General features: G+C 37.9%; 1 protein-coding gene across 1 annotated transcript; it reads left to right on the forward strand.

Moving 5' to 3' along the window:
* The first annotated feature begins 364 nt into the window (after positions 1 to 364).
* IVD (isovaleryl-CoA dehydrogenase) lies at positions 365 to 27,046 on the forward strand. The gene is made up of 12 exons (XM_034417863.2): positions 365 to 564; positions 6,252 to 6,341; positions 10,268 to 10,319; positions 10,480 to 10,649; positions 14,675 to 14,768; positions 16,228 to 16,364; positions 18,155 to 18,251; positions 20,322 to 20,415; positions 22,359 to 22,440; positions 23,234 to 23,338; positions 24,524 to 24,596; positions 25,213 to 27,046. Exons 1-12 carry the CDS (start codon positions 418 to 420, stop codon positions 25,344 to 25,346), a joined length of 1,275 nt encoding a protein of 424 aa, XP_034273754.1. The 5' UTR covers positions 365 to 417; the 3' UTR covers positions 25,347 to 27,046.
* Positions 27,047 to 69,118: the final 42,072 nt, after the last annotated feature.

Genomic DNA, 69,118 nt, shown 5'->3' on the forward strand with positions numbered 1-69,118 from the left:
TTTAGTTTTGGAAACTTTTGAAGCCGCTGTCTGTGCTACGGGTTACAAAAATGATACTAGGAAAAAAAAACGCTTTGTTTGCCATGACTAAGGGGAAAGTGAGAGAAAGGAGTCTTAAAAAGCAGGGATGAAACCTCGCAGAAGAATCGGGCTGAAAGCGGAGAAGAGAATGGCGCCAAATCCTCCTCAGCCTTTGGGCAGCAAACTCCTGTTTAGTCCGGCGAGGCAGCCGAAAGAAATAGCGGCTCTAAGGTTATGAAAGGCACAGCATCGTCTTGCCGTCGATTGGTTGCGCCCCTACATTTCGAGAGTTCCCAGTGGAGAGTTAAGCCTCGCCCCCTCTCGCTGATTGGTCAAAGAAAGAGGTGGGAATGCTGCCAGGATCTGCCGGAGTGGGAGGTCGCTGCGGAGTTCGTGATGGCGGCTGCCGGTTTGATCAGGAAGGGCGCCACCAGCTGCTCCCGACGCTGCTTCCTCGGGGGTTTGTCGTCACTTTGGCGGCGGGGCTGCGCCGGGGTGTCGGTGGATGATATGGTGAATGGTTTGAACGCGGAGCAGCGGCAGGTATACCCGGCAGCTTCTTTTAGCATTAGAGAACAAGCGTCCTCTGCTTTGCTTCCTTCTTGCAGCCTCCGCTGACCCCTGTCCCTGTTGGGTGTTCGCGTAGGGATCCTTTTCCATGAGCGGGACCGGACCTATTCTGGATCCCAGAACTCTGCTCTGGAGCACACGGGAATAGGAATCCCAAAAGAGGCGGACGGGGGATCCTGTATGCGCCGGCGATGAGGAACGCATCTACCCTGTTGAGACCATTAAGAAAGCGTTGGCAAATAAAATCAGTTCAAGATGTGAGAAAGGGTTACAATGTTTGGAGATTTATTTCTTCAGAAAAAATTGAATAAGCATGTTATAGAATCCGGTGACTAGAATGCTGGTAACGATCTCTAATCTGATTGGCCTTGAAGGTTTAGATCTTGTCCTGGAAGGATAAGGTTGTTAACATTACTAGTCACAATTTAATTCTGCAGGCTGTTCTGCACATTATTAGTTGTTTGCTTGAAACCCCCTCTTAAAGAAATTTGAATTGAGCACTGGGGAACAATGCTAGACTACTAAACTGTGGACCTTACTGTCGGCAGATGGTATGAACTGATGAATACCAGTTTAAAGACTAAACAAATGCAAAAAAATAATTAAAAAGCAAATTATTGAGCAGTAAATCAGGATAGTTTCCAGATTGAACTACAAAGTAATGTTATAAAAAGTCAAGTAACAAATAACAGTGTTGATATATAAAATGGATATGTTTTTGTGGAAGGGTCATACACAATTTTTCTGATTTTAAAAGGCTCTTTTCCTGTTTGTTCTTTCAATTTAAAAAAATCCAAGAATATTGACATACCTTTTAAAGAAAGGAAGTTGAATTTTAGAGATTCATTTTATTCTTCATTGCAAAAGTAGGTTTTTCTCATTTGTGCCTAGCAATAGAAAGCCAGTTTGATGTAATGGTCAAGGCATCAGATTGGAAATCAAGAGACTGGGAGTTCTAGCCCTGCCTTAAGCATAAAGCCAGCTGGATGATCTCTGGCCAGTTATTCTCTCATCACTCTAGGAAGAAAGCAAACAACTTCTGAAATCTTGCTAAGAAAAGTCCAGACCAGGCAGTCACAAGGAATCAATAGTGATTTGAGTTGAATGTACCAAAACAAACAAAACCCATCACTAGCTATAGCCCTTGCAACAGATAAAATTACAAGGTAAAAAACAAAATGTCTTCCGATATTTTTTTTTACTCTGTCTCTAGGGCTGATTATTTTTACTCTGTCTTTAGGGCAAGCCAACAAAATGTAACATATTTAAAAACAAACAAATATTTTTAACATCATGTGATAAAAACATACATGGAGTGACCAGTAAAATAAATAAAATATTGTTGTAATTACTATATTTCAAAATGAGTTTTTGGAATAGATTCCGTTGCTTACATGAATGACCTAGATCAGTGATGGCTAACCTTTTCCGGACCAAGTACCCCCGAGCCCCCAAAATGCAATGCACGCGCATGCCCTGCTCCGCTCATGCGCCCTTCATACATGCCCGTACACCCCCACATGCCCCCTGCCCCCCGTGCATGCAAAGATCAGCTGGCTGGCGGAAGCTGAACTGGGGCGACTTGCACACTTGCACGGCAGAGCTGAACTGGGGTGACGGCTCGTGTGCCCACAGAGAGAGCGCTGTGTGCCACCTCTGGCATGCGTGCCACAGGTTCGCCATTACGGACCTAGATAGCAGAGATGAATTTTATAACTCCAAGATAATTGTGAGTTGTCATCATTTATATTCTAAGTTCATTTTTTGGTGGTAGAATCCATGAGTGACATTCAAAATTAGCAAGGTTATTCAATGAAACTTTTTGGTGGGCATGTGGGCAGTGATGATACATACATGTAATCCTCTGCTGAGTTATTACTGGACTATAATGTAACATTGGTGTAGTTTGGTTTTAATTTAATGTATTGTCTGAGCCTAGCATTGTGGTTTGTAAAAACATAGTTTATGGCTTAGCCAGAATTGCTTTATTAATTAAATATGGTCTAATTACACTTAGTGTAATCTGCAAATCAGTCAAAGGGCATAGCAGGATATTATAACTTATCAAGTAGCCTACTTTGAGCCAGGTTTGAGATGTGGTTTGTGTGATAACTAAGCCTGACAACCTGCACCATTTCATTTTAGCACATATTTTTTTCTTTTGTGGAAATATCTTTGATTGCAAAGGTATAAATAATAGATTTTTGAATTTAAAAAAGGTTTGGGCATGCCAAAATTATAGATTTTTGTAATTGATGCTACTAAATCTTATTTTACAGTATTGTGAAGTATATTTAAGTGCTTAAACATACTAGGGATTGAACAATAAACCAAATTTCTCCTTTGAAATTTGTTTTGCGATCAGTATGGTACTATTATGGATATGTTTAATCCTGTATAGCATTTAGATATAAAGTACTCCAGCTGAGTATCTGTAGTGTACTACAGTGAAAAACAGCTGTCATATATGGATCTTTTGAAGAACTAGCAACTTCATTTGCAGAATTATTTATGTATTTACTTTAGCTTTTATGCTGCTTCAGTCCACAGTCTCCAAGCAGCTGACAAATTACTATTTTCGTAATTCATTCTAAAGCATAATAGATAATAGAAGAATAGTCAACAATAAACAAACCACTAAAAAATCAATAATACAAATGCAAAGTAGTCACTGTAAACCACCAGTTCATTTTGAAAACAATAATCCCATATTCAACTATGTCCAAAAGCCCTCCAGAAGAACCAGGTCTTAACAGCCCTATAAAATTCTGAGTTGGGAATATCCATGTGCATAGGGATAAGCTGCTGTATATGAGTTATTTTCACTCTGTGTATCCATTTGTTACCTGACTTGCAGTGAATGTTGCTTCTCTTCTTGATTAATGGAAACTAATAAAGGAGAGAAGCAACTTGGAATTAAGGAGAAACTTCCTAACAGTGAGGACAATTAACCAGTAGAACAGATTGCCTTCAGAAGTTGTAGGTTTCATCACTGGAGGTTTTCAAGAAAAGACAGAACAACCACCTATCTGAAACGGTATAGGGTCTCCTGCTTGAGCAGGTAGTTGGACTAGAAGACCAACAAGGTCCCTTCCAACTCTATTCCGATTCATTGATTGATTGATTGATTGATTGATTGATGAAGACAAATGTTCCTCTTAGCGGATTTGAGCTATGTCTTCACATGGCTATCTCTAGAATGGCTCTGTTGATCTTGTTGGCTTGCGTTTTTTTAAGAAAACATTTAAAACAGATTGCTTTGTTTCACTTTGTTATCTTCATTATCTCTAATGCATTGATTGGTTATGTTGATCGCTAAAAAATCCATTGTATTTTCTCTCTCTCTCTCTCTTTGGTTTAATGAAACATAAAAATAGGATTATAATCTATACTGTAAGTACTTACTGATAATAAGTACTCAGATACTTGTCCACTAGATAGTGGATAAAATATGAAAGGCAGGATTGAATTATATTCAATGTATCAGTGAATAAATGTTTTGACAAAATCTTTTTTGTCCTCTTTTGATTCTATTTACGGTAATAAGAAAAACATACCAACAATATGGTGGTGAAAAGACAATATAAACATATTTAGTCCATGTAGGTAGTCCGTGACTTACAACCATTCGTTTAGTGACTGTTCAAAGTTATAATTACACTGAAAAAAGTGCCTTATGACTGGTTTTCACAGTTACAATGGTTGCAGCATCCCCATGGTCGCATGATCAGAATTTGTGTGCTTAGCAACTGGCATGTATTTATGACAATTGCATTGTCCCAGGGTCATGTGATCACCTTCCCAGCTAGCTTCCAACAAGCAACGGGGGAAGCCATATTCACTTTAATGACTGCATGATTCATTTAACAACTATAGTGATTCACTTAACAATTGTGGTTAAAAAAAAGTCATAAAGTGGAGTAAAACTTACTTAACAAATACCTTGCTTTGCAATGGAAATTTTGGGCTCAATTGTGGTTGTATGTCGAGGACTATTTGTATCAAGTAATATTAACAACCTGATCTAAATTAACAAATAATGGTATAAGCATCCACATATAACAAAAGAGGGGAAAAAAGACCATGAAAATTTCTATCATAGTTGAAACAACTTTAGAAAACCTAGCCAGTTTGTTCATAAAATCTTATTCCTTTGTCCTCTATCCAAAGAAAGTAAGATTTAGTCAATTGTTGACAAACAGCATACCGCAGCAATCCTCTACTGCAAATTAGATAAAATTAATCAAGGATGGACAACCCAGTGCCCTCTGCTGGTGTTAACTCAGGGTGGATGGGAATTGAGATCTAAAACATGTGAAGACCATGTATTGTCTATACTTGATTTCACATGTACTGTACCAGTTGTCAACACTGTTAGGCTGAACCATCCTGTTGAGCTCTTCAGAATCTCTTATTGAGTGTAAACCTCTAAAGAAAGTAGGATTCTTGCTACAGGGACAGAAATGAGTGTGAAAAAGCTATCTACTGTACATCTCCCTCCTGAACATTTTATATTCATTCATTTATACAAATTATAAAACCGTCCATCTCATTGAAGAAAAAAACTAATAACACAAAGTATAAAACAAAATACAAAAACAACAGGTTTCCATATGTGACTAAATTCATAAATTTAGTAACATAGATTTTTAAAATTATAAACAATATTTTTTAATAAGCCAGTGGTGCTTGCTTAATTTCTTAGTCCAAAAGGTTGTCGGTACCTCCAGGTCTTTAATACCTCATAGAAAGACCATCCAGATTTCTGGGAAAACGCATATAAACATTTAATATTGGAATTGCATAGATTCCTTGATACTTAGGGTATCTGCTGGGAGACCTAGGCCGCCACCCACTATTCTTTTCTCTATATGCTTTTTCTCTTTTAATTGAAAACTGTCCAGAATCTTTAGGGGCTCAGGCTGATAATCAAATAAAGTAAATAAAAATTGGTCTTTACCTGTTGTGACTTGGGTGGGGGCTTCCTGATGCTGTATTTTCCTTATGTCAAAAGTAGCCAGCCTTGGGGAATACTAGATTATTAGCAATAGCTCTCCAACATAATGTATTCATTAGAGTCTTGCTCTATCCTGAAAACAGGTTAGAAGAAAAATAGTTTCTCCTGTTGTATCTATGACAACATTCCTGAAGCCATGGAGTTGAATCCTAAGGAATACTATGGACAATAATAGAGCTTCTATGGCATTGTCTCATAGTATGCTTGAGGTATCAAACAAATGCAGTACTGAACGCTCTACTAAGACCTTTTGATCATAAGATCTAAATCCAGCTTTCCCTCAGAGGAAGTTCAGGTAAACACGGGGACAAAGCCACCCCCCAAGGGATTGTGCAAGGAAACATAGAATACGGGAATAATAGCAAACTGGTTAGGACTATGAAATCATACCTTAACACAGATATGCAGGTCCCACTGGAACTGTTGCTATTCATCACAATTCTTATTCTCAATGAGATAAATTTATTTCATTTGTTAAATAATAAAACTGTCCTTGCTTCAATTCACACAAGTACAAAGGGGAAGCCTCCTACTCAGCTGATAATTATCTCGTATTGCAAACCAGATTTTTTTAATGTTAAGCAAGAAAAGGAAATTAACAATGTTGGTTTCTAATATGCATTTTTCATTGTATTTTGGACAGCTTAGGCAAACCATGACCAAATTCTGTCAGGAACACTTAGCTCCAAAGGCTCAAGAAATTGATCGGGATAATGAATTCAAAGATATGAGGGTAAGTGCTTTCAATAGCTATGCATCTGACTCAGTAATACAGCCAGTATTTTTAGTAATTTATTTCCTTAGCCTAATGCCCTTCAGGTAGATTTCACAATTCCCCTTACCTCATATTGGCCTGGAAAGCATCAACTTTGAGAAGATAGAACTCTCTATTAAATTTTTAGAATGTAAATGTACGTAATATACAAATACTGAAGAATCAAGTAAATTGTTATGAAATATTACTTGTTAGAAAGAATGAATTTAATTAAATGTCTAAGTAAAGTCATTCTTGTAAACTCAATTTGAACACTGAGGAAAAAAAATCTGTCCCTGGTTTTTATTTATTTTGTTTGGAATTTACTGCAATTTTAAAAATTTTAAAAATAGATAAAAATAGGGAGGTTCAGGTTATAAAAAAAATAGTATTAAGAGTGTTAATCTAAAACATGGAAAGCCATCCAAAAGTAACATTTTATAAGTTATAAGTTATTTTATGGGATATAATTTTACTGCTGTGTTTTTATTAAACCCTTTAGTATTTTAAAAGTTTATCCTCAGAATTTTGTACATCTTTTGTATTTCTTTATTAAGTTTATTAAGCTATGCTTGTTTGTTTACGAAATCAGTTCTGGGTGTTCTGTTTAATCTGTGACCATACCGATGCACCTTAAATAATAACTAGTTCTTAGTAGCATAGAATATGACACTAGCTACCAATAGAGGCCATTGCATTCATTTTCATGGAAATGCACTTACACTCAGGGCCGGATTTAGATGAAAAGAGGCCCTAGGCTATTCCACTTATGAGGCCCTTTCACCTATAGTGAAAGTGTAATTTTAATTTTGCTAACAATTTGAATGTAGGCCCCTCTTGATCTTGAGGCCCTAGGCTGAAGCCTAGTTAGCCTATAGGAAAATCCGGCCCTGCTTACACTGCTTATAGAAGATTTGCTGCATAGTGAGTTTCTCAATATGGCTGAGCCATTAAATAAGATAAGCCAAGGTTACTATGCTATTCCCCCACCTAGACTCAATCCCACACAAGCTATCCTATTAAGGGTTACAGGGCACTATCCTTTTTCAAACAAGTTGTTGTATTTGCATGCTGGGGTCAGAAGAGAGAGTTATTGCTATTCTATTTCCTTTCTGCAGTTGGTTTTCTCTCCTCTGACCCATACATAGCAAAATAGCTTCTTCTCCTCCCTTTTAAACCAGTGGTCACCACTGAGAAAATTTTGGTGGTCCGCAGAAAAATTATTCCCACTTTTTATATTGCCATTTGCACCATTTAAGAATGTCCACTTTCCAAAGGCACCCATTTTTTGTAAGTAATGTGATCCTTTGATCTTAAAAAAATAACTTCTTACATAATTATTTAAATTGTAGATGGAGCTAGGAGTTCAGGCAGATGCTTAAAGTAATTCTAGGAATAGAAGGTCCCAACCTCCCAATTTAAATCAGGGCTGACTGTTCTAAGAGAAAGCAGCTGAGCTGTAACAATACTGTAAGGTACATATCTCAAAAACTGTTCACAGGGATTACCAGTGTGAATAAAGCCACACTGAGCGAGTTAAATCAGTTCTGCCATTTCTTAAGAGTTGCAGTTCCTCTAATCTAAAAAATAATTTCTTTCCTCATTCTACATATACCATAAACCAAAAGTCAATCCAAGAATTCTATCTCAAGGAAGGGATGATAACTTCAGTAATAAAATGCAAGTTTTCCTTAAGAGACAGTTCTCGGATTGAGTTACTGGTAAATCCAGCTAAAGAAGTCCAAATAGCAAATCTGGGAAAGGCTTACTGTATAAATCTTACTAGCCACTTGAGTGAACCAGTTGCAGCTTCAAATTTGTTCCAAATAATGTTAGGTTGCACTTTGCAGCATCTCTAGGTCTTCCCAAGGGAGCATTTAGACCACAAAAACAATCTAAGAGAAAGCTATAGAAAGAAAATGGTTTTTTAAGAGTAAGTTTAAAGGTTGTAGAAACCCCAAAAAACCCCTGTAAAATTTAATCAGCACAATTCTATTTTGCCTAACACCTTATTTTCTATTGGATCCTTCTGAAAACAATGAATGGAAGAAAACTCCTTTTTAGCCCAAACAATTGCTGCTGATACAGATAGTACTCAAGTTACAACCATTTGTTCAGTGACCATGAATCCAAACTAATGGTTAATTTATGGTTGAGCAGCAATTAGTCCTTAGGAAAAATGTACAGGTAGTCCTCAATTTACAACAATGCATTTAGTGACCATTCAAAGTTATAACAGCACTGAAAAAAGTGACTTATGACTGTTTTCACACTTACGACCACTGCAGTATTCCCATAGTCACATGATCCAAATTCAAATGTTAGACAACTGACTTATATTTATGACGGTTGCAGTGTCCCGGGGGCTTTTGTTCACCTTTTGTGATCTTCGTACAAGCAAAATCAATAGGGGAACCAGATTCATTTAACAACTGTGTTACTAAGTTAACAGTTGCAGTGATTCACTTAACACCTGTGGCACAAAAGGTTGTAAAATGGGGCAAATTTCACTTAGGAACAAAAATCTGGGGTTCCATTATGGTCATAAATCAAGGATTACTTGACTTAAGAGCCAGTGCAATGTAGCAGTTAAGTTGGATTTGGACTGTGGAGTCCATTGTCCAACTTCATCCTCTGTCGTAGATCATTCGTATTGTCTTTGTTCCATCTATCTCATAGGGTGGTTGTTGCACAGTAAAAATGAAATGGTTATGTAAACCACTTTGAGCTCCTGGAGAAAAGGCGAGATCATCATCATCATCATTCATGAAGGCTGTAAAGCATACCTGTTTTTGCAGCAGCAGCTCTGGAGCTCCACTGTTTCTCACTATTTTAATAGTGTTTAGAATGTTGTTTTTTTCAAGCATAGAGACTGGAGGAAGGATTAACCTTCCATTATCCTGTATGTGACAGTCTTGCTAAGATCATTGTGGCTAATGCTGTTTGCAAAGATAGGGGTGTGGGTATAAAACAGCCAGGTGCTGAGATATGACCAAAAAGGAGGACATCTGGGCTGCGGTAGCGCAGTGGTTAGATTGCAGTAATGCAGGCTACTTCTGCTGACTGCAATTTGGCAGTTTGAATCTCACCAGGCTCAAGGTTGACTCATCCTTCCATTCTTCCGAGGTCAGAAAAATGAGGACTCAGATTGTTGGGGGAAATATGCTGACTCTGTAAACCGCTTAGTGCTGTAAAGCACATCTAAATGCTACTGCTATAGTGCTACTGCTATCTAGCAAACTGCATTTGGTTGCACTTTTCTGTGATATATCGGGTGTGATTCCTGGGCAAATACTTCATCACGTTTCATGTTAAATTGGGCAAACATAGTCAGAATTAGTAAGCTAAATACCAATATTGTAAAAATGTTAGCATTCCACATGCTTGCAAATTAATTATTTGCAGTCCAAAAGGGACTAGGGAAAAGACTTTTTAGAGTTTTCCCTCTTACAGTTTTGGCTATAAATCGCCACTGATTAACCTGGAAAATAACAATTCAGCAAGTAAATTCTAAACCTGAAATATAATCTTAAAAGACAGATTATTATATTAAAATGGTCTTTCAATGCAGAGATTCTACTAACTGTATTTGATAAACAATGTCAGTTTCAAATTTTAATTAATTGGTCTCACTGCATGGAAAATCTCATTTTTTATCTTAGTGAGCTAATGATTACCCACACAATGATGATAAAGTGTTAATTTAGAGTTGTACCAGATGGAACAGCAAATGAACCACTCTTCAACTGACTAATCCTTTGTTTGTAATGTTGGGCAATAGATACTTTACCCAGCATTTTATATTGGTAGAGAGATTAAACTGAGATACTTAAGGACATTTTAAAACCTGAGTGGCCTTACATTAGGTCAAAATCTTGCTTATAGATTTGTTCCACTCTTTGTAGGAATTCTGGAAGAAGCTTGGGGACCTAGGAGTTCTGGGAGTTACAGTTCCAGGTACGTACATGCATTCAGCGTTGAACAAGCCTTTGTGGCCTATGGATTTGCAATATGTGGCGATATGGATATATTGCACTTGGGGAAATTAGTAATATTTCTAGGCTATATTAATCTAATTTTAAACTTTACTACCCTTTTACTCCCCAATTCCTTCTAGTTGAATATGGTGGATCAGGGATGGGCTATCTGGACCATGTACTGATAATGGAAGAAATATCTCGGGCTTCAGCAGCGGTTGCGTTAAGCTACGGTGCTCATTCAAATCTGTGCATCAATCAGTTGGTGAGGAATGGCAACGAAGCACAAAAAGAGAAATATCTACCCAAGGTTTGTAGAAATAAGCCAATTACATAGTAGAACAAAAGCATGCAACAACTTGAATTCGATATACAGGTAGTCCTCGACTTACAACACTTCATTTAGTGACCGTTGAAAGTTACAACGGCACTGTAAAAAGTGACTTATGACCGCTTTTCACACTTACAACCATTGCACCATCCCCATGGTCACCGAATCAAAATTCAGATGCTTGGCAACTGGTTCATATTTATGACGGCCACAGTGTCCCAGGATCAAGTGATCCCATTTTGCGACCTTCTGACAAGCAAAGTCAATTGGGAAACCAGATTCAATTAACTCACGTGATTTACATTTGGATTTATTTATTTATTTATTATTCATATTTCTATGCCACCCACGCTACGAGGACTCTGGGCGGCTTACAACAAAGACAGTATACTAAATAGCATATTGCTCCCAACAATCTGGGTCCTCATTTTACCCACCTCGGAAGGATGGAAGGCTGAGTCAACCTTGAGCCAGTGAGATTCGATCTGCTGAACTAGCAGTCAGCTGAAGTAGCTGCAGTACTGGATGCTTGACAACTGACTCACATTTGTGATGGTTGCAGTGCTCCAGAGTCATGTAAATGCTTTTTGCGAACTTCTGACAAGCAGAGTCAATGGGGAAACCAGATTCACTTAACAACCATGTTACTGATTTAACAATTGAAGGGATTCACTTAACAGTTGTGGCAAGAGAAGTCTTAAAATGGGGCAAAATTCACTTACTGTGTTTCCCCGAAAATAAGACCCTGTCTTATATTTTTTTGAACCCTGAAATAAGCGCTTGGCCTTATTGCCATGCACTCAAAAGCCCAATTAGGCTTATTATCAGGGGCTGTCTTATTTTGGGGGAAACAGGGTAACAAACTTTTCGCTTAACAACAGAAATTTTGGGCTCATTTGTGATCGTAAGTCGAGAACTACCTGTATTAATTTTGTTTTGGAATAGAGCAAGTAACATTATTTTGCCTCAATTGTTTAAACTTAATCTTTATAAAATGTATTTTGTTTACCTATGTATTGTAGAAAAAAAAATCAATTTAAAAACATCTGGACTAAAAACCATCTTCAACTTTCATGTATGATTTGTAGCTACAAATTATTGAGAAATAAAAAAAATCTTAAATCCGCAAAGGATATTTACCAAGTCCCTGTGTGAGAATGATGAAGTTAAAACAGTTCATTTCTGAGGCCTTCAGTCAACAGTGCAACTTTTTAGAGACCTTGCTTGGTTTTGAAATATATGTCAAGAACCTTTAGTTTTATATATAGCAGTTGTGTTTTTTGTTGGTCATATGCGAATATGGATGGGGTTTTTTCCCTTTTATTGTTTTTTGCTCTTTAAAGTATAAACCACCAAGAGTCCCTTTAGGTAGCCTCTAAAAATCAATAAAAGGTATGAGCACAACAAAAACTGAATCTGATTTTATTCAGTTTCTAACTTAACCTTAAAATTTCCCCTAACATATTAAGCATTTCCATTTGGTGGCAACTTTGAAGAAGCCCCTAAAAATATGCCTTAGATATTACATGCCCTTCTGCAGGCTCTTTGTGATCTGGTTCTGTAGTTTTCAGTCTGGGTTCAGCTGCAATTACAATTTGAAATTGAATCTAGTTTTTGCAATGAGGGTCTTGTCCCAAAGGTGCTTATTCAAGAGGCAACTGGATTTTCTTGTTTTCTTTAGAAGACATTTCACTTCTCATCCAAAAAGCTTCTTCAGGTCTGACTGGATGGTGGGGAATGGAAGGATTTATATTCCTTGCAGACAGCTGGTCATTTGCATTCTTTTAGAGAGTCGTTGAGGCTACTTGGAGGTTTGTCTGTGTCCTCAGGGTCAACTGAGTAGTGCAAATGGGTGTGGAGCCTTCTTGGAACTGTGTTATGGAGCTGTGTTTTCTGCCCTGTGTCCCTTCACTATTGAACACAGGTGCAGGCTGTTGGGGATGAGTCTGTGTTGTCTCCATCTCAAACTGAACCATTTGCACTTCAGAACTGAAGAAGCTTCTTGGATGAGAAGCAAAACGTCTTCTAAGAAAAACAAGAAAGTCCAGTTGCCTTTTGAAAAAGCACCTTTGAGATAACCATGACTCTGAGAATCTCCATAGACAATGAGAGTTTACTACCTGTCTTCTGTTGTTCTTAGGCATCTATGAAAATATCCATACAGTTCTGAAGTAGTTACAAGATGTTGCTCTTCTTAATTCATCAGAAAGGACAGTTCACAGCTCTCATATGTATGCTGCCTACAAAAGACCTTGAAAAAGATGACAGTTTTTCTCCTTATTTAGAGAATAAAAGAATGGATTTCTGATATGAAGAGGCTTTTGACTTGATTAGCCTCCTATTCTTACCCCTCGGTGCTCGTCACTGATATTGCAGTGAGAACAGTGCAATCACTGCCCAATTGATGCAAAATGAAGTATCTTCCATTTGCACCATTACATTTTTCACTTAGAGTAGGGATATTCTAATTTTTATTTTTATTTAAATTATCTTTCTCCAAGTGAATATCCATTATTACAAGATAGCATTTCGTTTAAATCAACTTTGCATTAAATAGGCAAGTGCCAGAGCTGATGAGCTAATAGAACTTTAAAGACAAACTAAATAAGGAAGAATGACAGTTTCCATATGGTGGACTTGCTGATATTTTTTAAAAAATGCTCTGACTGTTAAAATTTCGTAGTTGTTTTCCATTTATTAAAATCTAGGCTGGAACATTAAGGGAGAGCCCAATTTCTGCATTCTGATTCCATGAAGAAAATTTTCCTTATACTGTACTATCCTTTCTCCAATTAGCGAAATTATTTTCACCCATAATGCTGTTAAAAATGGGTAAATTGTATGGTTTATCTATTTCATTCTTCTTGAGAAATGTACAAGTTTACCCAAGCACCTCACTGTCTTAAATTGAAAGACTGAAATAGTATTAATCTGCTGAGTGTAACTATATTGCTTCATTCCAGTGTACTGAATGAGCTTGGAAAAAGAATAGATGTACTGTATTTTTCGGAGTATAAGACACACTCCCCCCTCCCCAAAAAGAGGGTGGAAATGTTGGTGTGACTTATACATCGAATATAGCCATTTTTGGCCTCCCGAAGCCCCGCCCCACCCGTCCCATTTTTACAAAAAATGGGCCCGTTTTTTGCAAAAATGGAGGCGTTCTTACCCTCCCTCAGCCCCCAGGAGCACTATGCAGGCCTCCCAAACCCTCTGCATGTCCCATTTTTTGCAAAAATGGGCAAAAAATGAGGCAGGCACAGGGTTTGGGAGGGCAAAAACGCCCCTGTTTTTGCGAAAAACGGGATGCACAGAGGGTTTGGAAGGCCTGCAGAGTGCTCCTGGGGGCCGGGGAGGGCAAAAAACTTTTTTTTTTTACTTACCTCTTCAAAATCTTTGTGCATGTTAAACACCGGTGCATCTTATAGTCCGAAAAATATGAAGATGGCAAAGAGAGAAAGAACAGAAAGCAAGAGAATGAGAGGTCTGTTGTGCCAGGGTGGCATAACTGAATATTATCTACAATTCTATTGTGAGAGTTAAGGACTATTGCAATTTTAACACATGGGCTGAGATTTTGATATCTTGTTCCAGACTCATGGCTCCTTTCAGATTTTCAAACTCTTGTTTTCAATGATCTGATCATTTTTCAAGTTTGCAGTACATCAATTTGGTCCTGTTTTCAAAAGGCAGTCAGGGAGAAGACATCATGCAAAGCTACTAAGACTTTTGTCTTGGTACCATTCTCCTAGCTGTAAAGTCTATTCCAAACAATGTTTTATTACCCATTTGCTATAACGGGACAACAGTATATTTTCTTGTTTAGTGTGATGTTCTACGGTGCCATTAGTAAAATTATTTGGAGAATTCTGCCAGTGATAACACTTGCTATTGGCAGTTCCCCAAAGCATGAAAACCAGGTTCTTGTGAACTTTTTATAAATTAAAAAAATAAATAGTAACGATAGCAGCAAAATAGACTTCTTTTTCATCTTATCCTCCCAGTTGAATAGTGGAGAGCATATTGGAGCACTAGCAATGAGTGAATCCAATGCTGGTTCTGATGTTGTCTCCATGAAGCTGAGGGCAGACAAAAAAGGTAAAAATTATTGCGTATACATGGAAAAAAAATGTTCGTAAAAGATACCTAATGCCCCCTGGACTTCTACTTTAACACATCAAGCTTTTCTAGGTGTTCTTTTACTGTATGTCCACACAGTAACTTATGCTAGTTCTGATGTATGTCTGAGCAATTCCCAAGCCAAAGGGCTGGAGAACGAATAATGCTGCTGCAAAGCACAGGTGAGCAAAAAAGGCTGATGAGCTGCCACTGATGTGAATATAACAGTTCTGTCTAAAACAACTGTTGCCAGGCTAAATGCAGTTCACAATGTGTTATCCAATGTGGATCCTTATTGTCCTATCCTTTTTCTCCATTTTTCTTGCTGATCACTGCCAATCAACCCACATCCATGGGTGGGATGTGGGAAAATGCGCCCATGATTTCCCCTTCTGCAATTCTACCCTGTACTTGTTGCATTTTTGTTTAAATAGCTCTATCAAGTTTCAAGCTAGGTACAAAGCCAGGAAATCCTCATTGCTGACGTAGAATTCCATGTGTCCTTTTCTGGATTCAAACCCTCCCCTCCTCATCCCCCAATTTTGGGCCATCATTGCAGTGGTGTAGAAGGAGTGGTGTGGTGGCCTAGAGGTGGAGCTCTCACCTCACAATCAGGAGGCTGTGAGTTCGATCCTAGGCAGAGCCAGATATTTCTCTCTCTGGGCACACTGAGAATATATCTGCTGAATAAAACTCCGCATTGGTGACAGGAAGGGCATCTGGCCATTGAAACACTCTACTAACTTCATTCAGTTGCCCAGACTCCACCCCGCAAGGGATTATGGGGTCGTTAAAAGATGATGATTGCAGGGATGTAGGATCATCTAGTTGAAGTTCATATAGACTCAGCTTTGAAAGATATTGCATCCATCCAAGTGTCTATTGATATATAAAATAATTTCTGCATCTTTCTGATATTTACATTTGCTTTCTCTTGCTTCAGATTTGAGGATTGGGTTTATTGGCAGGGATGGGGAGCACAGAGAACACAGGTTTCTGATTGTTTCAACCACTTTAAGCAAAAATTGTGTGGAGCAGAGTTGCGAGGTGAAAAATATAATATTGAATAGAGGTATGATTGAGTCATAACTTCATACTGTTTGAGATGCACTGACCTGTGGGCCAATCTTTCTAGCTGACTAATCCTTTGAAGAATGTGTTGTTTGCGTAGGACAACTCTGCTCCTTTTTTCCAAGGAAACCGGCTGATTATGAAAAGAGCCAGCTCCAGAGCTAAGATATATAGTAATTCTCTATATCTAACTATAAAAATGATCTCATGAACATAGACATAAAAGCAAACAGGTATCCAGAAGGTATTGAGAAGAAACACTTATGGAAATTTCAGTTGTCTTGAGAAGTACAAAACTTTCTGGAAATACATTGACTTTGGGTGTTTTGTGAACCAGACAATTAAGCAGTTCATCTTTCCTTTCCAGGGGATTATTTTGTTCTAAATGGGAACAAATTTTGGATTACTAATGGGCCAGATGCTGATGTTCTGATTGTTTATGCTAAAACAGACCCCAGTGCTGTTCCAACTTCTCACGGTATAACAGCATTCATTGTGGAAAAGGTACGTTTCCAGGGTTGTAAAAAAGCTTGCTTTCATCTTCCATGTAAAATATTTTACACAGATTTATGGATATCATATCCTTTCAACTGGATGGGAAAGAACTTATTTGTTAGAAAATAAAACAAGCCATGCTCCTGAATTCATTGAAACAACATTGTTTCCACAATAGAGGCCAGCAGTTCCTTCTTCCGTGGCCAATCTTGCATAAGAAACTGAAAAGACCAGACATTCTGCTGGCTTTCCTTGAGTGTTCTGAGCAACAGTGTTAACTTTGGCAGGGATAGAGTTGCCTCTGTCCATATGGTAAGAAGAGTTCCTTAGAAACAGCTCTAAACCGGCAAGATTAGGACCTGAAAATAATGATTTACCTTGTGATGTTTAACTTCAGTGAGCTCAAGGAAGTTCTTTTCTGAGTTTCTGAACTGGAACAACATATCCTACGTGATGATGTGAGAAAAGGTATAAACCTATTTGATGGCATTCTTATTTTTAAATTATTTTTACAGTCATTCCCATGTCCATCTTTGCGTAAATTAAGAACTATCTTGCCACATTCCATAGCAAACTCCTGTTAGAGGAATTGAGCCATTATGATTTTCTGTATGCATATTCATAATTAGTGAATCATCCTGAAGCCTCAGCCAACTATATATTGTAAACAGTAATAACTAGTAAGAAAAACTGAAATCAATAACCATCCCCACCTAAGCATTTAAATATTTCAGCAATTGCAAAATAAGGACAGTTTAAGGAGCACGGAGTAAATATGGAAACTCAGTTCTACCAAAAGGATATAAGCTATATGAATAGAATTAGCCATACTCATTAAGCCACTTGATTGTGCATAGGCTGAGTCTGTGGTTTCACATTTCTTGAACAAGTTGTTAAATTTTTGGAACAATTATATTTGGCGGTTTAATTGTTGTCACCTCAATAAATGTGGAAAAGAAGAACATTTTTTAAAGATAATAAAGATCAAACATTGAATGAGTAGAAGGCAAGTTTATTGAATGGAACATCAGAAATCAGGAAACTGGAGCAAGATTCCTTCATTTCATATCAGACCCATGAGGCCAGAGTCTTTATAGTTTCAAATCTTTCAGAAAATTTTTTTTTTAAGTGGGGATAGGCTGTTGTGCAGAATAAAAGGAAAAATTCTGCTATATGAACTGTCTTCTGACACAGGGTTGGATTTCACTCACTAGTAAGCCATTTATAGCCATTGTAAAACATCTCATGAAAAAGTGACAGGTTAACTCCCTGCCAAATAAAGGAATAATTGTTGTTGTTAGTTGCAAAGTCATGTCCGACCCATCACGGCCCCATGGACAACTTTCCTCCAGACCTTCCTGTCCTCTACCATCCCCCCCCCAAGACCATTTAAACTCATGCCGACTGCTTCAGTGATTCCATCCAGCCACCTCAACCCCTTCTTTTTTTGCCCTCAATCATTCAAGGGAATAATTACTGCTTTTCATTCAAATTATATAGCAACCCTAATTTATTTAGAGAGCTATGTTACCTTGGGGTTTGGAGCAAGAGTGACACGAACTCAAACTTAAACTTTACTGGGTACATGTATGTTGATTTGTGGTCTTTGATTTGCTATCTCTGTAGGTGTTAGCTCTCTTTCTTTACCATGTTGCCATTAATACACTTTGCATGAATCATTTCTGTGATTAACTCCTATTCAGTACAGACTATTCAGTTAGAAGCTTTAAGAATTGTGTTTTAGTCTAACTTCTAATGGAAGAGGATTTTCCTGTGTATTTTCTATCTCATTTCTTCAGAATATGCCTGGTTTTAGCACAGCACAAAAACTGGATAAACTGGGAATGAGAGGGTCAAATACCTGTGAATTAATCTTTGAGGATTGCAAAGTTCCTGGTGAGTAACACAGTAGCTGTGCTACTTTCAGCTGTAATGACAACTCCCCTGTTTTTCTCTCCTTAGGTTTGTCTTTCTGAATGTTAAATAAAATATTTTAAAAAACTGAAAAATCAAGTCAAAAGTTGCTTCTCTACACTTAACCTCTTTTTTTCTTCTGAATCTCATTTTTCCTCCATCATTTCCTTTCTCCTCCTCTCTTTTCTAACAGCAATGGTTTGTTTAAACAGACTCCATTTTCTGGACATATTACTTACCCAGCAATGATTTATTGACCTTTAAGATAACAGTGGACAATCTACAAGGTATTTCTCAACTTTGGCCACTTTAAGATGTCTGGATGTCTATTCCTAGAATTCCTCAGCCAGTTTGCTGGTTGGGGAATTCTGGGAGTTGAAGTCCAGACATGTTAAAGCAGCCAGAGTTGACAAATGCTGCCTACAATTTATTTATGGCCATTCTAGTAATTCTGTCTCCTGATTTCCATAGCAGTCCTGCCTATTCCCATTCCATTTCCTTGTCCTCTAATTCATCCATGTATACATAAAATCTCTTTGTAAATGGATCTTGCCTTCATCTACCTGATGAAATTAGGTAGAGTAAGTTTTAGAGTAAAGTATGTCTGAGTAAGTTTTAAAAGTATTAATAATTAAGGTGCCACTGTCGTCTTTATGTTAAAAACATTCAATAGAAACAACTCATGGTTAACATCACCCATTTTATCTTAATGAGTATTCAGCATAGGATTCAAGATTGTAATTTCCTGTATTGGATTTTAGGAGAAGAAAAGAAACATCTTTTACTTGGTTTTCTCTGTGGATCTATTCTTTCTCATATTTGCTCACTGTACATGTTAATAAGGAGCTGTAGGAGAGGCCATCTTTACACTCTTGAAAATGCACCTTCTTATTTTTCAAATTTTATTGGCAGTAAAGTGGATTCCTGGCTTCCATCTTTTTAAGTAGAGTTGAGATCTTATCATTTCTTTTTTGTAAAAAATAGATTCCTTTTTCTCAGCTCAGTGGAAGACAACAGCAGTACTACTAAATGCCAATATTCTTGTTAAGCTTCCCTGAGCTCCAGGGTCACTACCATTGTTGTCCAACATTGACCTGTTCCAGTAATTTTCTGAGCTTTTAGAGTTCTTATCACTTGGATCAAAATGCATTTTAGAAATACAACTCTGTCACACATGGCTTTGTTCACATATACTCTAGTGCCGTGATGGCGAACCTATGGCATGCGTACCAGAGGTGGCGCGCTGCGCCCTCTCTGATGGCACGCAAGCCATTGCTCCAGTTCAGCTCCGCTATGCATGTTTGCGTGCCTTCCTCCGGCCAGCTGGTCTTCAAGTCTCTACCACGCATGTGCATGGGGCGAGGCAGGGCGCATGGGGGCGAGCACATGAGTAGGGGGTGGGGCGCATGTGGGGGGGCCATGCATGCATTGCATTTTAGGGGTTTGGGTGTGCACGCACACAATTATGCGCGTACACATGTGCTTTGGGCACTCAGTCCGGAAAAGCCATCACTGCTGTAGTGGGTGTAACACAAGCTCCTTTGATCCCCATAAGCATCCACAGAATTATATGTTTAGGCCATATAGCAAAGGCCATTGCTGAGCCTTGTCTTTGATTCCACAGTTGTATATCAGCATAAACAATGAGTAAAGGTACATTTCCTTCACTATCGCTGCTTTCTTTGGTATGTTTTTAAAACCAGGTTATTAGTACTGTAGTTTTTAATATTGGAACTGACTGATGTCATATTAGACACAACAGGTTTCCATTATTGCTAATTTATTTACAATTTGATTTTATCACCATGACAATGAGATCAAACTTAGTTATGCATGTTTAATTATTTTTTGTCAAGATATGTAAGAAAGTGGGTTTGTAACAGTAGTTTTTCTTTGTTGCTAAACAATAGTATTAGTTAAAAATGTAATTCTCTCTATATCGTATACTGCTGTGTATATGTAGACTTACACATAACCTATCTGTGGTGCATTTTTTTATCTGAACCAGTGTTGAAGTTATGTAAGTAACCAACTTCCCTTTGTCTCTTAAAGCTGATAATATATTGGGACAATTAAGCAAAGGAGTCTATGTGTTGATGAGTGGCTTGGATCTAGAGAGACTCATTCTGTCTGGTGGACCACTGGGGTAAATATGAGTTTATTTTATTATTCTGAGAACATTGTGATACTTCATCAGTTCTCTCAGTTGGTGGTAATAATTCCTTATGTAAAGTATTATTCACATGAGAAATTATTCCTGCATTTCAATTAGTCTTTTTACTTGCTTTTCTTACATTAAGTTTCCTTATCTTTAAAATTATTTTTAAGCAACCTGTTTATACTAACCCACAGTTGTTCCCCCTCCCCTCACAATTGTCTCCAGGAGCAAAGGGGCCTTTGTGATTTTTATTGCTTTGAGGTGATTTATTCAAAGCAATGACTTACAAGTGCAGTTGTTCTTTTTGCTATTAAGGCACATGAAAACAGTGGCTGAGATAATTGTACCATTACTGGTTGTTGCCCATCTGTCAGCATAGAATGTCTGTCTCTGTAATAATTTGAGGGGAAATTCAGTTCATGAATTGCCCATAAATATTGTCCATTACTTTTTAAGGAGACTAACAACATTGAAGGACTGCATTTTACATTTTTAAAAAAAAATTAATATTTTGAGGGTTACAGAACAGTATGAAGTAATGAAATGATCATCACCAGACTGAGTTTCCACCAAAACAACATTGTCATTTCTAAGTATTATTTTTAAAGGTTTGAGTCAAGAGACTTGTGCGATTATGTTACTGCTTAATTCTGTCAAACATAGCCTCTTTTCTGCTGAATTTTGGCAGCATAATCTAAATGTTTGGCATCATAATCTGAACACCCAAATAAGGGTGTTCAGGGAAGAGGATACCAGAGCGACAGCAGGCAGTATGCAGGTGGGGCCCCTAACATATTAAAAGAGAAGTGATGTCTAATTTTTTTTAAAATACAGCTGCACAATACAGAGCACTGTTTCCAGTACTGGATATCTTTATGCTTTCAAAAAACCCTGCATAAGACACCATAACAAAGTATTTGGGTCAAATTTGAATAAGATAAGGTTAATCTAATTTATCTGCAGAGTAATGCAGCCTACCATAATTTCTTGCTGCCTAACCAGCGAATCATAAAACAATAATACTGCAGTTCAGCATTCCATGAACAGAATGAAAACCACAAGAGACCAAGTCTTCTAATGAGCCATTATATAGAGAAGCTGGAAGCTATAATTCCCTCCTCCTCCACCTTGGCCCCCAGCATTTGTTTTGTCTCATTTTCCAAAATTTACTTTGTGTTGCATAATAGTTTTATGGGTAAAATTAGTTTTTAATGATGCTTACTTAGCAGATATAGAAATCTTCTTTGGTTCCAACTTCATAATCTTTTTTAATTACTTGAAATATTTTATATTAAGTTTCGATGATAAAAATGTTATTTATTTGAAAACAAATATCATTATTAAGATTCCCTTCATCCTTCCCAACATACACGTTTCTATTCCCCTAATTTCTGTTTTCAATTCCCCTAATTTATCATGAGGAAATTGAAAGTTTGCTAATTTAATGCATTATTAGCTAATTATAGGAAAGAAGGGTCATACTATCTAGTAAAAAAATTGTACATTTTAGTCTTTTGTTTTATAGTCTGATTCAGAAGACTTTCCCAACATGGACTAATTGCTTTTCTTTTTTAATTTTAATGAGGTAAAGGTTATCCTAATAGCTTTCATCCTGTTACAATCACTACACTTTCAAAATGGATCAACACAGTTTTGTATAGCTCTGTCGCTTACAATTCTTCCTTTTCCAGAATATACTATTTTACTGAAATGCTTAAGTGGGCATGGTAGGTTCAAGGCATTTCTTAATATTTGGTCAATTTCTTTTAATCACTTTCTACTGCTTATCTATCTTGTTTTTCTTAATGCCCTTTTAGTTTCATGGTTTTCTGGATTCACTGTGTTTTTCATTGAATTTTTATGGGCCACCTTTTCAGAGATATGCTATAAATTCATAAAATCAATTTTAGTGCATTTTGTTTCCCTTGCAGTATTATGCAGGCAGTGCTAGACCATGCTGTTCCGTATCTGCATATCAGGGAAGCATTTGGGCAGAAAATTGGCCACTTCCAGGTAAGCATAATGAAAGTGACACCAATTAACTTTCAGGGAAGAATTCAATAGTTGGCTAGTATCTTATCATCAATAAGAACCGTATTAAATAGATTTTGAATTAATTGGCTTTTAATTGTTTTCACCCTAGTTACATTGATATTTGCATTCTAAGAGACAAAATGCAAAACCATTGTACTTTTCCCCTTACTTCAGTTGCTGGATGATTCAGGGTGAGAGAATATGGCATTTTACTGCTAGAATATCAAGATATTCTTAAAATTGACATTTAATATCTTTGGGAAGCAACTTTTGGATTAGATTTGCTCATTATATTACTTCCATGCACTCACTGCCCAGGATAGCTGGGAGTTGTGGACCATGTAAATTTAACGAACAAATAACTATTTTAGTTTGCAGCTTCCTTTTGGAGAACAAGTAGGATTTGGATTTTCAAAGTACTTTGGCAGTATAAAGGCTACTGTGATTCAAGGGATGTTGGATTTCATCCAATTACTGTTATCATCATTTTCCTCCGGTAATAACTGTTCTTCCAGTGACATTTCACTAAGGCTTGCTAATCCAACACAAGTAGTTCTTGCTTCTATTTCACTATGCACTTTGATTTGTGGACAGCAGCTGGAAATGTATGTTACTTCTGTCATATTTTTAATTCTTTCTTTACTGCTATTATAAGTCTGACTATAGCGATGTTCAGGAATGGAAGCCAATATAATACAGGTTTTTAGACATAACATTTGAAAATAACTTCTAACATTTTGCCTTCTTCACCTTTTTATGCTGCTGTATATAGTTGATGCAGGGTAAAATGGCTGATATGTACACCCGATTGATGGCATGCCGGCAATATGTATATAACGTAGCAAAGGCGTGTGATCAAGGACACATCAATGCAAAGGTGAGTTTGCAGGAGAATATTGTGGTGCTGTTTATATTTTATTTTAGATTTTCTATTCAAAGCACTGAAACTGAGAAACAATAAAAGCACAGCAAAGCAGTAAAATTCGTAACTCTGCAACTTATCAGAAAATCAGATTTTTAAAAAAAACAACAGATAAAATAATTTAATGTTTGATTCAGTAATTACTAAATGGATTATCTGTTCAAAATAATAACCACTTTTACCCATCTTTCCAAATCACATACTGAGTTTCCCAGACTGTGAGCCTACTTATAAAATATTTTTAATTTCCACACAGCTTCTGTATTTTGTTTTGCCAGGAGTATGTTAAGATTTAGAGATTTAGTACTACTGGAAATTAAGACACAAAAAGTATAACATATTTTAAATATCCTGTTGTCCATTTTAACTGCTAGAATATGTTTTCACCTATCTACAAAAGATTTATTTGTAGTGTAGCATAAGAAGTCACTGTAATAAGTTTAGTGTCCTTTCAAAGGCACTAACCATGGCACGAACAACATGGCTATTCCCTTGTTTTCCATTGCTCAAAACTTGCCACAGCTTGTTGCCTTGCTCCTCATGACTACCTGGAGCACCCATCCTGTCTTTGTCCAGAGAGATTCGAGCAGCTGTTCTGCTCATGTAATGGAATATGTGGATGACCTTGAGAAACTGGGGAAAGAAATGCTCCCTAGGAAACAATCAGAAGAGACAGGCAGGAGCCCTCAGGGGCTTAACAGTCAGAAAAGGAAACTTAGGAAGGACCTGCCCTAATGTGTCAAGCAGTTAAAAGCAGCGGTGGGAAGTCTGTACTTTGAAACTTGCAAAATTCTCTTAATGTAGCCTTGCAATAAAGTATATTTAGTTCATTTTGTATTTCCCATCTGCTTTAACTGGGATGTCTGACAACTCACTGGCTGTTTGTTTTTTGCCTTAGTCGTTGATTTCATTTTTTACAGAGCTGCCTTTTATCTGCCATTTCCTTTTTTGGGAAATTCAGCTCTTATGATTATTTTTTCATAAGAAAACAATAAATTTTGCTATAATAATTATGTATACCGTATTTAACTGTATAATGGGACATGGAAATAAATATGCAATTCTGCTGGGTTATTTTTCAAATTAGGATTGCTCTGCATCCTTCTATTTCAGTGCAAGTGATCTTGTCTTCTTCTTCAGGACTGTGCGGGAGTGATCCTCTATTCTGCAGAATGTGCTACTCAAGTTGCTTTGGATGGAATCCAGTGTTTGGGTAAGAGCCAAGATATCTGACTGTTCCATTAAGAGATCAACTAATTAAAAGTTTGCATATCATTATATAGCTACTTCCGTCTCATCTTTACTGATTACCGCTATATCTTATAATTTCAGTTTCTTTTCAAATGGATTTAATATTAATTAGCATGCAAGCTTTCTTTGCATATGAATACATTATTATTAGTAGTAGTAGTAGCAGTAGTATTATTAGTATTAGTATTATTTAAGATTTAATCTTCAATTTACCAGTCTCACAGTCTGAGACTGGTAAAAACTTAACAGTTCAAGTTCTAACCAAGGACGTAAGAGCTAATAAAGTAGCATCCGAATATATATATTTGTATCCTGCCTTTATTATTTTTACAAATAACTCAAGGTAGCAAACATATCTAACACACCTTCCCCCTCTTATTTTTCCCATAACAACCACCTGGTGAGGCGAGTTGGGTTGAGAGAAAGTGACTGGCCCAAGGTTACCATTTGGCTTTCATGGCTAAGGCGGAACTAGAATTCATGGTCTTCTACTTTCTAGCCAAGTTGCTTCTCTTTTAACCCACCATCAGGATTTCTGTCCCTCATTTAACATTTAGCTTTTTTTCCTTTCGTTTCAGGGGGAAATGGCTACATCAATGATTATCCCATGGGACGTTTTTTGCGTGATGCTAAATTGTATGAAATTGGGGCAGGGACAAGTGAGGTGCGCAGAATAATAATTGGTCGGTCATTTAATGCTGCTTTTGTTTAATAAGACTGTTGTAAAGAAGAATTGAACTTCAAACCAGGATGCCTTTTCTTTCCAAATCTTCAACCATGCACAACTGTTGTTCTGCACCTGGATAGTAGGATATCCACTCCATTTATCCTTTTTAAAATTATTATGCTGCTAAATTTAAGAACATGTGACTGTTACAGTGGAACAAAATAGGCAGTTCAGGTAGAAGATGTGAATAGCTGCTATCAAGTCTTATTGTAGAAGATTGAGATTTCATCCAGTTTGAAACGTTGCCTGCGTGAGAATCACTGAACTACGTTTTTCCACCTGACATGTCACTTTTATGAATGAAAATAGTGGGGTTCCAATGCATCCTAGTTCCAAAATGCTATCAGAATGCATGGAGATCTTTGATTACCGGGTTTTGTGAAATTTTAGGTCTATTTGAATATTAAAGAGGCTATTAAAACATTGTTAAAATGTGAGGTATGTATTTCTGTGTATTCTGTCTCAGTGTTAACTGAAGTATATTAGCACCACATGAAGCTTGCAGTTATTGATAGACTGCCATTTCATGTTTGATTTGTGTCAGTGTCATTATCTATCACTCCAGGAGCAATTAAAATATTAGGCAGCTGCTTCACTGAGAGATTGTTGGTTCTCTCGAAAATTTCCCCTTGATTAATACAGGATATATTGCAAGTAGGAAAAGGACCAAATGTTTTGTGCTATGCCAGAGTTTCTGTGGAACAGGCAAGAAAAATCTATATTAAACTCAAGAAGGTGGTGCAAAAATTCCATGACAACACAGCCAGTCTGACCAGAGGGGAAAAAAACTAGTAATTTTTTTTCCAAATTCAGGAGGCATCTTTGACCTAAACCAGCAGCACAGAGTATACATTTTTTTAAAAATACCCATATCCAATTTTTCCTTCTTAACTAAATTGTACATAAAAAAAGGATTGTTGCTTCTGAACTAACCTATTGCAATGCAATCCACACAATTGAATTAATTCTACATTCCAGAAATCAGTGCCTGATTTAAAAATGATTTGAAAATCTCAATGGAAAAATTATATATTTCACAGATTGCATATAGGATTCCTGAAAGTTAATTTTTAAAAGGGAGAATTACATTTGAAGATGAGAATTTCCAATACAGTACTCTGTTAAATCGCAGCACATATATATTCCATAACAATTCAATTATGGTTTTTCCATATCACATATTAATTAGCCTGTGAACTTTGGTTTCATCTTTTTAAAGTATTAAATATACGGCATGGAAGCAATTACTCAATGTAGAAATGAAGTTTTAAAATGCAACAGTATAACTTTCTCCTATGTGTTGAGCTCAAAGATCAATTACAATATTTTTTCTTAAAATCATGAAGTGTTATTATAATATAATTTTATCACTTCTATTGTAATACTGTAATTAATATAGCCAATCAAGTAAGGGATTATTAATAATTCAAATCAAGCTGGAACTTGGTTCCAAAACTTGCCACATGGTATCTAGAGATAAAAAAAAAACATAATTTTTAAAAAGCATTTAATCAATCTTATGAGATTTTTCATAGGTCACTATAAAGAGTATATTGATCTTTTTTATACGAAGGGTTCTCTCTATTCCTTTTAAGCTGCTTTTGCTGTAATAAAACATGGGGAAATTGCTGGTTAATTAGTAGCTTTGTAAGATCACTAGTATTAATAAACAATTATAAAACAAAGTTGTTGCTTCCCTGTTTATGCATCAACTGTTAGCATGTCTGTTTCCTCCAGCAGAAAGTGGGTAAAACTTTCTACATTCATTTACATTATACGATCATAAATAAAAGCTTGAATCCCATCTCATCTTCTGGAGGCAAAAAATGTACCTTTTTAGCTATAATAACTCTTCCTTCAATATTGTCTTACAACCATTAAAAGTTATTGGGATATTGGACAGATTATGAAACCTTAAATTCCTGTGGAATTTCAACTATTATCTGAAATTACATCAGATCAAAATAATGTTTCTATTATTGTATTGTTTACAAGGGATACATGACATATTCATACATTTAACTCAACCCCTTTTATTTAGATCTTTTGTTTTTATTCTATGGATTTGAGGTTTGGCTTCTGATTTTCTTGTACTTTATCTTGAAAGCTATTTGTTATGTATAAATTTGTGGTTAATTTGTGTCATATTCACATAATACTCTATAATAATTGCATTCAAGATTATAGGAAGGAGCATAGGGAGTTGAAAACATGTACTATGTTTAATATTTTTTTATTTTATACCTGATGTTATGCAACATTATGCAACAAGTCTGTTGGCCTATAAATGCATTTTCAGGTGCAGGTTGATGTTGGGTTATTTGCTAGTTCACAGGCAAAGTTTGTAGCCTGTCACTTGAATGAATGCCTTACTTGTAATTTAGTATAGCATTAAAGACCTTAAATAAGATTCTGAATCAGTTTTCCAGAATATACTGTAGTACCTAGCATATAAAAATGACCCATGAGCTACCAGAATTCATCAATGAATTATGTACTTCATAAACCGATCACAAACTTAGTATTTAGGACACTGTCTAACCAATCAATTTATATTGGTATAATGTTATCAACTTAAAAAATACACATTTACATATAAATCATAGTCTTGATTCTACTGTAGAAATGTGAGATAGAAAAGTCCTAAATCAAAAAGTGGGTGGAATATTGTCCACCCATTATTTAATCTAATGTCTTGTCCTACAAGAGCTTTTAAAGCATGTAATTATAGTTTCAAAAGTAGTAGCCTGATCCTAACCATGTAAGGCAAGCTGTGCTTTGTTTTGTTCCTCACAGCAACTATAGTTATCCAAATGACAATCTTGTATAACTCCTGATATACCAAATATTTGGTACTTCAAGGTTGGATGGACAATCCATTCTCCCTCAATTATACAAAGAAAAAAAACCCAACAACTAAGAACCATATTTAGACTAGCATTTTATTTTACTCACGAGAGACCTATTTAAAGAATTATTTAGAATTTTAGATTGTACAAGTTTTTCCTATTATGAAAACTGATTTCAATAATGTAATGGAATCTAGTGTGCTTTGTTTAATTAAGCATTTGTTTTTATGGAATTTCTTCTGTTGTATGTGCACATTTTTAAAAGACAACTGGCAGGCACAGGTTGTGGTTCTCCTTACCCAATTTTTGCAGGAGCAGGCTTGTTCTTTAGAGCAGGGTGCTTACCATGGTCATAGCTTGAAAATATCACACAGTATCTTTTCTGAGGAATCACTGTACAGAAAGTTTGGGAAGACATGTCACTTCATTGTAACGGAATTAACAACTGTGAAGAGCAAACAAAAACATCTTTCACGGAGCAGACCATATTGTGGAGGTGGGAGGTGGTGCAAGGATTACTGTTAGCAGAATTAGGATCTTTCCACTTGCACCTGCTATTCTATGAAAGGCTAATACTGAGGCCCAGTTGTCAGACTGAATGAAAAAGCCTGACCGGTTCTCCCGATGAAAAAAGCAGAAGTCATGCATCCTGTCTGCACATGCAGTTGTGCAGCAGAGGAAGGGCAGGGAGATAAATTAGGTGAAGATGAGATGACCAGCTGAATGATACACACTACTGTATTATTAAGCATCAGTCATATGGAAAATAGTTATGGAAAGGAGAGAGGCTGGTATTTGTAGCAGGATCTTTAAGCAAACAAACTGCTCCTTTTGTGAAATTAACTAAGCAAACAAATATCCTAATACCTTTGGCATATAAACATAAATGAGGCTGTTGCCATGAATTCTCTTAGAGAAATTTACACATACCAGTGCAAACATGTTAATTTGCTACACATAGAGCTTGCTTTCTGCCTAAACTTGATGGCAAGCCAGAGTCCAACTTGGTATATGCATTTGAACACAAGAGCTGCAGCAGATTCTGGTTCAGTGACCCAAACCTTTCCAGTAGGAGCAAGCATAAGCCACACATCTTCCTCTCCCTCATCTCCATGCCTGTGATCTCTCTTACATACTCCCCATTTTTCAGACCACATTACTGTAGAAAGAAAAGTGCAACAATGAAGCTTCCCTTTTCTGTCAGCAGGAAAAAAGAAAACAGCTGTGTTCTCAGTGGCTGCAGTGGCAAACAGCTATTCTCGGCTTCTCTCTTCCCCCTTTTCTCCAGTAAAGGCAGTTTGGAGGTCATTGGAAGGTCAAGAAGAGGTCCCACCAGCAATTGTTTGCAGCCTGAGAATTGTGCATTCTTGATAAACCTTTTAAAGGAATAAGGTTTTACAAAATCTTCCCATGTACACAATAATCTGAATGGATGATACACAAGTGCAGAATGAACAACATCCCTCTCTAGAAGGGACACAAGATCTTTTTGGTATAACACAATCTTAAGTACAGATCATCCATCCACCCAGTGTCCCTGCACAACTGATTTCTATGCTTGAAGCAGGTAATAGATACACAACACAAATTCCAATTTATTACCTAATAGTTTATCTGTTATACAGTATATGCCACCTTACTTCCAGGAGCTCAAGCTGGCTTACATAGGGATCTCACATTTTATTCCTACAACAATCCCGTCAGGAGTTCAGGCTGAAAGAATAACTAGGCCCCGGAATTGCCCATAGCTAAACGTACAATAACATACTGTAGTCCTAGTTCAGCATCTTAACCACTATTACATCTTGGTTCTCCTTTCTTTTCTAATGGTAAAGTGGTAATTAATGGAATAAAAACATGTGGCCACTACTCTACAGGGTTTATGAAAACAAGCACTGTTCCAGTATGCATTTGACCCCTATTAATTTAACCATGTCTTTTATGCCTGTTTAACATTTATTATGATTATTGTCCACATATTTTTAAAAGTATATTTCTTTGGGCTTTAGTGTATCCTACCCAAAGTCAGTTAGAATTAAGCTATACATTTTGAAAAATCAATCAAGTGAAATGCATTCATGAAAATACCAATTTCAAAGTACATTTCCTAGTACTAGGAGACACGTTAACAAGTGATCTAGATAAATTGAAATTAACCTTAGGTTACAAAAGGAGGTAGTACTGTTTGTCAAACCATTATTTAATTTACAAACACACATACTAAAAGTCATTATATTGCTACATAAATGGCAGAGGCTGTCACCTATGAAGGATGGGCTGTTTAATTCAGCTTTTAGCAGGCTATTTATTATCATTAATGAGTTATTCATTTAGTAGTATTGTACTGGGCTTCAAGGAGATAATTTTAAATAGCCATTATCTCACAGACATTTCAGTTTTTCTAACTGTCAAGTATGTCTTGTACAAAAAAAAGACCTGCATACCTTCAGCAATGAACTATAAACTTCCTAAAATGTGGTATCAAAAATTGGAGCAATGATAACACATATGCTATCAGTTTGATGCCACAAACCCTAGGTCAGTGATGGCTAATCTTTTTTTCCTCAGGTGTCAAAAATGTGCGGGCGCGTGATAGCATGCCCCCCTGCACATGCACGCGCAACCCCCGTGCTGCCCCGCCCCCTGCGCAGGTGTGCGTGACCCCCCTGTGCTCCCCCACCCCCCACGCATGCACACGCGACCCCCCTGCACCTTGTTTTGGGCCTAGCAGGCCTCCCTAAAGCCTCCAGAGGCCGGAAACGGCCCGTTTTTTGCCCTCCCCAGGCTCCAGAGGCTCCAGAGGCTTTCCTGGAGAGTCCAGGAGGGTGAAAACGGTTTCCCCTGACCCTCCAGAGGCCCTCCGGAGGTTGGAAATGGCCTGTTTCCTGACTTTCAGTACTTCCCAAAGGCCCGTTTTTTGCCCTCCACAGGCTCTGGAGGCTTTCCTGGAGCCTCCAGGAGGGCGAAAATGGCCTCCTCCAGCCCTCCGGAGGCTGGAAACAGCCTGTTTCTGACTTCTGGTAGGCCCATTTTTTGCCCTCCCAGAGCCTCCGCGCAAGCCTTGTACTTACCTGGCATCCTAAATGGGCCGCATGGAGACTCCTGGGACGGGCTGGGCGGCATGGCCATGCGCACACGTCTCCTGAATGCGCGACAGAAACCTGAAAATCAGCTGGCCGGCGGGAGGCTCACGCGCATGCGTGGTGGAGCTGACCTAGGGCGATAGCTCGCGTGCCCGCAGAAATGGCTCCGCATGCCACCTCCACGTGCCATAGGTTCACCATCACGGCCCTAGGTTATCCAAAAAACTGAGTGAGAACCAAGGTCATATGGAATATACTAAACCAAAAGCCATATCTTGTAAAAATCTACATTAGTTGTTTGCTGTTTTGTGTTGAAAGTTAGTTTGTATTGTTACACATTAGTGTTGGGAATGCTTAGTTAACATGAACTATGAATTCAAAAGATTGGGATGCTTTATTTAGTTTTGTGCTATAAACTGCTCAGTTTGCGCTACAATCCTTCATTGTATGTGCTCAATGGATCTGAAAATATTTTAATATTTTAAAGGTTCACTATCATATCACAAAATTGTTACTTTAGTCAGGATAAGTTTTTCTATACAGTAGAAGCTTAATGAACACCTCCATATTCAGTATGAATTATTACTGAAGAATATAGCAACTTAAGTTACAAGAAATCAATATCCAACAAAATCAATTAAATAATTTGGCCCCAAGTGTTTCACAGTGCTAGAAAACTTGCAAGCTAAGCACTACAAAGGAGTGTGCCCCCCTGGAGCTGAGCTTCAAAATAATCATCTGAATCAGTAGGGTTTTCTCAATGACTTAAATTGTACGTGTGTATGTGTGTGATATATTCTAGATCAACATGCCTTTTCTTGAAAATTCTATCATCCATAAAACTTTCTTCCATATACAGTATTATCCCTTGTTTCAATAGTAATATCTCTTCAATGATAGTCCTTTGTAAGCTCACTCTCCCAATTCTTCATCATTCATTCATTCATTCATTCATTCATTCATTCATTCATTCATTCTAACTATTAAAATATATCAGTCCTTCTGCTTCTCAGATTAATCTGCTGGCGTACTTTTTCAAACTCCAGAATTCCCCACCCCCATAAAGTATGCCAATAATTTCCTTTGATTTCACAGTAGCCAACTTTATTTACATGACAGTCTTACGGTTACAAATTAAAGGAAATGTTTGAAATGTATTTCATCTCTAGGCTTAGAGATTTCTTAATCAGTAATTAAAGTTACATTCTGTTCCTACCCTAATAGACAAATTATCAAACACTACTTTGAACAAAGTTTGAGACATTGATGTCTAATGAAGACCATATTGCAAGTATGAATATACATAATTGTTAGAACTGTTTTTCCTGGACATATAAATAAATAAGACATTAAGTCTTAAAACCTCTGCATAGCTCAGTTGACATTTTGATTATAGCAGAGTTACACCCTGGCTTGTTGCTAGCATAAACACAGAATGAGTGTATGAAGACCTAGATGAGGGTTTGGCTTTCACAAATTAAAAGTTGCCTAGCCAGCTAGGCCAGAAATAATTTTCTCCTTAGCAGCCAGCTCCTCTTTAATAATTCTTCAGATGCAAAAGCATCTTGATTGCAGTGAGTTGAATCTTGCTATCCCACTGGAAGGACACTGCAAGAGAAAGATCTGATGACAATGAGGATCTTTTTATCTATTTTCCCTCTTTTAATTCAGGCTTTTCCAGCATTATGTCCTATATGCTGACTGGAAATCCTGACAGTTATATATATTTCTATATATCTGGAAAGCACATGGCTAGGAAAGGTTGAACTAAGTCAGTTACATGGAAATACTCAATGATTTCCTCTTCATTATCCCCTAATTTGACAGATCCTTTTTGATATCTTGAAGCTAATTGCGCAATACTGCTGCTTTGTAAATAATAGCTTTAAATGCTGAGTCTCCGGAGAAGGGCGGCATATAAATCAAATTTTTAAAAAAAAATGCTAAAAGGAACACTTGTATATTTTAAGGGCAAAGAGACTTGAAGGAAATGTGTTATTTACCCTAATGGAATGGCCCACATTTTGACCCAGGTTTCCCCCCCCCCCATTTTAGATTTATATCCTGCTTTTTTCTCCAGAAGCCAACAACGGCATTCACAACATTCCTTCCTCCAGGACTTTTCCCCTTGGAGAACAAAAGTAAAAACAAAAACAAAAAAAAACCAGTGATGAATAACAGCAGAGGAGGGGAGGGAGTTAATTATCAGGGCTCCACTTCTCAGCCCACAGCGAGCGCATGAAGAGGCGGCCTCGAGCTCCCTGAACGCGCGCCGGCATCCAGCCGAGCTGCGTAGGGAGGCTTCTTCCCCTGCAGGCCAATCCGCCCCTCCTGCTGGGCAGCCACCGCTGGGCGCCTTTGAGGAGCGGCCGTAGCTCGCGCGCCTTCCCAGCGCTCGCGCTCTAATCCCGCCTCTGCCTGCCGCTCCTTCCCAGCGCTCCGGTTTATAATCTGCGTGGCGGCAGCAGAAGCCTGGAGGGCACCGCTGAAGTAAATGCCGCCTCCTGGAGATTGCAGGCGGAGGGGGGGGGGAAATCGGCTGGCTCATTCGGCCTTGAGAGGGAGAAACTGCCCACACACACATGAAAGCTGGACGCTTTTGCATCCCAGCAGGAGAAACAGCCAGACGTCCGTTTTGCCCGGAGGCCAATAAGCAAAGGGTGTTGCGAAGCCTGGGAACGGCCCACAGCGGATTTCAAACGGTCATACGGACGGACGGACGGCTCAACCTTGTTGGGGCGGGAGGATTCGAGGATGTGCGATAACGCTCCGCTCCGCCCCTAATAAACGAACGGAGGTGGTGTTTAGGGGTCACTTGCTTCGCCTGCGAATTGCAAAGGCCCTCGACGGTTTGTGCAAGAATCTAGCTAGCCCCTGTTGTCATTTCATAAGAATCTGACCACGAGTGTTGTGTGAGGTCCAGGGCACCCACAGTCAGCAGCCATGCATTTGATCATAGCGTTCAACAGATTGGCTGGATAAATCGATTTAAAACACTTTCTAGTCGACTCTGAGTTTGCCCCCATTAATCAGGAAGCAGTTTTAAATGTTTATTGATTCATAAAAGGACATTGAAAGGTAAGGCTTTTAAAAGAAAAAAGTACTATTTTTTTTCCTCTCCTTGCTTTGAAAGTAACATTCACAACACTTTTATCATCAATAACATATGTAGGCTTTCTTCATTTGCAATTTACACCATGCTGGTCCCATTAAACTCACAGCGCTTACACACAATGCTATGAAATTAAGGAGGAATGTGGGTCTAGCAAGTGAGTTCTGGAAATATTCATGCCACCACTATTTAGGACAATAAGGGGCAACAAAAGTCAGGAGTTAAGACATCATTACTCCATTAAATAATAATATTGATCCCTGCAGTAAAGCGTGAGATAGACCACAAGAGCCTAGTGAGCACAGACTCTTAATAATGCTTCAGAAATTGTTTTATCCATTTGTTATTTCAAGAAATGTTTGGGTGAAATTTAAATTTCAATCTAAAGACAGGGCCAGTTTGGTGTAGCAGATATGCTACCAGAATGGAAACAGACTGAGACACAATTAAACATTAAACATGCCTTAGACACAAAGCCAGCAGGGTCTAACTTGCCTTAGACACAAAGCCACCTTAGGCTACTCATTTTCTCTCCGCCCTAGGAAGGAGGCAATGGCAAATAGTTTCTGAAAAACCTTGCCAAGAAAACTGCAGGAAGTAGTCCAGACAGTTGCCAGGAGTCAACACTAACTAGAAGGACATATACACATATACACTTCTATTTAAACAGCTTGGAACAATATAATTAATATTGTAGAGCAGGGATGTCAAACTCAAGGCCCGTGGACCAGATCCAGCCTGTAGGGTGCCTAGATCTGGCCTGCGGGGCTGCCCTGGAAACAGTGAAGGACTGGTCCGCAGCACCTCTGCCAGCAAAAATGGAGCTCAGGAGGGCTGCGTGTAGCCCTCACGAGCTCCGTTTTGGCAGGCAGAGGGTTGCAGGAGGCTATCGCAGCCGGAAACGGAGTTCGGGAGCCCGTTTTCACTGGCAGAGCACTCGGGCCACCACAGGCACCCCTGACACAAGTGATGTTGAAATGGCCATGCCCACGCTGGCCATGCCCACCTAACTCCCCCCCCGCCCCCGAGATAAAACACAACCATGATGCGGCCCTCAATGAAAACAAGTTTGACACCCCTGTTGTAAAGTATAGTTCTAGACTCTGGGTTTTGTGTTTTGTAAGTTTCTGTAACAGTAACTATAAAATAGTATTTAATTGTCTGTTATTTACTTGTGCAGTGGAGTCTAAAAGAAAAACCAATCTAGGCTTGCATTGAAGATGAAAGTAAAATCACTGGAATCATGGTGGAACTTTATCAAGCTGCTATCTATATATCCTTTTAATAAATATATAATTTTTACTAATATTTCAGGTAAAGAAGCTTTTAGGGACAGAAGTTGAGAATACATTTTTTCTAAATCAGCCATAATTTGACATTATGTGAGTAAATACAGTGGTGATACTGATCTACAGAAATATTTTAAGTGACTGGGTTCTTTGCACTGTAGAAGTTCTGCCAGGTGGCAGACTATGTAGACTCATAACTAGGTGTGCAATGGAGAGGGGTACGAATTATAGGTTACAATACTTCAGATCTTTCATTCTAGTTCTTATTTGGGGTTAAACATATGATTGGTTTTTTTGCACAAATATTAATTTGAGTTAAGTATTATCATCTAGATCAAACTATCTCAACATGTTCATTCAACTCTCCACTGTATGTTAGTTCCATGTCACTTACTGAATTCTCCTGCAACATTTCACGGAAATAAGCATCCAGAAAGTAGAAACCAAACTTTACAAGGCTGTTAGAAAATATCATAGGCCACATTCCCCCTTCCATTTCACCAGGGAAAGAATGTGCCCTGGCAACCTTTTTATTCATATTATAATGTCTTTATCTTATCTTCAGCCTATGAGTAAGACAAGCGTAAGACGTCATTATCTGTTACAATTTAACCTTAAGCCAGCAGGAACCCACAGCAATGGCGAAGGCAGGTAAAGCATGATAAGCTTCCTTGGCTATTCTGTCAGTGGCACATTCAGCTGACAGGCAGGCGATGAGGAAAACCCATTATCATACCCCTTTCCCTTGGATCCCAACTCTCTCTTTTACACCCTTCCTTTTTTTTATCCCTCCTGGCAGAAGATGCTAGGCATATCAACCAGCCCCCATTTTGTTCAGACACATCCATAGAGTTTTGAGAGAGTGAAGTTCTGAGGGGGTGTGGGATCTGGCCCCAGGCTGTTCTCTTATGGCATACCTCTGAGCTTGATACTCTCTCCACTCCAGTTTAACATCTATATGAAATTGCTGGGTGAGATCATATCTCACCATGGATTAAAATATCATCAATATGCCGATGATACTCATTTACATCTCCAATGACCCAAGTGATGCTGTAGCTACCCTGCCACAGTGCTTGGAGGCTGTGGGAGCCTGGATGAGGGACTGAACCCTGGCAAGACTGAGTGGTTTTGGGTATATGGAGCTTCAAGAGGCAGGTCTTTGACATCTTTAGTTCTGAATGAGGTTGCACTTCCCTGTTCAGACCCAATTCGTAAGTTAGGGGTTCTCCTGAACTCGCGACTTCTGCTCAAAGATCAGGTGGTGGTTGTGTCTAGGCTGTGTCTTTGCACAGCTTTGGTTAGTGCACCAGCTGCACCCTTTCCTGGATCAGGACTCCCTGTGCTTGGTTACTCAAGTCCTAATAATCTGTTGTCTGTATTATTGGAATGTGCTTTACATGGGATACTCTTGAAATGTACTGGGAAGCTTCAACTGGTGCAAGATGCAGCAGCACAAGCATCTTTGGAGCCTGTAGAATGACCCATGCTACACTGTTTCGCGAACTGCGCTGGCTACCAGTTTACTTCTAGGTGCAGTTCAAAGTGTTAGTTACAACCTGTAAAGCCCTCCATGGCATAAATCCAGAGACTTGAGGAACTGTCTTCTCCCACTAAGACAAGCAGACTCTACTCATGGTGGCAGAGTAGGCGCTATGGGGAAGTATATAAGCCTAAATGCTATTGCTAATGCTATCCCGTCGGTCAAGGAAGTCCGACTGATGTGATCCAGGAGAAGAGCTTCTCTGCTATAATGCTGCTCTTTGGAATATCCTGCCCCCCCCAGTGAGTTTTGCCCCAACTCTATCCTTCTGCAAAAGCCTGAAGACTTGGCTTGGCCAGTTGGCCTGGGGAGCCAATAGGGGAGTACATCACAGTGGTTGCTGGACTAACTAGCTGATCCCACATCGTGCCTCCGCGCTTCCTGTTCCTCCTCTGGTCATCTTTTAAATTTCATATTATATTTCCACTTTATTTTTATTGTTTCATTCATTTACTATTATTATCTTTATCATTTTCCCCATTTTATTGTTGTCAGCTGCCCAGAGTAGCCCCACGGCGAAATGAGCAGCCAATAAATTTTAAAAATAAAGAAGTACTGAAGTACTGAAGTAGAGGAATGCTCACCCTTTCAAATTGCACAGGATTTTCCAGGCTGCCTGCCAAGCAACTGCTCTGGAAGGCTGGGACAATTGCTGGGCTTTGGGCATATGATTAGCATCTTCAAAACTCTGCATTTCTGGAAGCTTCTGGGCATCGGAATTTTTCAAAGAAGGCTAAATCTACAGTTAAAATAAGCCAGTTGAACAGTGGACATGTGGGGTTGATAACATGGCATAAGAACATTCTCCTGTTTTGAAGCTACTCATAATAGAAAGCAGGAGTGATGGATCCAAGCCTTTACTGCCCAACCTTCAGTCCTGCATCTCTTTCTTCATTTATGGACATCTTCCCCAAAGCTGGAAAACTTGTACAGAAAATGGAAGCACCGGAAAGCCAGAGAGTTTGCACATGCACAATTACGACACCACAATTCAATGGCAAGACAAAAGAGAAGCAATAGATGAATCAGAAAAAGAGATAACAAATTATACAGTGGTATAATTTTCTGTCAGCTCAAAAGCAGGATAGCATTTTAACTCAGCAGTAGGGATGGGTCCATAATCACCATTTATCACTCCCTGTGCTCTGTGATTGCCACTTTTAATCCTCAAATAACAACTGGGCAGACATCTTCTACAATCTTATTAATTTCTGTAATACCAATCTCAGTTTTCTTAATTATAAGTATGAAAACAACTCTCTTCCTTATTCCTGTCAACCACTTAGAGATTTGGGACATCTGTGGAGAACCTCAAGCTTCTGGCATTCAGATTAAGATCAGAATAAGAATTTTAATTCTTAGAAAAAAAATATTTAAAAGGCTTTTTTAATCTTTAATATAGAAGGGATTTAGAGCCTCTCTTTGGAGAATATGATGCAAGGAAATGAACAGATGATTCAAACAATATTTATTTTGTATTTTACAAGTCTCAGAAGTGTAATAATTGCATGACAATCAGTTTCAGTGATTTTGTATAACAACTATGTTTATTCATTATTTATCCATTTTTATCATTAGTGTTTTCTTGCTTGTTGCAAAATTGATAGCCATTAATTGATATTTTTGCATGGTGTGTGTCAGAATAAAGGGAGAATATATTTTAAGACCACTACAGCCCATAATTGAGACAGTGCAGCTGAGGAACAGATGAAGACAACATCATGGAGAGACAGCCAGGAAAGGATATTGTCAGGTCATATACTTGTGCCTCACTTTGCTGCAAATAGGGGAAGGCTGTTAAGGGCCTATTTACTTGCCTAGAATTTCCTAAAACAACTCTCTGAAGTACACTTCCTCACATTGGTAACACCACTCCAATTTCTGAATGGCTCTCTCAGATCAAAACTCTTTCCTCCCTCAGAGTCCAACAGATTTTGCAACATTTTAATCAGGGCTTCTCCATTTGCCCATTGCTACCTTTAAGGCCTAATTACATTATCTCTCCTGAGTGCAGATACACAATATCACATCTAACTCAATTCAAAACGGTATTATACTGTTCTCAAAATACAGTTCCCAAGAACTTCTTTCCAGCAGGATATGCTGCAAGTATAAGGACAAAAAGTTGAATCAACACTGTTTATTGAAGCAGAAACATGTTTTGGCTCCATAACTGGAACTACATGGTTTCAGTGTCCAAGGTCCCAGATTGCTATGCCAGGCCACATCTATCTTTATTTAATTTTTCCTCAAAGTAACCCATTTGGGAAAGCAAAACAATATTAGAATTTTGATCAAATATGTATTATAAAGGTTTCTTGCTTTTCTCAGGTGCAGGATTTGAGCCAGCATGAAATCTGACCCTAACATGATTCTCCTCCATCCATTTTCTACTCAAAATAAAATTATTATTATTATTATTAAAATGTCCTCTGTTGGGCAAACTAAAAAATTCCTTTACACAACAGAAATGGTATTCTTCACTACCATGCTTTTCCTGGGGTAATTAAGCTTATCCAGCCTAGAGATTTACACGAGATGTAAAGGTCCCTAGGAAACTTCCTGTCAATCATTACCTGCTTTGGCTCTAAAATTGTGCCTATCAGAGTTGTGGTGGTCATGCTAATGAAAACAGTCATGTGCAAGATACTACCTACTTATGCATGGACTGCAAGAACAGACCAGAGCATCGATCAAGCTGCAATGCTGTACTCCATGGGGATATAACCAGTGGGATGCCTAAAATGGAACTGTCTAATATAAAGCTTGGTTGGAAAACTGAAATGCAATTCATCGTTGCAAACTACCAAACATTTGTGTGGTAGTATATTTAATAAATAAACAAATACCTTCTTATTTCCTGCCAGGATTTGTTCCCCTGGCAGGGCAGCTAATGTAAAATATTGTGACTGTCTGGTCTATTTCACTATTTTTTTCCTGTAGTACAGTATATGCATCCTGCAAGTAGCTTACATCTATTTCTGTTGCTTCATCTTTAATGAAGACATTCTGGCTCTGCTTTTTCTGATGCAAGATATTTTAATGAGTTAGTTCTCTTTTTCCATCAAAAAAATGTTGTGCTATTTTTTCTGTGTTCTTGGTGCAAAGCAGTGAAAGGCCCACATTTTAAATAAAGCGCCATTCCCATTTCCAGTTATACACTCACCCTTCCAGCTATAGTCATCTCAGAATATTGTAGTGAGTTTGTTGAGAAGCTCTCTTAATATGCACTTTAATAAATGTCTCATCACACCAATTTTGCTTTGTGAGTAACCTGCATGACTTCAAAAACAGCTGATACGGACTTCTATGGCTGTAATGGAGGGAGGGGAAAGGTGGTAAAAAGAATTGAAGTGAAAGGGAGCTACAATAGAGTAAGAACAATGGGGAATAAGAATGAGATTAAACTACCCATTTAGGAAACAATAGAACTAGAATCATAGAGCTGGAAAATACCTCGGATGTCTTCTAGTTCAATTCCCTGCTCAAGGCAGCAGCCTGAGTCAAATCCCAGTCAAATGGTTGTCCAGTCTGTTTTTGAAAACCTCCAGTGATGGAGCACCCACAACAATAGGAGGGCAAGCTGTTCCAGTGTTTGGGTTATTGGGCTCTATGACACTGATCCTTGCTTGTTCTTTAAGCCTTTGGGATAATAATAGTATTCGCCTTTCCGTCAATATATCATTAATGGAACAGCTTGATATGACATTGTACAATCAGAGTTCAGCAGCCTTGTTGGCTCCACTTTGAATAGAAGTTACAAGAGAATCTGAAGGGCTTTCAAAGGTGAGTTTACTACATGTTGATTGGGACAATCTGATCACTATGCTAATGTTGATTTGATTTTTTTATTGGATTTTCTCTATACTTTTATGTTTCTATCATTGTAAACTGCCTGGATTTTTAGATTCTGGCAATTTATATATAAATATGATAAATAAATAAATCACAAGTGAGAAAATAATAATAGGGTCTGCAATCAATTCTCAATACAACATTTACCTTAGTTTTTCTCAGTCTTTAAATTACTAGCAATTTGAACATTGCTATAGGCAAAGCTTCTGATGTAAAAATGCTTCAATATTTATGAATGATCAGTAACACCAAAATAGATCTTCACTTATTCTTTTACCTCTTTTCTTCAGCTAAAATTCTTGCATGTTGATCCCAACAATTCATGCTGCAGGTAAGACTTTCCCTCATTGAATTTGCTATTGTTAATAAAAAAAAACTCTCCCTTGGAAATGATATCAATACAGCCTGTGATATTTTTAGTATGAAGTGGCCATCTCAGGCAGTGAATGTTGGGAAGAAGATAAAGCTAGTAAGCTATTGGGCAGAGCTGGGTGTGCCATAAAAATTCACCCGGCTTCAGCCATGTATGTAGTTTTTAGCTGGGATAAAGATAGTTATCCCTCTACCAGCATTGAATATGATTCATCTTGTAATGGGAATCTTATCTTTTGCTTGGGCCTTCATAGTGTTCTCCCAGTCCTTAACAGGAATATGACCATGCTTTGTTCTAGCCAGGTCATTTCTTTCCACACTGCAAATTTAACATTTAAGATTCTTTATATTTCTTCCTTTGCTTTTGCAGATCTTTTTGCCAATTGTAATGCTTCTTTCAATATAAGATAGGAAATAAAGAATATCTATGCCTTTTTTTTTGACAGGCCATTCAGGATCCCAGTACCAAGAAATGATGTCATTTCCCATTAGTGATAGGATAATATTTAGGTGGTAAGAATCTAACTCTGACTGTAGCATGTAGTAAAACAGTGTGTTCCAAATCATTCAGGTATTTTCTCCATACACAGGGTATACTAATATGATACCATATTTTTGTCCTTTACTGAATTATAGTTTTACGAATGAGAATTGGTTTAGGGTAGTGGTTCAGACATCAGGCTAGAAATGGAATGACCGTGAGTTCTAGTCCTGCTTTAGGCATAAAGCCAGCTGGGTGACCTTGTGCCAGTCACTCTCTCTCACCCTTAGGAAGAAGCAATGGCAAACCACTTCAAAAAATCTTATCAAGAAAACTGCAGGGAGTAGTCTAGGTGCTCACCAGAAGTTAACATGGAGGGAGGGAGGGAGGGAAGGAAGGAGTGAACACTCTCACCTGTTATGTCAAATTTTATATCAAAATGATTCCACATCAAATACTTATATATGAGGCATATATGCTTGGGTACAATTACCAGGCCATAATTTAAATCACTAACATCTGCTTCTTAATTTTCCATGCTTATTTTCTTAATAAAATACATAATTTGTTTCTTTTGCTAGGATTATGTATCCTGCAAATCCAGAGTGCTGAACTGGATTTTATTTATAGAGGCATTGCAATTCACTGCTTAGAAGTGTTGCATCTTAGTATAATTTAACTATGAATTAATGTGTTTGTGAGGGTCCTGGTGTGGTTTGTTATTGCTATGGTTGCTCTATTATCAAATGAACAAAGTCATTTTGACAATATGGAATGCAGTATAATAGTACACAGTTATAGATATTCATTTCTGTCTGGTCCAATTATTTCATTCAAATGCTGACCCAGTGCCTGGAGGTTATGAGAATATGGATGGGGAAGACTTAATCCAAGGAAAATGGAATGACTCCAAGTTTTTGTCTCTCCCACCCATGGATCTGGTGCGGTGTCATCCTCGACTTTCAATAGGGTAGCATTCCCCCAGATGGAGCATATATATAACCTGGGACTCCTCCTGGATTCATGGCTTCTGCACAAATATTTGGAGCTAGGGTGCCTTTCTACAGATTAATTTTGTGCATCAGTTGCTCACGTTCTTGAAGCAGGGGCAGAGGTGGTATTCAGCAGGTTCTGACCAGTTCTGGAGAACTGGTAGCGGAAATTTTGAGTAGTTTGGAGAACTGGTAAATACCACCTTTGACTGGCTCATGCCCCCCAATCTATTCTCTGCCTCCCGAGTTCCAGCTGATTGGGAGGAAATGGGGATTTTGCAGTATCCTTTCCTGGAGTGGGGTGGGAATGAAGATTTTACAGTATCCTTCCCCTGCCACACCCACCAAGCCACGCCCACAGAACCGGTAGTAAATTTTTCTGAATCCACCACTGAGCAGGAGGTTTGTTCACAGTTGCTCATGTCTTAGTTGCTTCCAGTTTAGATTACTGTACAGTATTGTGTCTGTACTGTATTGTGTCTTTAGGATTGTCCTTGAAGTCCGTCCAGAAATTACTAAGGACATGGGCAAACATTATTGTCAGTTCAGCCTAGGCCTACTACAAAGCTAACCATATTATTTTTTCCTGCTCATCTATGTCATTTAGTCTGTCTGAAGCATATCATACGAAGGTGGTCATGTGATCTATAGGCCCATTTGCCTTTTGGCAGTAAGAGTCAGGGTTCAGGCATTGTGCCAAAAAGCCATCTCTTGCACTTTTCTGGTCAAACAACAAATGCAAGGAAAGCAGAAAAGGAGAAGAATAAGCAGGTCTATTTGGTCCCAGTGGAGAAACTTTCCTTCAAGAAGTAGTGGCTGAAGGCCTAGTTCCCTCTCTTTATTTTGAAAGTGGAATAAAAGTATGTCTTCAGCTGTCAGCGTCATGGTCAAGTTTTGGGCCCTATAGGAACTTAGGTAAATGTAGGGCTCTTACACATGAGACCACCAGTTTTCTAGAAGACTGCGGGCAATGTGTAAACAATATCCCCTGTAGCTTCTATACCATGGAGGAAGCAAATCTTTAGCAAGTATCTGCATAGTCTAGCTTCCATAGCCACAAAGGGAGGGAAGTGGAAGAAGGGAGCTCTTTAGTCACCCTATTTCCTCATGTGTAAAGTCCCTCCCGGAAGATTACACTGCAGGGAAGTAGTGCAGTAATGAAGTAGCCTCAAGAGCTGGTTCTCCAACTTCCCTTCCCACTTTCCGTTCTGTTTTTGAAAACAAATTCCTATACTTGGAATGCTCTCAGAGTTGCCTTAACAATATTAACAGTATTTATTGTAAGGACTCTGGGTGAAAAGTCTTCTGGTTTCCTGTTATAAAAATAGATATGCAACAATCCTATCTTATCTGTCAGTCACTAGAAATTTTGCCTGTAGAATTCTATCCATGATTTGGAATGCAAATCACATTTAGTACAATTTTGGTAAGAGTAAAAAGTCATCATTTTCCAAAAGGCAATACAAAAATATTCTCTTTACACAGACCAGTTTCTACTTTTAAAATTCTATAATTTGACTGTTCTAAAACATTGTGAATTTTTCCCTACTTTTTTTCTTTTTCTGCTTTACATGAGTAATAAACTCATCCTCAGTATCTATAATATACTCATGAAAACCACTTATCACCAGTGACTTGCTAACTGGAAGTTTGAAATCTTGTTTAACAGAAAAGAATAGTACTTTGGCTGCCTTTATTTCTAATTAGTAAGAGAAACCTATTAATATCTGTTGAACAACTCCTGCTACTGGTTCTGGTTCTGTAAAATCTGGACAACCATTAGATGGAAGCCAAGTTTGGGGTGCCATTTTGCTGAAATCTAATGGTTGGCTCAATTGTAGCCTTATACAAGTAACATCCACCTGGTTTTGTTTTTCACGCACACAAATGGAATACTCCAAATGCTGTCTATAAAAATGCACTACACACTTCTTTTTTCCTTCGTCAGACTTTACCTGGGCAGCATAACTAAATAATCATTTTACATACTGTAGCTTCCCAGCATCAACCCAAAGTCTCACAGAATCTCATTTCACATAGCAAATTGCTAATTTGGGTGGATATTAATAATACATCTAAACATTACAAGTTAGACAAACTTGTATTTTGAACATTATAGTATAGCCATGTCTCACAAAAATTACTGATTCTATACAAATATTATTTAATTCTACTGTAACATTGCTTTTCTGCTATAGACTTGGAGCAGAGTTCCCAGCAACCACTTAATATAGTTCTACTGTATATTATTGCCTGCTCTTACGATCTTTATTCTTTCAGAAAAGTTCCCCTGAAACTGTTTTTTTTTCTGCCAGCTTCTGCCCTTCTAATTGCTTCTCATTCAGCCAGCATGCTTCACTATGGAACTGTATTATATTACCACGAAATCAGCCAGTTCTTCTACTTATATAGATGAGAGGGGATTTTAGTAATTGATTTCCTCTTATTATTTTTTAAAACTGTAATGAAATGTATTTTAGTTAAAAATAGGGGGAAAAATACATTTTGGGGATAAATAATGAGTGTCCCTGCTGAGAAGAAAGCAATTACAGGCAAAAGCTGCAACAAGAAAGCTTCTAATTAAAGGCACAGGAGCTCTGAAAAGCTGTCATATACAGTATTTCACCTGTTGCACTATATAGGCAGTAACTACATTTCAAGGTTTGAAGCAGTAATATATCTAAATAAAGCAACATCCATACAGATTGGGTTTACATGTGACACTAATGCTAATTACTAATTAAGTAATTATAATGGCTAGATTTACCTTATTCTAATCTACAAACTATGGCTGAAAACAGATATTGTAAAATGATTCACAAATATCAATTTAATATTAAAATATAAATTAGAAGTAACCACATTTTGGGAAGAATCACACAAACAAGACAAACAGCAGTCTGTCTAGTGTATATGTCAATCAGTGATGCTTGAAGCAGCTACACTTTTAAAAAAATTAAAGTAAGAAAAATTACTCCTCCCATCTTTGCAAAATTGTAAGGTGTGTGTTTCTTAGATTTGTAAGGTGTGTGTTTCTTAGATTTGAAATGAAGAGAATTATCATACTTCTTATAGCTTAAGAAAGTGCTAGAAATTGACATACAATATCTATTGGTTAGTTTACTTGTCTATTGTTTTATATTCTATAAATTAGCATGTTAGCATGACATGTTAGCACTATAAATTAGCAGTTAGTTAGCACTATAAATTAGCATGAAGTTGAAAAAAATTGGAAGATTTTATTGGAACTTAGCCCAAATAGCCACTAATTAAATATTCTCTAAATATTTGGTACCTGTATTTATCATCATTCCCTCACTGCCAATTCCTGCTGAACTGCCTCATTATGGTAGGGAGCAGAGCAAGGTATTCCTGGGAGGGACGAGCAAATGCCAAGAGTATATAAACCCACAGGGTGACCCAAGACAAAAGGTTATCCCAGTCAAATAGGTGCCTATATTGAACTACTTTGCATCGGTCATTCTCTCTCAATCCACCCCATCTCACAAGGTAGTTGTAGGGAAATAGGGAGTATTAGGTATGTTTACTGCTGTGAGTTATTTATAAAAAATAATAAAGGTCAGGTAAAAAATAAACATTTTACAAATTGCAAAAGTGAAACCAGTATTCTAATTACAATAGAACCTCTGGTCACAAGCGCTTCTGACCACCACCAAATCAGGTTCTGACCAAAATATTCACATTTTTTTTTTCCTGAGGCTGATTTCCCCCATTTTTTTGTAAGCACCAAATTTCCAAAATGAGGTTTAGGTCATGACCAAATCAAGTTTGCAACCAAAGTTACGGAATGAATTATGGTGGTGACCAGAGGTTCTACTGTATGTCCTTTGTAATCTGAAGCATCCCTTGTTTTAAGTATGTAGTATTGTATCACCACAGCAAATAAAGACATCAATTGCTATCTATAGCTTCTATCACTGAACTCAGATCATCCTGCGCCAGATAAAAACAAATAGGAGATGGTTCATGCTGACTTGGGGAAAAGCATGACTTTTTGGAATAAGGGTGCTGAAAGGATTGACCATATGTGTGGATTTCAGAAATGAGTTATAGGAGAAAATAATTTTAGTTCCCTGGCTTACTGGACTGCTTTCAACAATATTTGCAAAAGAAAAAGTTTTGCTGATTGGCTCAATCTTAAATTCTTCATCGTTGACATTTTTCATTGCATCTTTTTCTGTACTGCATTCTGTATTTCAAATGCAGATTCACAGATTCTGTATTGGACTCTGTTTTGCCTTGTCTCCTAATTCAGTCTGATTCTGCTTTTGATAGTTAGACTCTTTTATCAAAAGCTAATATTGCTTTGGGTGACCGAGTTCAAACAACATTGTAAGCCAAAGAGTGCTTTGAGCTTGACAGTTTAACATGTTGAATCAATCTGCGTGTATGATCTGTAAAATGTTTAATATGTTGAGTGAGATCAGCAAATTGCTTTATTCAGTACATAATAGTTAATGTGTCATGTAAATGTAATCTACACTGAATGCCCCAATCTTGGTTCCACTTTTGAGCAGTCTTAGAATCTATTCATGTATAATTTTCTATGAAATCCATATCACAGTGACCTGGTTTATATATCACATAAAACCATAATTTGCTTAGATACAATTAATCAAATAAATTCCAATAGCTAGATTTATATTATGCACTAAATGAAAAGCAAATGAACTGCATTAAGGCTTAGTGCAATTTGTGAATCCAGCCTGTGACTTAAAGCTTTCTTTGAAAATGTGACTTATAATAACCAATTTAAATAAATAATCCTCTGACCTTCTAGTTTTAATCCCTCTAGTTTGTTCCTGTTTATTTAAACATAATATTGTCAAGGTAGGGAACTTCTGCTGAATCTAAACAATGTTTGGACTAGTATTGTCAGATTGTGCTTTGAACATGATAAAGCACCTAATCAACATTTGACAAATCAATGAATTACAGTTTGCTCCATACTCAAGGGACTCAAAAGCTCTCTGCAATTTGTATTATTTTCCACTAGGCATAAATCTAGCAGATGGATGTTGAAATTCCTGCTTGTTAGAGATGCAGACTATGTATAGTGATGTGGCATATTGCTCTGCAAAATGTATTGCTGACTTTGAAAATCTTTTCCCAGCAGAAGGCTTGACCCAACATGGGGATAATTATTTCCTGCTAAAATAACTGAAGAACAGTTCTTTGCTACACCCACCCATTCTCACACAGTAGCAACAATGTTTAAATTGTGCTATTGTTTTATATATATACCATGTTCCCCTGAAAATAAGACAGGATCCTATTTTCTTTTGAACCCTGAAATAAGGGCTTGTCCCGTCATCACTGCATCCTCCTTTCCCTGTTCTTCGTGCCGGCCGAGTGTCTGGCTGCTGCTGCCCTGACGTGTCCCACCGCCACCGCTTCCTCGTGGAGCAGGACTCTGCAAGGCTTGTTGTTCTGTTGCACACATGAACTGCAGCACCGCCACGAGCTTCATCATACCGGCACAACTGGCATCCTGCCACTCGCGGCTGCACCAGTATGTCGAACCTTGCAGCAGTGCTGTCGTTCATGCGTGCAATGGCACAAGCCTTGCAGAATCCTGCTCCACGAGACGGCGGTGGTGCAATGAGTCTCACAAAACCTCATTTCTGGCAGGTGGGGCGGGGGAGAAGCGAGACACGTGGAGCAAGACGTGGCTCCCCTTGCTGTCTCTTCTCCCCCACTCGCTAGGCATGGCAGGACTCCTGCCCCATGCTTAGCCACCCACCCCCTTTGGGGGTGGCAGGTGGGGCGGGCAAGAAGTGGGACCTGCGTCTTACTTTTCCAGCTCCGTGGCATTCCTCACCGTTGTGTCGAGGGAAACATGTACAAGAAAAGTTCTCATGAGTTCAATAAAGTTTTTTTTTATCCATCAGTTTGCAATTGATGAGTGGCAACTTAAATTAAGTAAAGGACTTTTCAAACCAAGTACTTTTATCTAATATAAGCACCATCTGAGGGTATTTAGAATAGAATAGAATAGAATAGAATAGAATAGAATAGAATAGAATAGAATAGAATAGAATAGAATAGAATAACAGAGTTGGAAGGGACCTTGGAGGTCTTCTAGTCCAACCTCCTGCTTAGGCAGAAAACCCTACACTACATCAGACAAATGGTTATCCAACATCTTCTTAAAAATTTCCAGTGTTGGAGCAGTTACCACTTCTGGAGGTAAGTTGTTCCACTGATTAATTGTTCTAATTGTCAGGAAATTTCTCCTTAGTTCTAGGTTGCTTCTCTCCTTTGCAACCGTTCTTCATATGTTTTAGCCTCCAGTCCCTTAATCATCTTTGTTGCTCTTCTCTGCACTTTTTCTAGAGTCTCAACATCTTTTTTACATTATGGTGACCAAAACTGGATTATTTCAGGAAAGTATTTTAAAAACATTGGTATTTTCTTATTGGAAACCATGTGCAGAAACCCTTATGTTAGGAAAGTTCTCACAAGCTATTTCATTTGGGTGGGAGCCTAAAATCAGATCTCTATCATATTTATTTATTTATTTGCGTACGCTTTTTTGCCCCTTCAATACTGTGACTCTAAATGGCTCAAAAGCAGAAAAATACAATGCAGAATATAGGAACTCTAAAACTAGTACAGTTTTTCTAAACATTATCTTCATATTCAACCTGATGCTCATTTCAAATATTACCCATGCCAAAGCAATATACAAATAACAAGGGACTGAGTTGGGGAAAGGAGGAAAACGAGGAAGGAAACATGTTACCAATCTTTCTTTCTTATCAGTACTATCTACTAACAGTGAGCAAGGGAAAATGCAAGCCGTTAAACAACTTATATCAGGTATTTTACATATATTGTCCAATTTCTTTAAAAAACAAGCAGCTCTTTATTCATAATTCATTACTTGTAATTAATCACTTTCCTTGTTTAAAGGGTGTCACTTACCACACACTTAGGACGCTGACACAAAGCTGCAGGCCCCTGCTAACAAAAAAAGTTGTGCCTACAGTAGTTTATGAGAACACAATAAGTATTTTGTTAGATAAGGATCCAGATAGTCTCTATCTCCAGCAGCAGCTTACCAAATGCTCTGGGGGAAGCAGAACATAAAAGGTAATAAATTTGTTTTTGTCACATGAGGAATAAGCAACAATAATTATAGTTCTATTATTTGCCTCCTACTTTTGTTATGTCATGACAAGGCACTGTCAGAAGAAAAACCTGGAATAATATGCCATAGAATTCATCATCTCATGATTTTTTGGGCAAGATTATAATAATTGAGAAAAGGGAACATCTGTCTCTGTTTTTATTTTAGGGAGGAACTGCAGATATTCTTGGCAGATACACTACAATAATAAGTTATTTTTCCATTGTAATGTATGTCACTTTTAACATTGTATGTGGGAACAGCTATGATGACAAATAAAAGTAAGTAATCATAAATTCAGTCTTCGGCAGATGCAATGAATGATCAAATACTATTTTATTATATCTCTAGGTAAATGAAAAACATTCTCCATATACTGTCTTAGATCTTCTTACTATATTCCTACATGGCAAATCTCAGTAAGCTCATTCAATTAGCTAACGGTGTAAAACCTGGTGGATCTTAATTTATATACTGAAGTAAACAAGTTACCTGTTCATAAATAATTCATTTAACTATGTTTTATTGAATAAACCACATTTGGCTGGGTTCACACTAAGATGTATTGGCAAATGGAATCAGTCAAAACACTTACCTATGGCTTACCTATTAGAATCTAACTATGTTTATAAATTATCATTTATGGCTTAGCATTTTGCATGAATCCAGCCATTATAGTTAATTTAGAAAAGTATAATGAAAATAAACAGGAACCACAGGAACTATATAGTACAGTTTGGATTGATATAACATTCTCTTTAGAATACTGATTTAGCTGAACCAGTGAGTTTAATTTTAAAAGCAAGTGTCCTGTCTTTTTCACTTCATTTATATACTTCACCTTTCTAAACTTGATGCCTCCAGCTTTGTTAGGATTACAGCTCCCAGAATTATATGACATTCCCAAAGTGGAGAATGCTGGGTTTGAACATTTCTGGAGAACTATACTCGAATTAAGTAAACAAAATGTCTACTTTTGTCTAAACGTGACACATCAGTATCAATCTTCTACAATACTTGCTAGGCTTTCTTTCCTTCGACATCCAACAAGAGTTTAGACAAGAGTATTTGTTTGTGGCAGCAGCTGTAGTTAAATCACAATTTTCTATTCACAACATCATATGCTGCCATGGGAATGCATATAATGTAAAAGTATAAATTCTGAAATCGAGCTTCACTCTGACATGAGAAGAAACTCTGAGGCATAGAGCCCCTTCCTTAAATATATCTAGTTTTGATAAATAACCTGGAAAGTCACAGAAGCAAAGATTTTTGAGGTTTTTCTCTAGAGAGAATTTCCATTAGAATCTTTCTGAATGGGAAAAGCCTTATATAATAAGTGCTCATTATGATGGACACAGAAATAATTGTTGGGGAGGTTATGTATTTATTCTACAGAGTTGAGGTTGTTTTTTTTTAATGGCAGGCCTTCTACATAGCTTTTATTCCAGTCTTCTAATTGCACATTAATATTAATTGCCGATCTTTGAGCATGAAAGAGAAAATATGAAAAGTCACTAATAAAGGTCAGCTTATCTCAAATCATGGCATTTTGCTGCCATCAATCAAGCATATGCACATAAACTATACAGAGCAATTCCAAAATTTTATCTCACTGAATCTCATTAATCTTGATAATGCCAAGAATGTTTTCCCTGAGAGATTAAAAAATAAGTAAAACCTCAGAGATTGAAAGGCAAAATATTACCTAGGTATCCTCTTTAAGTCCTGTAAAGACTCTACTTCAGGAAGAATATATCAGTTTCAGAAACAACAACAAGGCTGCATGAATGGATTTGCAATTAACTTTTCCTGAGCCTCATGTAGCCCTTTAAAATGTTTGGATGAAGATTCCTAGAGGTACATTATCAGTAAATTAAGTTTTAATCAATAAAGGCTGATTTTAGTTCTTGTTTTGTACTACAATATGGAAAAAAAGAATATTAGCAATACCTTTATTTGCTGCCTATTACATGTTATCTTGCAGTTCCTCCAATAATTGGGGGGAAAGTTACCTATGGTATCTTAGGTGATTTTCAAAGTTAACTTATGCTTGTATACTTTTTTAAAGGGAAAATCAACAAAAACTTTTTTTTTGGTACTGTTTATATTAAAAAACCAAACCAAATGCTAAATTATGCTTGACTCAAGCATTCTTTTTTTTGAGCCTGGAACCACTGCTAATGAATTCACATCACTGGGATCTATGTAAGTCTGAAAATGTTTATATTTCTTACTTATTCTCTCCTATCAGATAACAAATCAGTTCTTTCTATGCATTTCTAAGATTGTGTGGAAAGCCATTTCAAATTTTTACCACCTACATAAAAACCCTGGTCAGTAACTAAACACAATAAAACCTAGTTAAGCAAAGCTGACAGAAGCTGAGAAAAATAATAATAAAACAAAATAAAAACTTAGTACAAAAAAAAAATAAACATAGTTAGCAAAAATTTAAAAATTATTAAAAAAAAATAGCAGTCTATTTTCAATGACACTTGTCTAGACTATCTAACACATTTTGTTTATCTGGTAATTTATAGCCCAATCCATGAAAGGATCGGTGAGTCATTCTGTTCTCTATTAATTTCCATAGAATAAAATGTGATTAACTCAAAAAAAGAGATATGTATGTACCAGAAGCATTTTGCATCATGAGTTATCGTCAGCAGGATAACAATATACTGAAAGGTTGATAAGATTAAAGACCACCCGAAGAAGTTCATAAAAAATGTTGAAAATAAACTTAATCACTGGAGTATATACAAAAATAAGAGCTAAACTACCAAATAAAAGTTTTGTAGTAGCTTTCTTAGATCCTTGAAGAAAATACTGGTGTAAGCCTCAAGTTATATCTCCTTTATACATCTATTTCCTAAGAATCCATTCTGTCGGAATGAAAATCAAGCTCATAAATTTCATAGTGTTTTATTTTTACTAATGTATATCTCACTACTAAAACATTATTAATGTAAATGCAACAAAACAAGTAAAATAAAATTAGTACCAAAATCATCCAGTGCTCAGGAAGGACACTATTTTGTGAACTAAATTGATAATATCAGCATTTTAGCATGATTAAAAAGTCAATGGCAATGAGGAACAGGTGATACATTTGCACTGAAATGCGGAAAGGGTTCTTTTTCCTATCAATTATTGTTCATGAGCTAACTCAACAACTTCATTCAAGTATTATTCCTCCTATTATAATTTAAATGTGGAGAGAGAGAAAAGATTTTTAGAAGGCACAAGGAATATGAACAATGTGGAATCAGAAAAAGTTTGACAGAGAAAGGATTAAGAATTATTTTCATCTTCACTGGTTCATCCAAAATATCTCTTCAATATATGCCTTTTCCTGGTTCAAAGAAATACCTGTGTGATATTGCAACATATTCACTCCAGGCTTTAAATACAAATTCAATGTATACATTATGCAAAGCACAGGGTACAATCCCTGTATTTTAAAATATTTAATAGAAACATATATTTCTATTTAAAAAAAGAAAGGGCAGAGATGACAGTGCCATTCATCTTAGAAATCAATATCCATGTTTTAATCTTCACCTTTTTATCATTTCTTCTACTTTGTTTTTCAAAATATCTTGCCCTGTTAAGCATTTGGGAAAATGTGAAAGGTTGCATTTTTTATCCCATGTTTATTGTATTTAATAAAGATAATACCAACAAAAGTTTTAGAATTCTTTCAAGCAGTCTGTAAATGACAAAAAGTTTTTTTAAAAAGCCCAATAACTCCCAAATCATTTTACTAGCAGCCTTGAGCAAGAAAACTATAAATGTTTTAGGAAGGTGCTGTAATGAACTGCCAGAAACACATGATAAGAGGCTATCTATGTGTCTGATTTACACCTTACCCATCCACTATATTTGATAATTATATCCAAATGTATAATACAACTTCTTTGTGGAAAATACTTTCTCTGCAGAACTAATGCTTGCAGACATGCTGGTTAAAGAAGAATGGAGGACATATGATGTGCCTCATAACAAGAAGACCTCCGTGTATTTCGCTGTGCCCTCAAGACCCTGCTGTTCCGCCAAGCCGGGCTATCAATGTAAAGATTTTTAAATTGGGGGTTTTAAATTTTTGGGGTTTTAAATCTGAGCTGAAATTATGTAATAATTTTAATTATTTTAAACTGATGTTTGTCTTTGTGTTTTTAATAGGCTGTACACCGCCCTGAGTCCTTTGGGAGAAGGGCGGTATAGAAATAAAATTATTTATTTATTTATTTATTTTATTTAAGAAAATTTGGGATATGATTTTATGATTTTACAGTTGAACAACGACCCAAAGAAGCACCATAATGTAAAAACCAATCACCATCTGCTTCTATATAGGAAACTTCCAACAAATTATGGTATATATAAAACATGAGCATGAACATCAAAATAATGAAGATTTAAAGTCCTATTTACAATGATGGTACTATCAATAACAACATTCAATGTTTAACTATCAGGCACAAAGAACCAGAGACACTTGCTAAGTTCAAAACAATGAAAATTTTAATATTGCTACCTGTACACAAGAATCTGATCAACTAGTAAGCTAAATTGGTGCTAGCTAAGTGTCAACAGAATTTATTGGGAAGAATATATAGTATGACAGCTATGAGTGTTGCTAAGAACCATGGAAAGATACATCTCAGCATTACAACACAAGATAGAAAGACCCGCACATGGATTACAGAACAAATGAAAGTATACGATATCATCAAGACAATAAAATAATGGAAATGGGCTGGTCACATAGCAAGAAGAACTGATACAGGTCAGTGGTGGATTTTAATCAATTTTACCACCAGTTTGCATAGTGCATGCACTTTGCGCGTGATTGCCGAACTTGAGCTTCGCAAGTGCTTTGGGGAAAAAAACAGCTGAGGCATGGCAATCGCCTTTGCCGCGCCTTACAGCTGACCAAAAAACAAACGGAATAAAGGTAGGTATAGCGTGGGGGTGGGGGGAGGACCCAAATGAAATTCAGAGCGAACCGGTTCACTCTGCTATGAAAATTTCCACTACCGGCTCTCCCGAACCAGGGAGAACTGGTAGCAACCCACCACTGATGCAGGTGGATCAAGGCAGAACGGTTCTCAGTTGATAAAAAGCATCCATGAAAGAGACCTAAAACAAGATGGATTGATGACATCAAGTATTGTGGGCCCAATTGGCAAAAGAAAGCTCAGGACTGTATTGGTTGGAAACATGCGGAAGAGGTCTTCATCCTGCAGTGGATAGACAATGGCTAAAATGGTAATGGTGTTGTTGATGATGATGATGATATGACACAGCATTACAATGAACACAAATAATCCATACATATATTAAGTTGATTCTATGTTGAATGTGGAGGTAAATGCTGATAATAGTATATTAAGTGGAATGACTTACAACTAAAAAATGTGCTCCAGGATGTATCATCTAGCCATAGCAACATAGGCAAGGGAATTTATTCAACTTACAAAGTGCCCCACAGGAGCTTTAGAAAAAACTGAGCATCTGCTATTTAGAACAGATAGTAAAAGTTACACGAGGTTCTTCCATTTGTTCAAACAAGATACAGACCAGAAAATTGACATTAGTTGGAGTGACATGGCTGAATCATAATAAAAATCTGGCACACCTCATAGTGATCTGTCCACTTTCATTTAAAACGCATACTGTGAAACTGAAAAAGTCACTGCCCAGAAATCAAAATTATCATAGGATGTTTGAAGACTACTTAAATACATAATACAAAGCTTGCAAATTCTGATTGAGTGGTTCAGCCAGCAATCACGAGAAGCTTTGCCTTGGCTCTCTATTACATGGCCGGTGTGGGAATGCTCTACTCATACAAGAAAAATTGATCTATTATTGAGTAGCTCCTAAATTATTACAAGTTGTTTGAAGCTCATCAAGAGAAATGCAATTTATATTCTCACTGCAGCAGCTACTCTAGACATATGAACAACAGTAGCCATCCAAAATAGGTGGGGAATACTGAAAGATGCTACACCCCACCATCCCACCCCTTATAACTACATCATAAGGAAGAAATGTTTGAAATTCAGCAAAAGCTTTCTTTGACAACAAAAGTAATCAGAGACATCACGGATCAGCTCAGGCTGACGGAGCCTGAGAAAAGAGCCGAGGTGGCGCAGTGGTTAGAGTGCAGTACTGCAGCTACTTCAGCTGACTGCTAGTTCAGCAGATCAGCAGATCAAATCTCACTGGCTCAAGGTTGACTCAGCCTTCCATCCTTCCGAGTAAAATGAGTAAAATGGGTAAAATGAGGACCCAGATTGTTGGGGGCAATATGTTGTTCATGTTGTCTTTGTTGTAAGTCGCCCAGAGTCCTCGGAGAGTGGGTGGCATAGAAATATGAATAATACATAAATAAATAAATAAATAAATAAATAAATAAATAAATAAATAAATAAATAAATCTACAAGTAGAGCTGTTGTTTGTTAATAAGAGCTAGGCAGCCCATTGAGGCCTTTGAACTATGGTGCTGGAGGAGACTCCTGCAAGTCCCTTGGACTGCAAGGCAAACAAGTCAGTCCTAGAGGAGATCAACCCTGACTGCTCCTTAGAAGGTCAGATCCTGAAGATAAAACTGAAATACTTTGGCCACCTAATGAAAAGGAAGGACTCACTGGAAAAGAGCCTAATGCTGGGAAAGATTGAGGGCAAAAGAAGAAAAGGATGACAGAGAACGAGGTGGCTGGATGGAGTCACTGAAGCAGTAGGCGTGAACTTAAAAGGACTCCAGAGGATGGTAGAAGACAGGAAGACCTGGAGGAACGTTGTCCACGGGGTCACAATGGATCAGACATGACTTCACAACTAACAACAACAGGCAGCCCAATTAACACCAGTCCCTGTTGTTACTCTCAACTGGATCACAGTCCTCTTCCCAGAAGAGGTGGTTCATTTCGTGGGAGTCCTCCTGGCCTCTTGGTTCCTTATAAAGCAGGAGGCAACTGTGATTGGGAGAAACCTTTGCCTAGCTTGGAAGTGTGCCAGTTATAATCCTACTTGGGCCAATATGTCCTGGCAATAACAACTCACACCACGTGGTTGGATTACTAGAACATATTTTAAGTGACACTGCTTTTGAAGGCAACCCAGCAGTTACAGGTGGTGCAAATTTAGCAACTAGGTTACTGGAAAGAGTTCCAGCCAGCACAATATAACTCCAAATCTTAAGTGGTTACCAATATGCTATTAGGTGTAATTCAGGTATTATTCTCTTTAAAGTATTGCATGATGCAGGACTGGAATATATCTGGAAACGTTTTGTCAAAAAATAATCTATCCAGTCAAGACAGTTAATAGGGTCCCTTCTCTTGTGAGTTTCATGGAGTGTGGATTAGGTGACGGGCTTCTCAGTGGTGCCCCCCACCCTTTAAAATACTTTCTCTCTGGAGATATATTTTATATAGTATTTTATATTTTATAATAAATTTTATATTTTAAATAAATAAATATTTATATATATTTATAGTCTTTTATATAGTAATTTGTTTATATATATTTGCTTCCATTTCACAAACAAGCGAAAAGCATCTTGTTCAAGTGTATTTTCAGCCCATAGTTGCTTCTTAGTGCCTTGGCATCTGTTATTTTATTATTTATTTTATTATTGTATCTTGTATCTTATGTTTTGAATAATAGTTACTTACCCAGAATCTGTCAGGATTGGGGCAGGATATAAAAAGATGATGGGGGGAAGAGAAGTATATTTATAAAAGGGACAGAGTTTTGCCCTGTGAATCAATATCCAAAATTCAGTACAAGAGAAATTAGCCAGCAAAAATATCAACTTGTTTTAATTCATATCCTCATTTAGCCAGCCAGCCATCTGTTTCACACATTTAAAGTGATGTTTTTATAGCATCTTTTTTTTTAACAGCTAGGCCATAAACCCCGATTTACAAAATACATTGTCAGTGGGCATGTTTCAAGTGATGGTCTGCTTAACCACAGTTAATTAATCAACTATAGTAGGCAGAATTCATGCATGAGAAACCTTAAGTTATAGTTTGCAAAGCACATTCAATGAGTTTACAGATCATGCTACATATATCAACCATACTTAGCTCGTGACCAGGTTCAGACAATAGGGTAAGCTGGAATTCCCAAACATTGCAATACGTAACCCCCTAAAATTGTTAACCGCTATATCACAGAGGTTCTCAAACTTGGCAGTGCTACAACTGTACTGAGGCTTCCACAGAAGCATACCTTGAGGAAGGTTTATAAATTGGAGACTTACAGCCCCGGGTTGCTCATGTCCCTAGGGGGTTCCCCAACCCCTGAACAAAGCTTAAGGCTGACCACGGTCCACCATTTCAGTAGTTTAATACATAAAAGACTATAAGCATGCAGGAGAGTTTTTCTTCTCTATAACTCACACTTAATCACAGACAGCTACATTAGTCTTGGGTGTCTTCTTCTTTCATGGTTAGATCAAACTTTAAACTGCCAAAATTACTCTTCGGTAACAAAAAAGGATACTGTAGTTTTTCCAACTTATTTTTTTTTAAAGCATACGCTTTTCTGAGCTACACCTTATGCTTATGCCCTTTAATAAAATTTATTCATCAGAAAAGGTGCTGCAAGATTTTCCTGTAATAATCTCTCTACAGTAGCCTGTTAAGAAAAGCGAAAAATACACCAGAGTCAGCTTTCAAGTTCCAGGAAAGTATAGGGCACAAAGCCTCCAACCTACCTTTTCTTAACTGCATGGCTACAAACCAAGGCACAGGCTTAAAAGACACAAACCAAAATTACAGTACAATTAGTCCTCGACTTACGACCAAATTTCTATCACTAAGCAACATAGTTAATGAGTTTTGCCCCATTTTAAGATGTTTCTTGCCACAATGGTTAAGTGCATCACTGCAGTTAAATTAGTAACTTGTTTTTAAGTGAATCTGGCTTCCCCACTGACTTTGGCTTGTCAGAAGGTTGGGAAAGGTCACAACGCTAAGACACTGCAACCATCATAAATGCATGCCAGTTGCCAAGCATCTGAATGTGTATCATGTGATCATGGGGAAGCTGCAACAGTCGTTAAGTGCCCTTGTATCTTCAGAGGGTCACTAAACGGCTGTTAAGTCGAAGATTTTCCACCTTTTCCAAGATGGACCTTTAGTGCTTTATAAATGCAGAGAAATTAAGCCCTGCTTCTGAGTTATGTTTTGTCTTAAGGAACCTTCCTCCAATTCTAAGGATGGCACTTGGATTCCAAGCCAGCTTCAGATTTATTTGGCAAGGGGGTGAGGGGGTATTGTTAAAGTTCGACACATCAGAGGATGCCACGCTGGATTGACTGCCTTCCTTTTTCGTATATAATGTGCCTTTGGGACACCACTAATAGTGAAGGGATCCTTGGTGCTCTCTGAGCTTGCTTGCTTGCTTTCTGTTTCATTAGGTAACATCATCAGTGCTACTAGCATTTCAGCCCTGAGCTACAAATACTGATACCACTACTACTAGTCCTCTTATGATATATTGCTTTGGGCAGGCATTTTGCCACCCTTATGTTTCTCTTCCCTCCCAGTTTGCGCGTGTGAATTGACGGGTGGGCAAATGTGAGAGGGAGGCCGGTGCCCGATATCGGTCAGGAGCGGATCCCTGCGGTTGCTCAAGCTCCAGAGACCTGCTTGCCTCTTAGACGAGGCGGAAGCAGGTCGGCCGCGTTTGTCTTTTCCCCACTCGGCCGACAAAAGGAGTCCTGAAGGGAGGGCGGTGGAGAGGGAAGCAATAGGAAACCCCAGCACAGGCCCCCGGAGCGGGTGGTCGCCCAAAGGTTGCCCAGCGAGCCGCTTGCAGGGAAGCGGGTCGAGAAAGTCACGAAGCGGGCGTCACGCGCTGCTTCTCGGCCGAGCTCCCGGGCGGCTTGTTTACTAGCCGTCGTCGAGCGTCAGGCATTCCGAGGGAGGTTTGCGCGGGCGGGTCGCTCCGAGGTTGGCAAAGCCCTGTTTGAGGGTGACGTCTGACAGCTCGCCCGGATCGCCACAATGCCGTCCTCAGAGAGGGCGGCGGTTCTGGCCCGCCTCCTCCGGATGCGCTCACTCTTGAACGCGTTGCTATTCAGAGCCTCCCGCCGCTTCCCGAGCGATTGTGGGTCTCGATTGTTCTCGAAAACGGAACGGGAACTTGGCTCCAAAAGCCGCGCTCGGGCTGCGACTTGCAAAGCTTGCTCCCGTTGCCTAAGGCCGGGTTGTGGGGTCTGCAATCGCTTTTTGGGCTCAGGATGCGCGGCCGTGGCTGGCAAAATTAAAAAAACAAAAAATTAAAAATGGGGTCGGGTTCGTTTGTGTCTGGGTCGGGTTGTTCAGGGCCGGTTGGTTTGTTTTTGAATAATGATGCAAATTTAAGCAACTGGGTTAACTCAGGAAATCGTGGTTCGGTTTTAAAAGGATAGTGCGAGGTACGAACATGGTCACTTCGTGCGAAGGTCAATGCACCGACAGTGGAAATCGGGCTGTGGAAAGAAATGGCTAGATCAGGTCAAATCCTGCCTACTATTGATTATTAGAGAGGTGCAATTCTTGCTTTTCCAAGAGGTTATTAGGACAGTTTATAAGAAAATAATGTCATAAAATAAATTTAATGCACTGAAATACTCCTTCATCTACATTGTTGTAAATCTTTTTTTTTTTTTAAATGGAGGGTTGAGGGAAGAGATGTCAGAAAAAATACTGTAGGTAACAAACGGATCTGCAGTAGATGATTTGAGATGCTTACTGAAAAGTTTCCTTGATTGCAAACTACCCACACTACACCTCAGGTGGTAAGAAAGACACATAGAAGGTCTGCTAAATGTTTCTGGATTTGGATTGGTACTATATATGGAGTCAGAGATACATTCACACTGTATGACACAATGGGTATTGGATAAAGCACAACTGGCTGCAGTCATATTACCCTCAAAGCCCAAATATAATCACATTAGGGACTAGGATATTGTGTGAACTCAGTAGTTACCCTGGTTGTGACATTGCAAGTGAAGAACAGCATTTTGCACTAGACTTGGGGATAGCTCCAGAATTAATGCCTGAATTACCATCCTGGATGAAACAATAACACGGTTTCTTTAATTTAGGCTCAACATCCTACATGACATCGGCCATTGCTTATGAATTGAACGGAAAAGATTTTGGTGAGAGTCAGATTGTTTCCGAATGGTTCCTTGGGGAAACTTGGTTGAATTTTGTGAGTAGATTGACCTTTTTCACTGTGAAAGGCTTGTAGTTTCACCCAAGAGAACAGACTGGCTGTCTTACCTAGTAAAAACTCACAAGATGTATATACTCGGGAGACCATCGCTTCAAAACATGTAGTTTTCTGAACGGCCTTGTCTTACTTACCTTCATGCAAACAGCAATTCTTTTTTGTATACTGTGCTTAGAAGAGGAACACACTGTACTATTTAAAACAGTTCATTTAAGAATACAGATGATTGTGACAGGTGTCTGTAACAACCTTCTTACTTTTTGTTGTTGGTTTTGTTTTGCAAATATATTACGACTTTGATCTGTTCTGCCAGACAAGATTGTGCCTGTTGGCAAGTCACTGAAATTGAAGTGAAAATGATGAAGGGAAGCAAATTGAACTATACATCTTTAGCACTGTGCTTTACAACTAAAAGCACTGATGAACAGGTGTGTAGTAGAATCATTTAATTCATTAAATGGGGGAAAATTAATTGGGTTTTAATGAATTAACTCATGGGAAAGGATGTAGCTTTATTTAAAATAAAACACAACAAACAAGCCCCAAAACCTGGCATCCCAAATTGTTATACAATAACTGCAGAATACCAGTACAATTGGGTCTTGGAGCAACACTTTTTTATTAACAACATCATAAACAAGTGTGTCTTGACCGCAAAAACATTTTGAATTTGGTCTTGCTCTGTTAACATCTACACATTTGAGAAATATAGATGGGGGGAGTGTATATAATTAAGCCTCTATCCTGGATAAGGCTATACCAATTAATTTCTGCCTGTTGTGTAACAGACTACGGCAAAAAAGCTCTTCAAAAAGGTGTCAGACTTTTTTCAAAGCCATTGTTATCTGCTTGATTGTCTGGTGTTTATCCCTGCTTATCTGGGTGCAGGCTGCTAGAGAGGATGTGTTCTGTTTTGTTTTGTTTTTTTGTTTCCTTCTTAGCTTTTTTAGTGTCTCTTTTGAATGGTCTGTAAGAGTAGTTTATCGCTATGTATCTGTTGATGGCTAATTTGTCTCAATGCCAAGTTTCCAGGAATTTCTTAGTGTTAGTAAATTTAGCTTGATCTAGAATGATCTCAGTTCTAGGGTGCTGTAATGTGTTAAGTTATCAGACCTCTTTTAATAAAGATGTGTGGGCATCCGTTTTGTTAGAAGATGTTTGTATAGGTTTGTTTCCTTTTTCTGTTGTTCTGTATTGCTGCAGTGCCTTTGTACTCATTTGAATAATATTCTTATATTCTTAACTCCTTTTATGGGTGGTTGCAGTGTTACTTTGGTAATGGAGCAGTGGTGGGTTGCCCCCGGTTCGCACCAGTTCTATAGAACTGGTAGTAAAACCGGCGGGAGGCTCCACCCACCGACTCTGGCATCATCAGAATGCTTCTGCGCATACGCAGAAGCTTCTGCGCTTGCTCAGAAGAGCACGTGGCTCCATTGCGAACTGGTAGTAAAGGTAAGTAGAACCCATCCCTGTAATGGAGTACTTGGTTAGTATGCGTTGTTTAGGCAGGAACCATATGCCTTCAAGGTGACAACATTTTGGACTCAAGCATGCATACATTCATTTCCTATTTGTTTATATTTAATTAACAATTGCAGTAGAATTAACTTCCATATAGATCTTAGGATCTCTGCTTCTAAAACTTGAAATTGATATCAGTTCAAGAAAGCACTAAGCTTTCATAATATAATTACAAAAATGGTTCTTGTATTTTGGGGAGTTCTGGATTCATATCTTCCCATTTTGGTACATTGGTTGTATTTTTTGAATTCTGTAAACTGAAAACAACCATCAGTTTTGAAGCTGAACACAGCAGATAGCATATTATTTGTGTTATCTTCAAATAGTTAAAATATGCATTTTTCTGAGAAATATGCACTTGGTGGACTAGGCAGATTGCACAAAGCACTTTCAAAAAATATTCTTTAGTTTATTGTTAACTAAATTAAAAAATTGCATTTCAAAATCATTTACAGGAACTGACATCTATTTGGAAGTTTTTTGTCTGCTAGTGTCTTGTCTTTTCTCTCTGGCTAATATCTAGTGCCTTTTATACATTGTATTTATCACCTAAAGTTGACAGGTTATTAGATATTTTTTCCTGCAAGTCATCTATTAACTATTTGGGGAAATTGTATATCTAGGAAAAAGCGAGAGTAAAGCTATTTCTAATTTTAGTCAAGAAAAAATTGAGACACAATAGATCTTTCAACTTAAAAAGCCATCAAATATAATTACTCTTTTCTTGTTTATGGATCAGTGAATGGCATCTGAATATGTATTCTTATATACGATAGGAAATAGACATGCTCCATTTAAAAGATTTCAGTGACCTGAAATAATACTGTAACTCATAATTTTTGATTTTTATTTTAAAGTTATTGTTAAGGATGTTGGAAAAAGGCTGGGAAAATGGGGCTGCGATCAGTCTTCCTCAACTTAGTGCCCTCCCGATGTCTTTTTCTTTTGAGTCAGTGCTGCTGGAGGCTGGGACACTACAGCATTATAGCAATAACTCCAACTGCTTTTGAAAATGCCTTTTCCTCCCAGTAGAAAAAATATACTTAATGCTGTCTCATGCAAGTATAGCTCTTTGTGGGAATAATGGAATGAATCCCTGATTCCTCTTATATCATGTATTAAAGAGGGAGCATGTCTTAAACATCGGCCTATGTGAAGCAACAGTAGTCTAGTTGTAAGTTTCCCACATGCATGCAATTAATCATTGTGTGACATAGAAAGGAGGGCTGGTCCCATGCAGCAGGGCTCCTTTTCCATTAACCAATTTTCTGCCTCAACAGATATAGATCATGTTGGCTTAACACTGGCTAACTTAAAATAAGCAGATCTTATCACTCACTAAAATACTTTGAAGTATGCAAAGCATTATTTACATTGACAGTCACATTTCACTTGAGAAATGGACAATAGTTTCATTTCTGCCAAATACTTTCACCTCCTTGCCTGCCTATAGAGGGAATGGAGCCTGTGGATTTCTATGCAAAAATTAGAGTACATTGGGTAAGGAAGATCAAAATCCAAAATCTTCCCTCACTAAGCAGGGTCCACACATATGAAATCATAGTGTGGTTTGTTGGTTATTAGTGTGATGTATTATTCCAGCCAGTTGTAGGTAATTTATAAACCATGGTTGAACAAGCCACAGCTAGTACAATATGTGAATCCAGACATTAACAGAATACTGTCCAGGACTGTCCAGACAGGCACTAAACTCCATTTTAACTATTACAACTCTTTCATTTTCTCACTTTCCAATGAAAACAAAGTACTCAGGAGATAGGGAAAAAAATCTCTATCTTCCTCCTGGTTAAACTGAGACATAGAAACAAACTATATCAGGGGTCTCCACCCTTGGCAACTTTTAAGACTTGTGGACGTCAACTCCCAGAATTCCTCAGCCAGCAAAGCTGGTTGAGCTATATAACAAACAGCTAATCCTTTATCCGTATGGTAAGTATCAGACATGTACAAATTAATCAGATTACAGTGCCTATATTTTATAAACTAAACTCATTTAAATTACTGAAACATCCTATAGCCGTAATGGCACCCATGGCACGCGTGCCACAGGTGGCACGCGGAGCCATATCTGTGGGCACGCAAGCGTTGCCCTAGCTCAACTCCAGCGTGCATGTGCGCACCAGCACCCACTGCTCTCAGCAAGGTGATGTACCAGCATCTGATTTCCCAGTCAATTGCTTGGAATGGAAACATTGAATGAATTTGGCTAAGAAACAAAACGGCATTTCTATCATAGGACAGAATTTTACTTGTTCATCCTCCCCAGTTTCATGGCTATAGGATTTGAATGCTACTCTTTTGAACTCTGTCCATTGCATCCATAATAACTGCAGTTTAATAAAACCCTCAAGGAAAGTATCTACGAATCTAGCAAAAAATCTATATATATTGGTTTAATTAGGATAAAAATGTGGTATATTGGTAATTATAATCCCTTCTTACTGAATGAAAGCACAGAAGAAAGCTATCAGCCAGAGTTTACCAAGAAAATCTCTTTATGGCTGAGCAACTAACCCTCATCTTTTGTATTACTCAGAGTTGGTTATCTTTGAAAGTTTACAAGCCAATGCAGTGTTATATATATTGTAATTTATGAATTGTGCCATGCAACTCTGTCTGTCCGTCCAAGCAGTCTGTTGCATGAAAGTATAATTCAGATTATTGCTGTTTGAAGTCTGGATACATATACCAGTAAAGTTCATTTATTTGTTTACTTTGTTTTACCTCCATCCCTGTGAACAGTTCTCCAGCTGAGATGATGGAAAATTCTAAAAAATCAAATGTCGAAGAGTATTTTTCAGAAAACCTTAATTTTTATTTGCAAAAATATTGTGAATTAATTCAAGAAAAAGTGCTAGGAAGCATGTTGTTTGAGGACCAACAGATGCTCTTTTCCAAAAATTGCAGATGTGAGTAGCTGTGATGTTTTCTGTGGGGTACAAAAACACCTTCAAAAACCAGTCGTCTTTATAAACGCCTTTAGCTTTAAAGCTTTAGAAGCAAAGGTAACCTGAAGTGCTTAAGAACCTCATTAGTTATGAAGTGTTTAAAGCAGCTTAACTGGAATTGCACTAAAAGAGCCCACTTTGAGAAGGAGTATGATATTTAAGAAGTGGGTAAGGCAGAGGGTATGTCTTGGTGATTATATTTAATTGTATTTCACAGAATCCAGAATTACTCTCCAACCGTACCTCACAAGGGATTACCAACTTGAGGCAGTTGGGGGGGGGGGGGGCTCAATAGTTTTAATAGAAAAATCCTGCCAGGAGTTCTGGGTAAGGGATTTCCTTGAAGATCAGGTTAAAAGAGGAAGGGTGAATCTGTTCAAAAGAAAACCTAAAGTACTAGATATGCAGCTGCTTGTGAAGACCGTTTACTCATGAGGAAGTAAGGACAAGATTTCTCTCTTCTTTTAAAATAGCACAAAGTCCAATGGTGATTTATATTCATTTCTTGAACAGATAGATGTAATCAAATCACAATCAGAAAAGGAGTGAGCCAACCAGAAAATGAAAGAAGTGAGTCATGAAGACATTTCTAAAACAGGCAAAAGAGCTTGATTGGCATGATTAGGATGCCTTCTCCTTTTGCAGCAGAGGTATTGAGAGGTATTGGAAGCAGTCAGGCAAAGGCCAAGCAAAGTTTAGGCAAAATTTAAAAGCAGGAGAAATTAGGCTTTTTAGGAAAAGGGAGCATTTATTTTAAAAATTCCTACACAAAGCTAAGAGCAATCTATAATAGGGAGGTAAGGCTAATTACTGGGAAAGAAAGTGGCATTTGGCAAGGCAATTGTGCCCTTTTATACGTAAGTGATGTTAGAGTAGACATGGACTAAGGAAAGATTAAAATCCCTGCTTTACAGGGTTTCCTGGGAGACACTGTGCTGAACTATCTTAAGGATTGCGACTGTAGAGATAAAGTTAAGAGGAATCACCATGTACATCATCTTGAACTTATACATATGTATTCAATAAAAAAGTATTTTATGACTTGATGTGATAAATGGCTAATGAGTACTGATCCTAATTTGTAATGTTGATGAAGGAGTGGTAGGAACATGCAGGCAGAAGGGAAATACTGATCCCTTTCTCCCAGTGGTGGGTTTCAAATTTTTTTACTACCGGTTCTGTGGGTGTGGCTTGGTGGGTGTGGCTTAGTGGGTGTGGCAGGGGAAGGATACTGTAAAATCTCCATTCCCACCCCACTCCAGGCGAAGGTTACTGCAAAATCCCCATTTCCTCCCAATCAGCTGGGACTTGGGAAGCAGAGAATAGATGGGGGCGGGGCCAGTCAGAATTTTTACTACCAGTTCTCTGAACTACTCAAAATTTCCGCTACTGGTTCTCCAGAACTAGTCAGAACCTGCTGAAACCCATCTCTGCTTTCTCCACTCCCTAGATTTTGTACTGTAAATGCCACTCTGATTATTTTAAGTCCTTTACTTCCCCTAAAATTCTCAAGCCCATCTTAAATATTTGGAGAAAATTATTGGGAATGGAGAGAATCTATTGAGAAAAAATGTATGGTAGAATATAGGGGTTGTCCACCTCATTTGGTAAAACCTTTAAATCTTTTCCATTTAAAGTTTTTAAAGAATGGATGAGAGATAAAATTGCTACGCTCTGCACTGATAAATCTATCAGTGAAAAAGTCAGAGTTGCTTCCCTCAATCAATCACCTTCCTTACTGCCTAACTACGTGAATATATTTATTCAGCATATCAAAGTTAATCTTGTACAAACCATGAGTAAAGAGGTCATCCATTGGTCTGATGATCCAAGGCCCACCACTTTAGTTAGTAATCCTATCCATCCCTACGTGGCTGAAATTTAAGTTTCATACTATACTGTTTAAGGACAGGAGTAAATAAATATATTCTGCAATGGCTCATTAAAAGTGGGAGTCACAATAGATGAGATGGCAGAGATTTTCAAATGTGTGGGAGAAATAGTGTGATTGGTTGCAAGGGCCTACTTGGGAGCCACTTTAGCCTCCTGATGTTATGTTTTGAGGCAAAATAAAATATTAATTTCAGAGTATTCTTCCCTATCAAGTCTAGTATCATAAGAAGCCAAAACAATATGAATTGTTTATCTAACTGAATGTTAGATAAAAAGCCTCTGGTCTGGATGACACGCAAACTGTATTTCTAGTTTAGCAGCATGTTCTGGCAATGCATCCATTGAAGCTGGCCTGCAATTTTGGGAGGAAAAATACCTTGTATGAGAAAAAATACCAGATAATATGCGAGTATGTGACTCTCTGGCATGCTTTTATCTAAAATTCATTGCAGATACAGTTGATTTTCATATCATAAAGGTAGAATTGCTTTTTGGTACCTTTAAAAAAACATGTATGGACAAATCTATACAGTTTCCTTGCCACAGCACAAGGAGAGTCCATGCTAAGTGTTTCTAGAGAATTGTGTATGCTACAGCTTGCACTTTATTGTCCATCCAAAGCTGATGCATCCTAAGAAGACCTTCAGGTGTTCCATTCCAGAAAACTTATTTCTTTTTTTCCCCCCTTAGATTTTGGATAGAGTATAGCACAGCCCTCCTAGAGTTGGGAACAATGTGGTTGAAGATCCCTTGCATGTTGCTTCTTTTTTGTATGTTTTTGTATACCTGGTGAAGCTGCCTATAATCTCTTTGGAATTGGGTGACCTAGAAATTCAATATGTAAAATAGTTTTAGCACCTACCCCACAGATACCAAATCCCTTTCTCAAATTTCAACTCTAAAAAGGGTTTTCCAGAAACTTTATAAATTCCTAGGACCACTAGATGGCAGCCTAAAAGTCCTGCTAATTTTTTGTGGGCACCTACAGAAAGATGAACAGTTGACCAATCAACCGAAAAATTGCAATGTGTGGAATAACAAGAGTGTTGTGTGAGCCAGTTGGAGGCTCAATTCTCATGAAAAGTATCCCTGGAATTTCAGCTGAAAGAATCACAGCCCTTAGACCGTTGTGTGTTAAAGCTGTGTGACGACAACACAACCTAGATCTGTTCCAGGTAAACAATGGGACAAACGCAGGAGCGCAAGCTTTATGGCATTATGGTTCCTCCTGGCTTCAGGAAGCAAAGTGGTTGTCTGGATGAAGCATAACTCAGCAATAGGCATTAATAGGCCTTGGGTATTCACTGTAGCTGCTCTAGCATAATGTTCCTTAAGTCACGATAAGATTCAAATTTGCACCTCATATAATATGAGACCTGAAAATATCTAAA

Source organism: Pantherophis guttatus, chromosome 1 (assembly GCF_059756535.1).
Source record: "Pantherophis guttatus breed Tessera chromosome 1, ASM5975653v1, whole genome shotgun sequence".
In the NCBI taxonomy this organism is placed as follows: Eukaryota; Metazoa; Chordata; class Lepidosauria; order Squamata; family Colubridae; genus Pantherophis; species Pantherophis guttatus.

Excerpts from the sequence above, each read along its gene's own strand:
- IVD (XM_034417863.2), top strand. The coding sequence starts at position 418 with ATGGCGGCTGCCGGTTTGATCAGGAAGGGCGCCACCAGCTGCTCCCGA. Across the intron at positions 6,342-10,267 it reads ATGAATTCAAAGATATGAGG|GAATTCTGGAAGAAGCTTGG; the intron begins GTAAGTGCTTTC and ends CACTCTTTGTAG. Across the intron at positions 14,769-16,227 it reads GCTGAGGGCAGACAAAAAAG|GGGATTATTTTGTTCTAAAT; the intron begins GTAAAAATTATT and ends TTTCCTTTCCAG.